The 72,089-nt window shown below is 32.9% G+C and overlaps 2 protein-coding genes and 1 long non-coding RNA gene across 3 annotated transcripts; 1 reads left to right on the plus strand and 2 right to left on the minus strand.

Annotated features, from left to right (window-relative positions):
* Window positions 1-17,686: 17,686 nt before the first annotated feature.
* Window positions 17,687-31,249, minus strand: LOC143057784 (zinc finger MYND domain-containing protein 15-like). Its single transcript, XM_076231180.1, has 12 exons — window positions 31,081-31,249; window positions 29,513-29,618; window positions 27,697-27,813; window positions 27,083-27,281; window positions 26,558-26,695; window positions 26,023-26,189; window positions 24,354-24,491; window positions 21,838-22,044; window positions 21,553-21,644; window positions 20,820-20,991; window positions 19,720-19,778; window positions 17,687-18,026 (listed from the first exon to the last, which is right to left on the minus strand). Exons 1-12 carry the CDS (start codon window positions 31,171-31,173, stop codon window positions 17,820-17,822), a joined length of 1,695 nt encoding a protein of 564 aa, XP_076087295.1. The 5' UTR covers window positions 31,174-31,249; the 3' UTR covers window positions 17,687-17,819.
* Window positions 28,685-29,276, minus strand: LOC143057785 (uncharacterized). Its single transcript, XR_012972820.1, has 2 exons — window positions 29,150-29,276; window positions 28,685-28,790 (listed from the first exon to the last, which is right to left on the minus strand). It is a non-coding gene; the product is annotated as an uncharacterized LOC143057785 (long non-coding RNA).
* Window positions 31,250-47,333: 16,084 nt separating the features above from the next.
* Window positions 47,334-61,419, plus strand: LOC143056823 (uncharacterized). The gene is made up of 10 exons (XM_076229986.1): window positions 47,334-47,464; window positions 48,173-48,265; window positions 49,840-49,912; window positions 51,967-52,107; window positions 53,413-53,565; window positions 53,739-53,808; window positions 55,057-55,139; window positions 56,003-56,072; window positions 56,897-56,985; window positions 61,118-61,419. Exons 2-10 carry the CDS (start codon window positions 48,215-48,217, stop codon window positions 61,192-61,194), a joined length of 807 nt encoding a protein of 268 aa, XP_076086101.1. The 5' UTR covers window positions 47,334-47,464; window positions 48,173-48,214; the 3' UTR covers window positions 61,195-61,419.
* Window positions 61,420-72,089: the final 10,670 nt, after the last annotated feature.

Genomic DNA, 72,089 nt, shown 5'->3' on the forward strand with positions numbered 1-72,089 from the left:
TCGTTTGTTTTCTCTTATATTTGAGTGTGAAATCACATTACTATAAGACGTGTCACTGTACTTTTCTATCCCAAATTCATGTATTTGGTTTTGATGTTACATTTGTTTTTCTCATCGGATTTTGTCTAATGCTTAGTCCGTTTCTGTGTGTGTTACATTTTAATGTTGTGTCGTTGTTCTCCTCTTATATTTAATGCGTTTCCCTCAGTTTTAGTTTGTTACCCCAATTTTGTTTTTTGTCCATAGATTTACGAGTTTTGAACAGCGGTATACTACTGTTGCCTTTATTTTGCAAAACAGCTACGGTAATCTTTCCTTTGGTAGAAAATCCTTAGTCGTTCGAGAAAAAATAAGTTTTTGTAAACAGTTACATTATAAATATATTACTTTCGATGATAATTCATGTCAACAACAAAAGTGCTTGGCTATTGGGGCTAAGTGTTACCTATACCTGTATTCGCGTCCTTTTATGTTAATAGCACTCAACAACGAACAAATGAAAATAACGAATAAAAAGTATTCGACCTATCGATAAGGCAAGGTGAAGACAGAACCTCTATCATGACAAATACAGAAGATAATAGACTTAAATTTAACATTACTAGATGGAACTAGTCCATTTACGTCCGAGTCATAATTTTATCAGATAATATATATCTTAATGGAGACTACTGCGTTTTTACTTTGTAAGATATAGGATCACTTTGAATTACTGAGTAATTTCTTATTTCGACAACCAAAAGGAAATATCTTTGATATGAATATACACAGTCTAAAACGTATAATAACAGATATTGATATTTAACTGCTAACTATAAAAGGAAAAAAAAAAAACAAAAAAAAAACAGAACAAAACAAAACAAAACAAAACAAAACAAACAGATAAACAAATAACAAAATATGTTTTGTCTGGTTACAAGATGAAATCTGTTGATACAATTTCAGTGGGATGTTGTGCCTTTCACACACAAAAAACAGAAACAAATACAATACAATACAATACAATATTTTTATTGTCAATCAAGGACGCCATATGAGAGCAGTATAATTACAAACAATTTATTACAATGATTATTATTAATTCTTAATACTGTACAATGACAAAATATAGAATAAAGAAAAAATGCCGTGTTCAATTTCCTTATTCAAGTTATTATTAGTGGTCATCCAGTTCGTATTTTCCCTTTGTATTTATTGTATTTACAATCAACATATATTACAAAATATGGGCTACATTCAAATCCGTACAATTCACATAGAGCCAAATAGTCATAAAAAATAACCATATCTCCACGCAATATTTGAAGGACCTTTTTATGTTTTGTCAATGCAACCTACACAAAGACCAACCGTCAATTATCGTTTAAATACCGCTTCTAGTAAGTTTAACAGTTGTTCTGTCTTTTCAGCCAGTTTGCTAACTACTACAAAAGAGCTTAATATTTTGTAAATAAGTATAATTAAAGGTTAAAATCAATGCAATTTTCGTGTTAAATACTCTTTTAGATGGATGTTTTAAATAAATATTTTGCTTTTTAAGGTCCCTTCGAATCAGTTGACAGTGACTTTCAGCTCTCGACATTACACCTTCCACATAATATTATCAAGCATAAGGTTTTGAATAGTATAATATGATCTTTTTTCAATCTGGATAGAAATAATAGAAAAATGCAAAACCACTATGTTTTGACGACATTTCTATTCAAATAATCAAGAATTTCATACTAAAACTACGGACAATTGGTTAGAATATTACATAAGTAACTTTCTCTCTCGTATAATTCTGGAAGATGTATCAAACATGATTTCATTTAAATCATAATCGATGTTGTATCATTTACTGAAAGCTTTCTTTGATATAGATGATCTGTCTCTTTTCATTACGGTACTCTTGATGTTAAGATTTACAACTTTAGTCTTAGATGCATGATTTTTTTATTAGTTGTTAGTGGCTTCGAACAATCTGTCAGATAACTGCGAGTACTTTCAGATCTGTTCCTAGTGTCTTTTTGTTGTAGGGATGTAAAAGTACCCGGCCAAGTCTACTTGTATTTTGTCATCTGATGAGTAAAGCCTTTTTAACTGAATTGTATAGTTCGTTCTTATGTTGTACTGTTATACCACTGTCCCAGGTTAGAGGAGGGTTGGGATCCCGCTAACATGTTAAACCCCACCACATTATTTATGTATGTGTCTGTCCCAAGTTAGGAGCCTGTAATTCAGTGGTTGTCGTTTGTTTTATGTGTTACATATTTGTTTTTCGTTATGTTTTTTAATTTAAATAAGGCCATTAGTTTTCTCGTTTGAATTATTTTACATTGTCATATAGGGGCCTTTGATAGCTGATAATGCGGTATGGGCTTTGCTCATTGTTGAAGCCCGTACGGTGACCTATAGTTGTTAATGTTTGTGTCATTTTGGTCTTTTGTGGACAGTTGTCTCATTGACAATCATACCACATCTTCTTTTTTATATTGTCCTGCATATGAAATAAATGTAACATAAAGATAGAATTTAACGAATCCAATATCAACAATTCATCATTGAAAATATGAATAAGTTCAATTTTCTTTATCTTAAAACGAATTTTATTTTAAGCTTTTCCAACATAATTGAAAATACGTGGACACGTATCACGTGAGGATATCTGTAGTGTCCTAAAATACGCTCACCATATCTGCGGTGATGACCATCGCTCTAGATTTCGCCTAGATAATTTATTTTTCCGTGAGATAAACAAAACAGAAACAAAGCAAAAGAAGTTATTAACATTAATGAAATAAACTTAGTTCTTGTATTAACACCACATTTTTCAAGCGTACTATTTTGACTAAATCTGTCAAAGGTGTGAATTGAATTGTCCAACGTCAATTTAAATAATAAGTTTTATTTCAAAGGAGTACGCTATATAGAATCAAACTTTAATAGATTGAACAGTTTTAGCTCAAAATAGTATATTTCCTTCGAAGGAACACAAGGTAGAGAGTTCAAACATGAATAGTTATAATGACCAAGACATTGAAAATGTCCAAGCATATTGCTTCGTAATTACATATGATGATCTCGATAAAAATGTCCTCTTCTTTCATTAGAAACTATTATGACATATTTCAATTAAACAGCAAAAAATTGTCTATGCTGAAATTAAGTCGACAACACAAAACATGAGCTGAAAAGTATTGAAAAAAATGTTGAGACCAGGAAACATGCATATGATTGAAGTTCTGTTGTGGCAAACACTAAGCTAATATAAATACAGGGCAATCATCTAAACTACATTTCTAACACACGGCGAAGATTAATTATTTCTTGAAGACAATGCAAATAGAAATCCATCCAATTGAAACAAATGAAGTGTTAAACTACGCCTTTTAAACGAATAATATGAATCTCGCTTGATACTATGTCCTAGTCTGTGTCTTTGTCTCCACTATCCACCAGTAAATGAATTTGAGTCTTTCTTAGTCATTTTAATAAACATGATCTGAAAAATTTCTCAGTCAAATTCAGTCTTCTGACTTAATAATGTAAAGATATTCAGATTGAAATATCAGTTTTAAATCATAATTAGTTTACTATTGCTAGTTTCTAATGAAAAGTTTATAACATTGGCAAAGATTTGTAATATATTTGGAAGTAGACGTTAAATATATACGTTACAATAAATATATTCGCCATAGGCTCGTCCCTTTGGTTGATGTTTAAACGAACATTTACATAAATCAGTGTCTAGTGCTGAAACAAGCCACGAAAAGCTAGTTATCATTTTATATTTTCTATCTTAAAGTTAACACATGTGCGAGGATTCTACTAATTTATAATCTGCTCATCCGTTTGTTTTAGTATAATATATCTATGTTTTACAGCAAGAGACAGCATTTTTCTTTAAGTACATGAAGTAACAATTACCTCATATGGTACTACAGTTATCTTGATTTCATTGAAAGATATCCACTGCTTTTGTGGATTTTACGGATACAAAAAGCCGAAGAATAAACAAACTGAGGAGCACTTTTTGGCTATTTTGTGGCAGCCAGTTTTTATTGGTAGAGAAAGCTGAAGTGTTTAGAGAAAACCATCGACCTTCAATAGGAAAACTTATAATCCTAGTCAATTTTCCTATCGGGGTTCAGAAGATCATGATACAAACATAATGGTAAAGGTGACTATGTCATGTCATTCGGCGTCTGATCATGACTTTTGTATTCTGATTATATACTCATTATAAAAACCACTCCCATGAAGCAGTCACTAAATAATAGTTATGATACAATATTTTGAACGTCAAACGCACGATGTGTCTGCAAAAGGCTCATCAGTGACGCTCGAATACAAATAGTTACAACAATTACATAAATTACAAAATTGAAGAGCATGGGGGACCCAAAATTTCGAAAGGTTTTACTAAATGAAGTACTTTATTACTGGGTTTTGTTCAAAATTGAAGGCCACACGGTAACTTTTATCCTTACATCCCAACGATTTCAAATCTGAATGATTGTTGTTTGCTAGCAATCTTATAATGTTTTTATATGTAAACAGAATGTTTTTATTTCACCCTTAACGGCTGAATGTCAAACTAAAAGCAGCAAAAAAGACGTCATCTAATTTTCTTGTGACAAATGTTTATATAAAGGCTGATAACTGTGTGAATTTTATCATCATGTATTATGTAAGATAGAAGGACAATTTGACGTCCAGATTAACCTTGGTCAATGTTGTATTATGTAAGATAGAAGGACTGTTTGTCGAGATAAACCTTGGTCAATGTTGTTTACTTTAAGTCCATTGAACTCCCTTGAACTATCTGCAGGGTTATTATTTATGTAATATTGCTGAACCTTTCAAATTTTAGTTTTCCTCATTCATGATAGTTGCTGATACGTACTCTATATTATTTTGAAACTTAAAACATTTTCTGAACTAATATCTAACACCACAGAAAGGAATTAATTACAAATATTAAATTTACCAACTGAGTATCACTTCATACTTTTGTTTCGTTCATTATGCTTCTTTTATATACTAAACATAGAATATACAAAGATAAACAAGTTTTAATACAACGACCACTTTCTCTTATCGATGCAAATTTTGGACCCCCCCCCCCCAAAAAAAAAAATTCCACCAGGAGCAGTGGAGAAAATTAATGCACTAGAGAGAATCTATTATTTTTCTGTGGAACTTTTTTTCCCGGTGTAATGTATTCTTAGGTACAAAAATGAACCACTAGGATTTGACCCTGTCATAATCGACCGTTTTATGAAAATTTGGCTATAATTCGAAACTTCACGCAGTTGGTATCAAATAGTTAATTTCTATAAATGTTGGCGTTTGTTTTTGTTGCACTTCAGTGCTTCTGTTGTTCCGTTGTTTTCCTCTTATAATTGATGTGTTTCCCCCGGTTTTAATTGGTAACTCGGATTTTTGTTTTACAAATATTTCGATGGTCCATACCATAATTCAAGTAAAAACATATTAACATAAAAAAAGTATGTAAAATGCATAATATCCTACGTAAACTATGCACCTTTATTAAACTTTTAAAGCCAAAAGAAACCAATGTTAACGAATTTTTATGAATTCAAACATATCAAATTTGCTTTTTTACCTTCTCTATCAATGAGTTTAAACTTGGTTAAACATCGAAAAAAGTTAAATAACAACAAGAAATAAACAGAAATAGCAAAATCAAAAGCACAATCACATTAAACGTAGTCCGAGATTACTCTGACGTCCAACGGCTGTTTTGCCAGACAAGCTGGGACCGTGGGACGTCAGAGCTCGTCCCATATCAAAAAGTGGATATTTGCCCACCCAAAATAGATGCGCTGCTTCGTCGCTTCTGATGCCGACTGACGGCCTTGGAATTATATAAATCGGGCATCAATCTTTTCATTTTTCATTATCTCTTCATTTATGTAAGTTTCACCTACCTGCGAACCTTTATTTTCCCATATTTTAACAGTTTTCACAGTGACCCATCGATTTCGGCATTTTGACTTTCACTTTTAAATGGACGTCAAGTTACGAGAGAGTTCGTGGTCTCGAGACTCAAAATATGCAAATATTTATATTTTTTTACCTCCTGTATGGGAGATCGATGTTTAACATTTAGTAGCCAATCACGATTTTTCACCTCCTTTACAGGAGATCGGTATGAAGCATTTAGTTCTGACCACGTTACAATCGGAAGCTCTCGGACATTTAGATAACTTGCATCGTAAATGAACGAGGTGTTACATTATGGTCATTTGCATATATCATCACTGTTTTCTCGTGGTCACGTGATTATCTTTGAAAATGAAAGGCAAAATGCCGAAATCGATGGGTCACTGTGAAAACTGTTTAAATATGGAAAAATAAAGGTTGGCAGGAAGGTGAAACTTACATAAATGAAGAGATAAATGAAAAATGAACAGATTGATGCCCGATTTATATAATTCCAAGGCCGTCAGTCGGCATCAGAAGCGACGAAGCAGCGCATCTATTTTGGGTGGGCAAATATCCACTTTTTGAAATGGGACGAGCTCTGACGTCCCACGGCCCCAGCTTGTCTGGCAAAACATCCGTTGGACGTCAGAGTAATCTCGGACTAATTAAACGATATGAAAACGGTCATATTCCTGATTTGGTACCAATAAATACATCAGGTAGCACTCCACAGTTAGAAAATAAAATTAAAATTAAACCTAACTATCATCCTCTATTCCTGGCTTTCTAATACATTAACCCAACTGTTTGTGTTGTAACACACCTAACTGTATACCGCTTTTCAAGTCATAAATCGATTAAGCGAAACACAAATCCTTGTCACAAACTAAACCGAGGGAATCATAATATAAGTAAGTAAGTAAATTATTTATTACAGGGAAATGTGTAAATTATTTATTACAGTGACATGTGTAAATTATGTGCAGATTATAAACATATAAAATATGATAACTATTAATACACTCGGCCCAATGGACCTATAAGTCACCTCAAATAGAATAGAATAACAATTATATCACATTCTAATCTTTTGTTGTCGTAAGTAAATTTCAAAAATATATAGACATAAAAATATTTTTAAACAAAAATTTAAGCTTTAAACATGCAAAACAAAATAAGTGTAATACAGCAACTGACGTCTTATGAAATGCACGAACTATATATTTTGCTAATTTTCTTATGTGCAAAGACACTGAAAAGTTCTTTTTTTCAGCATGATTCAAATCTGTGATGTTTTGCTCAATTAAAAGTTTACTAAAAAAGTTAATTCGACATTCAATATACAATGGGCAATCAAACAAAATGGAACTCAGTTTCAGTTTCTTGATTTTTACAAAATATACATAGTCTTTCTTCTACACTTTCGTTGGAGTATCTACCAGTTTCCACTCTTAATGGTAAAATTCCACTTCTAAAAGAGTGACGAAAGATACCAAAGGGACAGTCAAACTCATAAATCTAAAACAAACTGACAACGACATGGCTAAAAAATGAAAAAGACAAACAAACAACAGCACACACGACACAACATAGAAAACTAAAAACTAAAGAATAAACAACACGAACCCCAAATTGCGCTAAGTGTGACAGCTCAATTTTACTCAAATTCATATTAACGTAATTTTCAGTTTCAAAGACTGTTTTAAAAATCCTATAAGTTCTTAATTTTGAAACGTTTTGGACAAAATTCCTCCAGATATCTGAATACAGACGAAAAATGTTAGGAATCGACCTCTGATTTCAGTTCGTAAAAATGTCCTAGTTCAAGCTGGTCTAATATATCCTTTACTTCACTACACAAATTACTTTTACAGCGATCATAGTCAATATTGAATGCTAGTTTTGTGATGCGGGTGTTGTCAAATCGAATGAGTCTATTCAAGTATCTCACCATATTGATCCAACGCCGATACTGACTTGGGATCCAGCCGATAACTCCGTGTATAGCAAGGATAGGTGCAAATCTGTGTACTCCTAAATAGTAACGAACAGCCCTGTTCTGCATATTGTCTATTGACTTATATTTTCGGTATCCCCATACACCAGACGCGTAATCAAGTATAGGAACAATACATGAGTTGAATATTTTTTCATATGATTTATATCTAAAGTCTTTAATACTATGGATTTTAGCAATTATATTCCCAAGAGCTCGTCCGCCAGCTTTCGCAAGAAGATCCACATTTGACAAAAAACTGCCCTTGTAGTTAAATGTTATACCTAAGTATTTGTACTCGTTAACTAATTCCAACTGATTCCTGCCCACGGTGAAATTAAAACTCAGTTTGTTTAGATTTCCCTTTTCCTAAAATGAATACATTTCGACTTTTAAGTGTAAATCAATACTCGCCATCGCTTACACCATTAGTGAAGTTTATCTAACATACATTGAAGGTCCAATTCCGATTTCGCTAATATAGCTATGTCGTCCGCATACAATAAAAATGACAATTTTCTATTATCTAAATCTATTCCTACGTTTAGATGGTTCAATTCCTTTACTAGATCATTGATAAATATTGAGAAAAGTGTCGGGGATAAATTGTCCCCCTGTTTCACTCCGGATTTACAGCTAAACTAGCTTGTAAGTTTGCCATTTAATCGGACACAAGATTCAGAATTCTGATAGATGCTTTTCACGGAGTTGTACAGTTTGCCATCAATGTTGTGTATGAGTAGTTTATACAGCATCATTTCTCTGTCTATGAAGTCAAAACATTTTCTAAGACCAATAAACGCAAGAAAGAGAGACTTATTGTTACGAACAATACTGTTCAGCGTGTAAATGTGATCCTCACAAGATCGATTTTTTCGAAAGCCGTTCTGCTCGTATGCGAGTATATCCTGATTTTCTAAATAATGCGTAGGTCGCTTGTTAATGAAAGCACTATACAGTTTGCTTATACATGATAGCAGACTAACACCTCTGTAGTTCATAGGCAGCCGTGTATCTGAAGAAGTATCCTTTAGTATAAGACAAATGACAGCTTTCCTGCAAATTGATGGTATAAGGCTAGTGTCCAAAATGAGCTGAAACAGCTGTAATAATGTCTCAATCACTACAGGGAATTTCAGAACACTGTATGGAATTTCATCGAAACCACTCGCAAAATTTGCATAACGATAATGTTAACTTCATCTAAAGTAATGTTGCGGTTCAAATATTCATTTGGAGCAAATAGTGGGTCCTCCATATTAGATTCTAATTGGTACTCATGAGACTTTACACGATCGTAATGTTCATCATCAAACTCGTCACTGTTGCTTCCGTTGTATAAATTTTCAACGTCTATTCGCCATTTATCAAACACCAACTGTTCATCTTTTACAGTATTTCCCATTTTATCGACAACTTCAACTGGTATAGACTTAAATTTTCTCGGACCAAGATTTCGAATTTTCTCCCAAAAGTCATTAGGATTCTTCGTAGTCATCGATTGGATATCTACAGCTTTCATTCTCCTACATGTATAAGCTCGCTCAGTTCGCCGCAATGTTTTATTAAGCATATCTCGTGCTTGTACATGTATATAGTTGTTCCGTAATCCCGCTCTAATTTTACAATTTGTACCTTTCCATCGAGTATATTCTTTCTCCTTAATTGTCATTTTGTTTCAGAGGTCCATTAATTTGTCATTCCAATACGTTTTTTCTGCTTAAAGCGTTTCTTTGAGTCATTAAACTCAACTTTCGGGATTTTGTCTGTCATTTCCGAAAAAATAATTGAGCACAATTCGGTGTAAATTTTATCAACATTGTCCTGAGTTTCTCTGCAACATTCAATCTGTTCTATTAAATTCAGTAAGGCAGTACGTTTAATATCACTGGTCATAAAATCTAACGGGATCCGATTGAGTTTAAAACTAGAACAAGAGCTACGTGTATCTTTTGTCTGTGTTGCGAGGCAGTGACGCGTGATATTGAATTCCGACACAATAGCTGAATGATCAGGTAATTTTGATTTGCTACCTATAAGATCATGTAATTTAAAGTCAATTGATTGGACCGCTAACACTCTGAAGTATTTAACATCTGGAAACATGTCCAGAGGGACACATATAAAGTCAACTACCGCTTTGCCTTTCTTCAATATTGAAGTATAATTATCCCCGTCGGCAAATCTACCGTTCAATACACAAAATTTTGATTCGTTTAGAAATTCTAAAAATTCGTGGCCATGCTGGTTTACACAATTGTCTATTTGGTTCCTTTTTGTAATTTCGTCGGCTTCAAACAGCATTTCAGACATGGATCCGATCCGCGAATTAAAATCACCAAGTAGGAAAATGCCATCACTATCGCAGTTCATATAAATTTGAGTAAGCAAATGTGCAAAAAAACTCTGTTAGAATTTTCTGGAGGTAAATAGCATGAGAACACTAAGAAATTAAAATTTGTAGAACAACTTTCTAGTTTAAGTCGAATCACTGAAACTTAAAATTTCAAATATCCAGCCTTTCATAAGAATGCCGACTCCCCCTGAAGATTTCGGTGCATTTATATGTATTTCTGATCTGTTGAAACCATACCATGAATAACCCTCCATAAAAATATTAACTTTCGCTCGTAAACGAGTTTCGCACACTGAAATAATATCGCATTCAAGTGCGTTTATAATGTCTATTCTTAAATCACAGTTTTCTCTAGTCCATCCAGCGATATTAATGTGTCCGAGTTTAATAGATGATATGGGCCTGTTGAGGTGCTACATGTGCTGATGTTCGGTGTTTACATTTTGCGGGTTTTCGTTTTGCTGAATATTGTTGTTCCTCGGTTTAATTCGACCATTTGCGTACACTCGAAACGACTTTCCTTGTGGTAGATTTCTAAGAACAGCACGTGCGTTCATCTCAATTATCCGTTCTACGCTCGACTTGTTGCTTTTAATATAGACATTATTGTTATTTTCACTATCTTTTCACTTCATCTTGTTTCTTAAAACTTTAACTTTTGAAGCTTATTTTTACAATTCCAGGTCGGTCATTGAATCTGTTTGTAAGTCGAGTTGCAGCTATAACGTTGACATTTGAAAATACATCTTCTCCGAGAGCGCTAATAAGATTCTCCGCTTTGGACATCAAGTCCTCACCTTCCGTTACTGGAATACCGCTTGCGGTTATAGTTATCGCGGGATTATCTAGCGGATTGATATGTAAATTATCTACTGAGTTTAATACATCGTTCCCGTTATCTGCGGAGTGAGTATTGTTGTGTTCTTCAATACCATCTAATCGTGATTGTATCGATTGAACAGAAATCAAGAGTTGATCCGTTCGTCTAGTTTCCATACTAATGTCCACTGATAACTCGTCACGCAGTGCTCTAATTTTGTTATCTACATTTGCCATTTAATCAGTTCTCAATTTATCAAGTTTTGACTCGAAAATTCGTTTCATTCCTTCTTGGTTTGATTTGAGATCATGTATAGCACTTACTATAGTATCAAGTTTTTCAGAGACTGAAGGGTCAGTGTTTTTATTTTGATTTGTAACACTTGATGCCATTTTTGTTTCTGTATTGTTTTTCGTTTGGTTATGCTCTACGGATGTTTCACTGAAGACTCTGCTCTCTATATCGTCGCCAGAATTATACAAAATTGAGTTTGTGTGATTTAAGATTTCACTCACCGATATATCCGATGTCTCTTTATATTCTTGAAACTCACTTCTTTTGTGCTGTTTACTCTGTTTATACTGTTTAGTATCAGTTCCACTGTCGCTACTATTCCGATCTTTTCTTTTATTGCTATTGTTTTTTTCTGTTGGTTCTTGGCATTATATATCACCACTGTAATCCCACTTAGTAATTATATATCCAACGTAATATGAAGAAATCGAACATAACATTGATAAGAGCTAGACAAAATACACGTCCATTTTGCCTTAGTCACGTGATATATGACAAGGTAACAACAGAAATTCTTAATTGCAATGCTACAAAAACATACATACAAACGGACTAATAGATAACAACAGCCATATTCCCGAAAGAGGGGCGAAAGATACCAGATGGACAGTCAAACTCATAGATCGAACTGTCAACGCCATGACAAAAAAATCTAAAAAGAGGGTCTCACTTATTAGCGACAAGAAGTGTCAATAAGCGACATTTTATTTTTTTTTAATATACGGGCAGAAATAAATTGATTTTTTTTATTATATTGATCATAGAGGAAGAAATTAAACATTTGTGAGGAAAAAAGGGATTGTGTAGTTTTTATTATGGTAGTGGCTATTTTGCCGGCTACGACAAAATAGCGATTTATATAGAATTTTACTATTTTGCCGGTCTTAATTAAGATTAAAATAGTGGTATAGAAATGAAGAATAAAAAAGATTGCAAATAAACAATTCAATAAGAAACAAAACGTGCATATTAAAATTGTTATTCTTTACTTTAATAAAAGTCTCTAAAAACATGTCTTTTTAAAATAATTTTTTTATAAAATATTAAAATTGATACTAGTACTTATTTTCAAACAGACAAATAATAGTACAGAAGACACAACATAGAAAACTAAAGGCTAAGCAACACGAACCCCACCAAAAACTGGGGGTGATCTCGGGTGCTCCGAAAGGGTAAGCAGATCCGTCGTGTTGCTTATGTTATGACAAATCCGGTAAATAGTCTAATTCGGAAGGTAGTACTCGTGAACTAGAGTCTCTTAAGAGCCTGTGTCGCTAACCTTGGTCTATGTGCATATTAAACAAAGGAAACAGATGGATTCATGACAAAATTGTGTTTTGGTGATGGTGATGTGTTTGTAGATCTTACTTTACTGAAATTCTTGCTACTTACAGTTTTTTCTATCGATAATAAACTTGGCCCTTTAGCTACAGAGGAAAATATTTTTTAAAAATTAACAAAAATTTACCAAATGAATGAAAATTGTAAAAAGTTGACTATAAAGGGCAATGACTCCTTAAAGGGTCAACTGACTATTTTGGTCATGTCAACTTATTTGTAGATCTTACTTTGCTGAACATTATTGCTGTTTACAGTTTATCTCTATCTATAATAGTATTCAAGATAATAACCAATAAACTGTTATCACAGAGATATGTCTCGCCTTTTCGTAGTTTTGATTATGCAAATGTTGAAATCAAAATAGCAATACTTTAACCTCTCACACAAGTTATGCAAATATTCAAAGTCAATGAACCATGACTGAGTTACATGGCTAAACAATCGCTTTGTAAATGAGATGTGCCAATGCTAACACAGCTGCATACCAAATACCATTGACTTATTTTAAGTCGTTCCCAAACCTGAATACAAACATTAACTTGTAAACTACAATATGTATGTAAAAGTTTCAAAGTCAATGAACCATGAAGAGGGGGTGGGGCTATACAATCTCCTTGGAAACGATACCAAATATCATTGACTCACCATTAGAAGTTAATCTTAAACTGGTCTAATCACAAACTAATACATGTAAACTAATATAAGATTCAGTCGTTAGACTGTGCCTGAGGGGCGAGGCCAAATATTTTCCATGGAAATGAGATGTGCCAATGCTTATACAAATGAATATTAATTAGCATTGGCCTACCACTTATGGTTCCCCTTCAACTGACCTAATCACAAACTAATACATGATAACTGAGAAAACTTTTCAAAGTCAATAGACCATGACTAAGGGGACGGAGCCAAATAATCTCCAAAGAAAAGAGATATACCAATACTTATACAACTTTATACCAAATATCATTGACCTACCACTTGTGGTTCCCTATAAACTAACCTAATCACAAACTTATACATATAAAATGATAAAAAGTTTTCGAAGTCAATAGACCATGACTGAGGGGGCATTGCAAAATAATCTCCATGGCAATGAGATGTACAACTGCATACCAAATATGATTGACTCCGTCAAGGCGAGACAAAAACGGCAAAATTTCTTTAAAAATTACCAATTGGGGGCAGCAACCCAGCAATCAGTTGTCCAATTCATCTGAAAATTTCAGGGCAGATAGATATTGATTTGATAAACAGTTGAACACCTTGTCAGATTTGCTCTAAATGATTTGGTTTCAGAGATGTAAGACAAAATCTACATTTTACCCCTTTGTTCATTTTTTAGCCATGGCGGCCATCTTGGTTTGTTGGCTGGGTCACTGCACACATTTTTTAAACAAGATACCCTAATAATGATTGTGTCTAAGTTTGGTGAAATTTTGCCAAGTAGTTTCAGAGAAGATTTTTGTAAAAGATTACAAAAATTGACGAAAATTGGTAAAAAAATGACTATAAAAGGCAATAACTCCTTAAAGGGTCAACTGACCATTTTGTTCATGTTGAATTATTTGTAGATCTTACTTTGCTGAACATTATTGCTGTTTACAGTTTATCTCTATCTATAATAATATTCAAGATAATAACCAAAAACGGCAAAATTTCCAATTCAGGGGCAGCTCCCCAACAAACAGTTGTCCGATTCATCTGAAAATTTCAGGGCAGATATATCTCGACTTGATAAACAGTAGAACACCTTGTTAGATTTGCTCTAAATGCTTTGGTTTCAGAGTTATAAGCCAAAATCTACATTTTACCACTATGTTCTATTTTTAGCCATGGCGGCCATCTTGGTTTGTTGGCAGGGTCACGGGACACATTTTTTAAACAAGATACCCCAATGATGATTGTGGCCAAGTTTGGTTAAATTTGGCCCAGCAATTTTAGAGAAGATTTTTGTAAAAGTTTACAAACGAAGGATGCAAAGTGATGAGAAAAGCTAACTTGGCCCTGTGGGATACTCCGTATGCAGGCGCTGCTGGAATGTTGCTACATAGAAATGGAAAACTTACTTAGTACTGGACAATTGAAGAAAACATGGTGAGTTGAAACTGGTTTTAATAACTAGCCAAATATCCAACTCATATGGCAAGTTATGAAAATATATCTATTTAAATAAACTCATCATAGATACCATGACTAAATTTTGTATATACGCCAGACGCGTGTTTCGTCTACAAAAGACTCATCAGTGACGCTCGAATCCCGAAAAGTTAAAAAAGGCCAAATAAAGTACGAAGTTGAAGAGTATTAAGGACCAAAATTCCTAAAAGTTATGCCAAATACACCTTAGTTTTTCAAAAATTCTAAATTTTGTAAACAGTTAATTTATAAATATAACCATATCAATGATAATTCATGTCAGCACAAGATACAAGTATTGCAAATCACAGATTTTTCAATCCAGTTCCCATTGGAAAAGATGATAAAAAGAAAAGATTCTTTTTTTTTAACTTTCCTTTGCCAACAAAGTTCTCTATGTCATCGATTTGGGCAATATCCTTCATCTTAAAAGTTCAGTCGAAATTACCTTCCTCATTCATAGATCAATAAAATTGAGCATGGAAATGTGGAATGTGTCAAAGAGACAACAACTGGACCATAGAAGAGACAACAGCAGAAGGTCACCAAAAGGTCTTCAATGCAGCGAGAAACTCCTGCACCCGGAGACGTTCTTCAGCTGGCCCCTAAACAAATATCTATACTAATTCAGTCTGTTCCTATCATTTCTTGTACATATACCAAACCAATTGCAACTAAAATTTACAATTGCAAATAAGTGTTGCTGGATCTTTAAATTGGTGACTTCCTGATTGTTTTTATCTAATTTTAGGCATAATCAGGCATTCAAAGTAAGTAAACAAAAAGAAAACTCAACTTTAATAACAAGAAATTTACAACTAACAATCAACATAGTTCTGAAAATCATAAACAGTAATAAAAAGTACAGATATGAATTTTAACAAGGTACAATGTATAATCTATTTTTCTATATAGCAAATAAAAATATGTACATTGTTACAAAATTTTAATACAAATAAATGGGGAACATGTTCATGGGACATACATGATGCCCCTGCTTGCATATCATATATATCATATAAATTTATAAAGTGACATAACCTAAGAACGGTAAAAGTGACTTACCAAAAGTTGTACTAGATCAGAGTTTTGAGGTAATAAGTAATGTGTATATAAAAATTCTTACATTGATACCAGTGGACTATCCGATTTATCCAATCAGGATAGTCAAATTATCAATTTTAAAGTCCGAGTCTTGGCAAGGATTTAATAATTGATAGTTTAACTATCCAGTTTGTATAAATTCGATAATCCACAAGTAACTTTGTACGAATCTGTTTCTCTAATCATCATTAAATAATAATAAAACGAAAAATCTCCTTCGAGTGCCTTCCATATTTCACAAAATTGTCAATTTCATTAACACCTGTTAAACAATTTTTTTCATTCAGTAAGCCGATTAAGGTTATGACCCTTGATCTCATCCAATCATCTTCTGAGATTGAAGGCAACCATACTTAATTTTTTTTTTCAATGAGTTCAGAAAGGTATAAATTGTCAAAGGATTAGAGAAAAGTTTGTTTTTTTCCATTTGTTAAAGGGCTCAACTCTAGAACTGTATTTGTGAAAAAACTAAAATTCAAACTTGATCTGTGTTTTGTGGTAATTGGAATTGTGTACAAGTTTCATAACATTTTGTTGAGGCAAACTAAAGTTGGAGAATGGAAACCAACTTTGGGAGGTACGCACATACAGACAAGGGTATGCTACGCTATTATCATATTAAAAACAACAAGAATGTGTCCACAGTACACGGATGCCCCACTCGCACTATCTTTTTCTATGTTTATTGGACCATGAAATTGAAATAAATTCTATAATTTGGCACTAAAATTAGAATGATCTTATCAAAGGGAACATGTATACTAAGTTTCAAGTTGATTGGACTTCTACTTTATCAAAAACAACCTTGACCAAAAACTTTAACCTGAAATTTGCACTATCATTTTCTATGTACAGTGAACCATAAAATTGGGGTCAAAACTACAATTTGGCATTTAAATTAGAAAGATCATATCATAGGGCACATGTATACTAAGTTTCAAGTTGATTGGACTTCAACTTCATCAAAAACTACCTTGACCAAAAACTTTAACCTGAAGCAGGACAGACAGACGAACAAACAGACGGACGGATGAACGAACAGACAGACGGACAAACAGACCCACAGACCAGAAAACATAATGCCCCTCTACTATTGTATGTGGGGCATAAAAATGAATTAAATACAAATGATTAGCATGATCAGAAGATATGATTCATATTTAATATTTTGCCGAAATCTGCATACAAGCATATAGATAATTTGGCATTTGTTGAACATTTAATTTCGTGTTTCACCTGTTCCCACAAAATCCATTAAAATTGGTATTCAATGAATAATAATGAATCCACAGTATAAGAATTACAGGTAATTTTTAAGTTTTTATAATAGATAAATGCATTACACGCAACACTTTTTTTTTATTATACATATCCCCTATTTAAAACTCTTGAGGTAGTACAATCTAATACTTCATATTTCCTATAAGAGTGAGACACATTCTAGCCTGAATGTAAATACTTAACAGAAATCTATAAATATATTGATCTTTTGATGAAATTTTGAATGAAAAAATCTTGTGAATTAGGTATAACATAACATGATTAAGAATAACGTAAACATCTATCGTCCTTAACTAAAACTAGTGCAAAGTTAAAAAAACATATAAAAACTGCATTTGGAAGTGCTAACACATACATGACATACATAAGTAATTATGCTTTTGTTTTATTTCAATTCTTCTGGGAACAACTAACATGAAATCTTCAAGTAAATGTTCAAGTTTCTCTATACCATTGACAATTTGACTAGTTTTTTTTCAATGGTTTTAACAAATACATGTTACTAAAGTCAAAACTAAATCTCTAATTGAATCAAGACCAGTTAAGTCAGCATTGTTTCACTTTGAAGGGTAAATAATCCTATACAAGAATCCGTTACTGTACCAAGGCATGTCATTTTCTTCTGCTAACTTTCTGACAGGGTTCCTGAAGGGGTTAACCACAGGATCTGATATTGTCCCAAATGTTAACCCTTCAACAGCTGTTCTAGCACATTCACAGCTGTATTGGCAGTAGTCTGTAAAATAGGCTGGAATCCTATCAGTCTGAAATAAAATATATAGAGAATACAGGCAACATTAGTTAATATGGAGTTGCTGTACCTTTTCCAATGCTGTATAACAAAATAGAAAATTCACTGTTATAATAACTTAAACTGAACCAGGGGCCGGTTTCACGAAGCTATCCTAAGACATGTCATAAGACATATCTTAGGACATGTCTTATGATCCTCTTATGACTATCCTAGGACATATCTCAGACCTCGTCTCGAAGCTGTCTTAGGATCATCTTAGCTAAGACATCCTGAACCTGTCGCAAGTTCTTTAAATTTTCAAATATAAATATGATCTACGGAAAAAAATCATGTAAATGTAGTATGTCTTACCATAAATTATTCTAAACGTATTGATTAATATAATGACATAATTTGCAAAATAGATATAAAAAATAAAAGTAATTTATATATAAATTATCTTTAAACAATACATCAATATAAATATGAAATTTTCAATGCAAAATTAAGAAAAAAGAATATAAAATTATGACATTGTTTTGGTACAAGTGAGTTGAATTCAATTTCGACTTTATTGGTTATAAAAGGTTAAGAGATAAAATCGTGCAATTTTTATATCAATACATCGAACTTTCATTGTTGACAAATCCTGATAATCCGTCAATGTATATATGTTTTAAGCAGGAACAGGAGAATAGATAATTAGATAATAATACAATATTTTTTTTCAAAATTAATACAAAAAATGAGTGTAATTTATATTAATAAACGTATAACTATCCTAAGACCATCATAAGACACCTCTCGCGTTGTCCTAACTTTATGACCAACTTTAAGAGATGTCCTAATTTAGGACCGCTTTGTGAAACCCACTTAGGACTAAGATATGTCGTAAGACCATCCTAAGACATGTCTTAGTCCTAAGACAGCTTCGTGAAACTGGGCCCAGATGTGTATTTCTACAATAGTTATCAAATCATTTCATAGGAAGTACACCACTAATTCATGGTCCCATTGCTTTCTATGTTAAATTCCTCCATTTCAAGTAGGCACACCTCTTTCATTTTCAGTTCAAATAAAGTGGAAATTATTGCATGTCAAAGCAACACTTAATGGTATCATGTACTGAAAAAAATCAACATATCTTTAATGGCATACAAGAAAGAACTGGTTCCTGGAACTATGGAGGTACCAAAACAGGTACTTCAGAATTGACAAACAGACAAAATATACCCTCTTTTTAAAATTTAATGCAGTTTTTTTAATATTCAAAACCTTTAAGTCCAAAAGTGTTCTACAATGATCACCAGTCCTTTAGCTTTCATTTGATGCCAAAAATATCTAATTATCCTATATATTTTGCAAATTACACTCATGCATAGGAACCATTTTGTGTTAAATATGTACTACTTTCTAGTATGTGCTTTCTGGCCGGGCCCGAATTAGTGGTGTTACACCTAAATTATCAGAGTAATCTCCCCTCATTTTATATAAAATTCATACATGTAAAAACAGACATGAAATCACACACTATTTTTTACTTTAATGAAGCTATCTATATATGTTACATCCTTGCATCAAAGTCTGTTTTTTTTCTTAATAAAAAACCTGGTAATTATTATTTATGATCCAAGATAATGAAAGTTTTTAATCATAGTCAAGAAGAACACTAAATGAATGATTTAATTTAACAAATATGTAATGGTCTTTAAATGGTTACCTACCCTGAGTTTGACAAGTGTCTGACCCCACATCTGATATGCACCTAATCCAGCATTCAAACCTGAAATTCAAATTTAAATTTGTCAGTTGCATAGCCTAAATATATATTTGTTTTGATTTAATGTGAGAAATAGACAGAGTTATATATCATGTATATATATATATACCTGACACTACAGTAAATTGTCCATCTTCCTTGAGCTACTAGATTGTATATCTGGCAAACACTAATAATCATAATTTATATATCATCATACTTATTATATATTCATTAATTTAATAAATAAATTTTGTGTATTTACTGTCTTATGATTGGTTAAAAGAATTAGCTTTATTTTCAATGTTATCAATTTTTATGGTGACACGCCCACTCTAACGTTGTGTAATCATATGCAAACATCTGTGTACGTTGTTATTATTCGTATTAATATACATCTTTAAGTCTTATTTTTGATAGAAATTTATTTATAATGAATGGCAATAATTTATTTTGAATTTATTGAACCATAAAATTAATTTTTGACTCTTCACATTTAACATAATCAGCTTCACGGATTATTCAAGGTGAAGAGTCAAAAATTAATTTTATGGTTCAATAAATTCAAAATAAATAACAGCCATTCATTAGATAAAGGAAAGTTTGACATGATAGACATTTTGTTCCTTAAACAAAAATATGATAAAGAAACAGGCCCCTAAACCAACAAACAGTGATTGTTAAATGCTTGAAATTAAGGTAACTTGACTTTTCCATAAACTAAAAAATTTCACCTTGTTGAGTACCATCCATTGCGGAAGCAGGTGTTAGTAACCTGATTGATAGATCATTATAACTCTGAAACTAAGATTTATTTTAATTTGAGGAGTTAGAGAAAGAAGCTAGACTAGGTCCCCTTCCACTGTTGAGATTTACATAAGCAGTCTGAATGACAAATAATCAGTACTATTCAACAACCAAGATTATATTTCAGTGAAGCTATATCCTCATTGTTGAGATTGACATAAGCAGTCTGAATGACAAATAATCAGTACTATTCGACAACCAAGATTATATTACAGTGAAGCTATATCAACTCTTAACAACTTAATTGTATGCACTTACCTACTACCAAATGAGGTTTTCTGTGTTCATCAGCACGTTTATGATATGGCCCTTTAACAATCTGTATTTTAACATTGTTATGTTCATATGTTTTGTTATGAACATCTTTAGATATCTCTACACCATACATTATTATGTCAATAGTTATATCTGGACACAAATATGCTAGTTCCTGTAACAGAAATGTAAGTACAAAATTATAAAATTAAATTCTGATTTATTCGCTCTATTTTCAATATTGCAAAAAAGCAAATGTATTTTAAAAATATACTGTATTATTTAGAATATATATACACATTTTAAATTCTGTTTACATACTTGTGTGCACAATTTTCTGCCATGATATAAATTGCTGTCATTTTTTTTTTTCTGTCTGCCAAAAAATAAATTTCAAGCTAAACTGTGAACTCTTGTTCACTAATGAAACCCTATAGATATATATTGTAAGCAGGAGGGTGATGAGCAATGATTGTGACAATAACACAATTTTATTTGTAAATAAGCAATTTGCTTTAGACTTGAATTCTAGTATATTGAAGGACTTTTTTTCAGATTTTTAAAAAGTAAATTGTAAAAATATTTGAAATAGTTCTCGCTGAGATATAGCCGTTTTGCGCACATGCAGCGTAATACAAACACGAATCAATCAATCGATCCATAGTATTTGGATGCCGGACTCCAACTACCATTTTCTATGTTCATTAGACTGTGAAATTTACAGAAATTCTTTTACCTTGAATAGACATAACATTTCCACTTCCTTCTCAACTCCTATAAGGTCTAACTTAAAACAGCTGGAATCTACACTGTCCCACCATTCAGGATCTATAAAAATTGTTTACAAGAAAATACAATATCTATATAGACAAAACAAATGTATTTCGTGATGTACATATAGAAAATTTACCTGAGTAATTCTGAGTTTTTTGAAAACATAAACACCTATTTTTTTCTCTATTACTTCACCTCTGTTGTTCTGTTTAAAATAAAAGTACATTATTTTTTTTGTACAACTTACGATCATTAGGGTAACAGAATTTGATTATATGGTACAATGTCATTGGCCAGTGCAGTAATATTGCTATTGGAGAATCCAATCTAAATCCTCTGTATTCATAGTAAGCCTCCCAATCATGTAGTAACTTTGTCTCTTTTTCTGGAGCCTCATCTAGGATTGATGATTCTACTGGCAAAAATATTGGGTCTTCACTTTCTGGAAGCTCTCCTACAACAAATTAAAAGTGTGATACTATATGTTGTTATACATGTATATGTGGCATGAAACTTAAAATGAACTGTAAAAAAATACTAATGGTTTGGAATAACAACCATACAAATCCATCAGAAACAATATTCTGGTGTCAGAAAATATATATATATGTCTTGTTCAGTGCACGTGTGAGACAAGGCTCTGTATTGAAAACCGTTCTTTGACCTTTAATAGTTTACTTTTACAAATTGTGACTTGGATGAAGAGTTGTCTCATTAGCACTCATACCACATCTTCTTATATATACTTATATTAAAAATTTTCATTAAAGGTTTCATTTTTTTCTTAATTCTTTTATCATGTTGATTTGAACTAACCCATCATATTTTGGTTAATATGAAAAAGAATTAAAATCTGAAGAATCAATATCAGGATGTTTGTCTTCCTTATTGATCATTACCTTTGTCATGTTTTTCCTCCTAGAAATTGACCATAATGCACTTTAAATAAAAGGACTAACTTAATATTTTGTCATTATAGGTGAAGATAGGATTTAAAAACAAAGTCTTCAATAAAGATGAATTAATTATTTTGTTTACAATTACAATAGAAGAATTCCTTTGAATTTATGTACTTGAATAAAACATGATTTCAATAAAATTTCTCCTAAAGTAGACATACAATGTTTAAAAAAAATATTTCCCTTCTCCATTTAAACTGTATACCTGACAACAAAATTATTTTCATTTACCGGTGTATATTATTCTTATTAGCAGAATTTTAATCAATTTATTGTTGTTTTTCTGAAATTGTTTAACATCTCACAGCCGTATACTACTCTTGCCTTTATTTATTCATTCCTTGTTTATTTTATTGATTTTGTATTAACATTGTACATGTTGTACCCAGGGATTTCCCTTGAAATTGAAGTAAAAGGCTCAATTAAAATTAAAGGCGGCTGTAACATGTGTTCAGCGAAGCCGGATGCCCACCAAGCTGTAAGCTTGGTGCCTTACGGCAGGGGGTCTGGGATAAGCTCTGGCATAAACAGAGCAAAATCCTGCATTTTCACAATCTCCTGGCACCTAATTTCATCTTTCAAATGACCATTTTTTGTGTATGAAATTAAAGAAAGAAAAAAATCTCAAAGAAATCTCATTTTTTTTTATGTAAGTTATAGTTTTTTTATTTTTATTACCTTATGCTGAAAATTCATTTACTTTTGAAGGAGTTTTATTTATATAATAATCCAGTTTGTTAGAAATCTTGATCGATTTATTTTGCAGAACTTAACAAATGACCCCCCTTTTCTCTCAAAAGACTGTTACGTGTATTTAAATCATACAATTATTTCTCAAGCATTGACAGAAAATTGATATATCCTCTGATTTTCTCTTTTTTCTGTTCAATAAGTTGGATACATAAATCATTTGGAAATGTTATTTATTTGACATGTTTGAGGTCGAGTCGACAATATTCTTTCGTTTTTGACCTTGATTCTATGAACCATGTGGGCTTTGAAAAATGAACTTCAAAAGATACTGTTTTCCAGATTCTGAACAATATGATACTACACTTTCTTTAATTGACTGATATTATTCCATTACATAAGATTGTCATCCTATCTGATTGTCTTCACGTTTTAAAAGCCAAAAAAAAGCCAACGAGTTAATGACCATCAGAACGTCTCTATTGTTATCGTTCAATGACCACCAGAACGTCTCTCTTGTTATCTTAGAAAAGAAACGATGCATTCTGACTTTAAATAGACAACCAATCAGTGACCTGAATTCATGTGAACTATATTTAGCCCAAGGTAAATCCCTTGTTTATTGTGACCCCGACTTTGCGACAATACGACTCTCGGCTGCCTGTTAACATTTGAAAAACATATTTTTTTCTTTTTGAATTTATATTTTTTTTTGTGAAGTAGCCGGCACTTGAAGCCACTGTAAACGGCGGATTTCCGCTGGCTACCAGCTTCAATGGAACCCTGTGTACCATAGATCAAAATTTATTCGCTCGGTGTATGTTGACTTGTGCTAATAGGTCTTTTGAATGAGTTGTCGTTTCTTGATGCGGTTCATCAGTGTTTTGTTTTTATATAGACTAGACCATTGGTTTACCAGTTTGAATGGTTTTACACTAGTCAGTTTTAGGGCCTTTATAGCTTGCTGTTTTGTGTGAGTAAAGGCTCTGTGTTGAAGACTGTACCTTGACCTATTATAGGTTTTCTTTTACATATTGTGAATTGGATGGAGAGTTGTCTCATAGCCACTCATACCACATCTTTTTATAACTATTGAATAAGATAAGAACTTTACCAAATGGTACTGAACATAAACACTTAGTCTCGTCCCCATGTAGTCTACATTCTCTTCTCCATAGACCCTGATCTAGAACACCTTGTTTCTCCAGAAATGTCTTGTAGGCGGCCATATCAAAATATTCTGAAGTTGTCTCTACAAAACAAAATGTCACATTTAAACCATAAATACTAAACTACAAGTGTTATCACCTTTTTTTTAGAGGGAATATTGTTTCTGCTTTGTCTTCATGTCTAAATAATTTGCTAACAACAAATCTCCTATAGACTTTAAACATTTGACTGAAATAAAAGGAAAAAAAACCCTGCATACTAGCATACTAAGTTGTTTCTCTTTTTAACTTAAGAAATAGTCTTTTCACATAGACAAGATACAGTATGGAAACACAGAATTTTCTATAGTTAACTAGAGTTGTGACAAAAACTTGATGAAATTACCATACATTGATCCAATATGAAGAAGTGTATACCTTTAGGTTAAATTTTTCTTATGTAGACATGGTAAATTACTTGTTTCAACTAAATATAGTTTTTTTTTAACATGATTAAACTTGAAAAGTACATCTTTATTAAAATACATGAAATTTTCATCACATTTAATTTGTAAATATTTTTTTTTCTTTCAAAGATTCATTATGTATTAAGTTTCACTTTTAGTCACATAGATTCTATTTTTGGTAATGTTTGTTTAGGTTAATGTGTGCAACTCCTTACTGCCATAAAAATTTACATGTAATACTAATGATGGTCAATTTTTTATCTCTGAGGTAAGGAATTGATAATAAAATCAATAAATAGCCCGGGATCAATCAACTAGCCTTTGATTTGTGTACAATGGCAGATAAAGAGGGTTTGTCAGGTGGCCCAGGCCCCCACTTTTGTAGAAAAAAAATGGTTGATTATTCAGGGAATTACTAAAGCATGAATAAAATTAGCGGTACCAATTTTCTTGCACCAGATGCGCATTTAGAAAATACATGTCTCTTCAGTGATGCTTGTGGCCAAAATATTTGAAATCCAAGGCTTATATAAAAGATGAAGAGCTATAATCCAAAAGGTCCAAAAAGTATAGCCAAATCCTTGAAAGGAATCAGAGCTTTGCATGAGGGAGATACATTCCTTAATTTATAATAATTTCTATCATTTTGTAACAGCAAATTTTCAAAACACAAAAATCCATATTTTCATGCCAGTACCGTTGAACTGGCTACTGGGATGGTAATACCCTCGGGGACTAATAGTCCACCGGCAGAGGCAGCGACCTAGTGGTAGTAATAAAATTAACGGTACCAATTTCTTGCTCCAGATGAGCATTTAGACAATTCATGCCTCTTGAGTGATGCTCGTGGCCAAAATATTTGAAATCCAAAGCTTATATAAAAGATGAAGAGCTATAATCCAAAAGGTCCAAAAAGTATAGCCAAATCCGTGGAAGGAATCAGAGCTTTGCATGAGGGAGATACATTCCTTAATTTATAATAATTTCTTTGCATGAGGGAGATACATTTCTTAATTTATAATAATTTCTATCATTTTGTAACAGCAAATGACTGGAGCTAACCACCTCTTAGGTAGTTAGTGGGTCCTTTCTTATGAAAATTTCTGGTTCTGCCACTGCAGTCATGTCAGTATTCAAAGTCATTTTATGCCCATTTAAGTTTGTTAACCTTGTGCATAGGTGAAAGGAAACTGTCTCATCTCTTCTGTTTTTGACATATATATCTTCATCTTTTTACACCATATTTTGTGACTATGAGCACCCATGTCACCTTTTCTGTTCCAATCTTTCTTCTGACAATCTCTTGAACAGTACAGCAAAGCTTGGCAGGATGAGCTAGAAATAGAGTAGTAATAATTAAAATACTGCATATAACGAACAACAGAGCAAAGATCTAAATATGATTACAAATGCATATATCAAATACAATAAATCGAAAAAGATGTGCGAAATAGGGGAATTAACAATTTAACAGAATGAAAAAGAGAAGCCTTTTTACTACCATGCTTACATTTATTAGTATAATTGTTAAAGCATTCAAGGGAAATAATTCTAACTGGCAAAAAAAAACCCATCAAAATCAAAATTGATGTTGTTTTGTCATGAGATGCAACATTTAAAATTTTTCATGCATGTGGGGTATAATTTATCTCGTTTATAATGTGGATAAAAAGCAAAAAATATCACACACAAGTTATTACTACCATTTTTTAAATAATTCTTTTGTTCCTCGTAACCTGCATACAGAACATGTTCTCATCTTGACTGGTTCATTTTCTTTAGGCATACCATCATACATGTACTTTATCCCAAGGTCACTAAGGTCAAGTCCTGCTGCTTTTCTGAAACAAACATTTGTAGATGTTATACAGAATTTATCTTTTATTCAACACAATTTGCTAATGTAAAAATTCTTCCTTCCCTGATGATTGTGGTTAAATCATACTACATTAAAACAAACATACATGAATAACCAAAAATGTTATCATGGTTATAGACTGCAGAATACACAACATTTGTTACATTTGTTTTATTGGATTATTTCCTATGGTCATTTTGTCAAGTCTCATTGCATAAGCAAAATAAAAAATAATTAAGTATCATTGCTGTACAGAAATATTAATTATGATATTCAAGATCCTGAATACATTACTATAATTTTAACAGATTTTTTATAAATTCTGAGGAATTTTTTAAATTCTAAACTCCTTAATACAAGAATAACTTACTCTGCATATGAGGGGTCTTTAAACGTTACTGATTTTGGACGTCTTGGTTTTCCTGCCAGTGGTGTTAATGCACAAATACAGATCAAATCTCTACACTGTTGTACAAGAGACAATTCTAATATATTGGTCATCAGTGTACCAATGTAAAGATTTTTGGTATCCATTACTGACAAGATCCTGTGATTCTGACCGTCATCATCTGAAATACAAAAAAACCCCACTTTTTCCCAGTACAATTTTAATTTACCCAACATCTGGTAATTTGAGCATGGACATTTGGACTTTAGTAATTTCAACTGTTTTGAGAACTTTTTCTCTCAATTACTTCAACTTAATTACAAATTAAACTACACGAAGGCAAAAAAAGCTGAACATGCTGAATGTTTTGGCAAATCAGGAATAATAATAAAATGTGTTGGCTTAGTGATATTTGGAAAATGCTGTGTATATTTTTGAAAAGTTCAGTTTTTTTACTTCATCAAAAATTTCTTGATTTTAGCATAAAAATATTTCAGTAGTTTTTGAAGAGTTGTACAATAAGGTGAGGACAGACTAAGAAAACAGACATTCCAATACACAAAAGTTTCTATAGAATGGATTTCAGAACTATTTACCTCTCACAGATGTATATTCATCAATCATCCAGATTGTATCTTGAACTGGTAATTTTTTCACTTCTTCAATTTTGGTCAAAGCATTCTGTTCATTCTCTCTACGTTTTGTTGTCCAATCTGAAAAAAGTTATTTCAAAAGTTCAAATTAGAAGTATATATTTTTCATCCACATTTAGTATGTTGACAAAAGTCAGAAATATGTTTAAGAATGCAGATGATATGGATAACAAAATTAAGAAAATGCAGAACTTTAATTATAAATTAGTTTTTCATCAAGGATGTATCAAAGTTCAAAATGTTGTAAAAAAGTCTTCTTATAGATTGTTAGTGGTTATACATTTTTATCATAATCATGTTAATAGTATGAGGTTCATTAACACTGAACTAGTGCACATTTTTGTTTAGGGGCCAGCTGAAGCACGACTAAGGTGTGGGATTATCCTCACTGAATTGAAGACCCATGGGTGGCCTTTAGCTGCTCAGGTTGTTGCATACATGTCAACCTCTGACAATGGGAAATCATGTCATGACATGACATGATATGTCAAAAAGCGTGTGAAAACGCGTGACGTAGATGCGGACTTGTTAATATGAATGTGGTAATGTTCATAATTTCATACAAAATTGTGAATATAAAAAAACAATATATATTCTACTGTGAATTTTGTTGTATTAAACAGTGGTCTGTTATGTTGCTTTTAAAGCACCACCACTAGGCACATATTCAAAACAACTGCCAGTTTCAAGTTTAGTTACATTTATTTGATAACAGCACACAATACAAATGTAACATAGTCAAGTTCTGATCAGAATTCAGTGTCAATTTCTTTATAATTGAAAAGGCTCTCCCACAGTAGGAATTGATATTTGACTGAATTAGCTTCATCAAGATTTGAAAGAATGTCATAATGTTTTTTTTTTTGGCAATGTAAAATGTCATCTCTGCCATTGCTCCCATAATTTGCTATTGCCTGGTTAAAACTGGGTAGTTCATCAGAAGAAAGCTGGTACTATGAGAGCTGATCCAACAGTTCTGTGATATTTTTATCCCCATGGCCTGTAGAAATCTGTTGCCGTGTTGGCTAGATTTGAAACTGAAATTGAAAAAGAAAAATGTTTTATAAATTTGATTTCCGTTAGATAAACATGTAAAATGCTTATTCAAATAGCTACATTGTATTTCTCCTCTCACATGTATTGGTTTTTTTTTATCATTGCAACATAGAATGCACAAATTATGCGTTTATACTTGTCACTCGATCATTTAAACTCGAACTCCAAAATATAATTTATAAATCTTGAATCTTGCCGTACACATTGTTTTGGCTTAACAATCGGCACTTTAGACGACGGTACGGGCCCTGAAAGTGACCTCTTTCTGTGCAAATTCCCCCTATTAAGTGAATTTGAAAGCAAGTCACAAAATCGTTAAAACTAATCACAAACTACTTACCTTTTACTGTTTGTCCATACAGAAAAATAAACAATACGGCAGCCAAACAATTACTTCGAATTTTTCGGTATTTATCGCCGAATAAGGAAAAAACCCGAGAATATCGATATCACTAACGACCAAAAAATGAAAAGAACGAAAAAGCGTGTAATTGCATGTAAAGTGGTGAAAAGCGTGTACACGCCATGTGACAAAATCCTCGCGTGTAAACCGTTGAAAAAGCGTGTATCACACGCAAATATCATGTCACTTGACATGTATGGGTTGTTGTCTCTTTAAAACATTCCCCATTTTCATTCTCAATTTTATGGCAATTATTTAAAACATCAGCAGTGATCAGTAACTTCAATGATGCTTGATTACCATTGACACTCATTGGGTTGGTCTCAAAGAAATCAAACAACAGTTTCTCTGGTTCTTCCATTCCTTCCAACCACTTGCAAAGTTCATCTTCTCTGACCTCTGGATCCTGCAAATAATAAAATAAAAGGCATAGTTGGAAAGTTTCGTAAAATTTGGTTGAAGATATAGTTTGAAATATTTTTAAAAAATTTTAATTGAAGAGTAGAAAAAACGTTTTCTGCACTAATTTTGTACACTGGTATATAGTGCATAGTGACATCAATGCAGAGTTTTTCCCTGTGATAAGTACAATAACCATGATAACAAAGCCAGAACGAAAACATATGATTACTGATTGTATTTGTAGACTGATATATATAATTTTCTTCAATGGGTCTCAAATGTAATGGTCATGTTGGCATGATGTCATATATTGAATTATGTCATTGTTTGACTTCTAACCTAGTCCAACAACAACGGCATCCCAGAAAAAAACCCAACATTGCTAGACCGTCATTAATTATGTATGTATGTATGTACATGATGTATGTACTGGTAAATGCCTCCGATATCCGAAGAACCCCTCGAAAGCTGCGAGGGTACAGTGGCATCCATGTACACTCCCTAACAGGATTGATGGAGATGTGTCACTAACGTATGTTTATACGACAATTATTTTTACAAGGACAATCAATCCCCACCCAACACAGAGGGAGTGCTAGGACACCGGGCAGTCTGTTATTATGGTGGAGGAAGCCGAAGTACTCGGAGAGAACCACCAGGCCACTCGGTGGAAACAGACAAACCAGAGAGATATCAGAAGATTGATCTCCAGGTCAAAGTAAGGGACAACTTTGACCAACCGAGGCCCCCAAAGTACCCATTCTAGTTTAAACTCCGGTCTGGGTACCAGAGATGTGTGTGAGAGGGTGAAAATTACCCTTCTAATGTGCTGATATTTTTAGCACCCCGAGTGAGAATCGAACTCAGGACCTTCAGCACTGTAGCCATCGGTCTTAACCAGTAGACCACGAACTCACATTATTTAGACTATGTCTATAAACCATGAACAGCAGGCGCGGATCCAGAGGGGGGGGGGGGGGGGTTCCGGGGGTTGGAACCCCCCCTTTTTTTTGTCGATCAATGCATTTGAATGGGAGCATATAGCTGGAACCCCCCTTTTACTCTGGGTTGGGACCCCCCTTTTTGAAATGGCTGGATCCGCCCCTGAACAGGTCAGATGGAATTACCCCAAATGTAGTCCAAATAATTATGACGTCTTGAAAGGCTATTATAATTTTTTTCTTTGACGCCTTACGTCGATGTAAGGCGTCAAAGAAAAAATTATAATAGCCTTTCAAGACGTCATAATTATTTGGACTACCCCAAATGATGAAATGTCTGTGATAATGAACTGTGGCAGAACGAGGGTTAACTATGGGACTACCCATTGAACAGTAGATTAAGGTTAACTAACTAAAGCTCTATATGGGCTGGGACCTCTACTGCCGTATACGTAGAGTAAACGAAATTGCTGATGCTAAAAGGGCCAGATACAAATTTCGGATTACTACGACATGTAAGCCTACTTCTATCATTGCTATATCAGGTCTCATCTTCTCTGCAAACTGGAGATACTGTCCCATGAACTTTTCAGCGGTTTTTCTGTCAGTAAGGTCCATTATTTTTCTTTAATTGTTTGCAGAACTTCAAGCAAAAATTTCCAATTTTCCGCGAAAAAATTAAAACGACGTGGTGACCCAGATAAGCTTTTTTAATTTTTTGTTGTATGCGGACTGGAGACGAATAATTTCCGTGAACTCAGAGATCCCATACATGTACATTTATATGTATGTTGCTGAAATGACGACATGAAATAATTAATTAATGAAATAAATTGAAGCTCCGGCTCCCATGCTGAATTCATACATGACATTTATTTTGAGAAATATAAAAAAGAAAAATTGGTGTGAGTTCTCTTCTAGAGACCAAACTGACACAGGAATTTAACATGTTTAAACCATACAATCAAACAAGAAATAAAAGGTCAGACTTACCATTACGCATCATAGTGGTTAATTGCCAGTCCATTAGGAATAAAAAAAGCTGACATTGATAATCTCATTGAGACAACAAAACCAGACATTATGATTGGTAATGAATCATGGTTGCACAAAGATATAAGTTCTACTGAGGTTTTCCCACAAGGGTACATTGTATACAGAAAAGACCGCAAAACAGACGCACATGGCGGGGTATTTATACTCATATCTGATAAATATCTTAGCTCAGAGCCACCAGATCTAAAATCTGATGACATTAGTGAACAACTGTGGGTTAAGGTTCAGATTACAGGGTCACCGGATTTATACATAGGTAGTTTTTACAAACCTCCAAATAAAACTGAGGAGGAATATTTATCACACTTAGGAAAATCTATCTCCAGAATAAAACGTAGTGAAAATTGTCACCTTTGGCTAGGTGGTGATTTCAATCTTGGCGGAATTGATTGGAACAACTACTCTATTAAACAGAAGGCATACAATTCAAAACAATGTCAACAACTTATAGATTTATGCCAAGACAACTATTTGGAACAAGTCGTAACAAAACCAACACATTACACAGAAACATCACAGTCCACACTTGATCTCTTTTTTACTAATAACAGCTATTCTGTTACACCGTTCCGTAATTTATATAGTTCGTTTGATTATATTCTTAATCTATTTATGTGTTCCAGTCTAGGAGGATTATTCATCTTTAACCTTATAAGAACATTAAAACATCGTATCATCGCTACCTTTCCCCTGCTCACACGGATCTCAAACCGAACATTGCAAGGTCATACCAGTTCTGGAGAACTTTTCAAAGGACAAACGTCATCTAGGACACAATTCGTGGCTAACCACAGAGTGAGTTAACTTTACAACATTGTTTGTGAAGCCTTCAAATTACTCTATACATATTTGAACATTCTCTCCGTGAAACACTGGAAATTTAACTGCTCTTGAAAGTACAACATTTTCTCGGATTCAACGGACTGTGCTATCTATTACCTTTGACATTTCGTTTTAATAACATTAATTGAACACATTGTAAAATTGTATTTTATTTGTTTTTCAGCTTTTTACCATTTGTTAGATTGGTTTGAGAATAAATTATCAGCACCTGATAGTCTTGTTGCTTGAGCCCAATCGTCGGTTAAACTTAATGGTCAGGCCATTACAGTAAAAAGTCTACAACTTGCCTGTTGTGTCTCACAGATAACGCCACTCCACAGCTACACAGCAACCTACCTGTTGAGCCCTGCATGTACGCGTCATCCCTTGACGTACAGTTAATTGACGACAACCTGTCTTTACATATCCAGACAAGGAACGACAACGTAGCAACGTACATACGTACATATCTTGTGTGAACTCGACAGCAACCCAACAACGTTGAGTCAACATGGATCCCAGTCATGTGGAGCAACAAGAAGAGATTCAGCCCCAAGAAGGAAATGTCCCAGATCTAGAACTATTACAAAATCCGTCTAATACCACACATTTAGATGAAAATCCCGAGACTAGGCGAGTACGGGATCTCACCGAAAAAGGTAAAGGAGCCTACACAGAAAGACGTAATAAGTTCTGTGAGGAATTAGAGGTCCTTTGGTCAGATATAACGACCCAGTTATCGGAAATCACCACACCTCCCAATGAACTTCAGCAAGTCTTAACAGCCCAGGACAATCTTGTAAAAGCCTGTACAAATTATCGTAGGCTCACAGACGAATATCTGGACTTTCTAAAAAGGACCAGAACGTTGGACAGTCAAAAAGACATAGACGCATGTAACCTTACATTGGATCTCCGTCTGTCCAAAGTGGAACTGGCTATGGACTCTTTACACGAAAATCGCCTTGCCCTCACTAAGGCTAAATCAACTAAAACAAGGACCTCAGGGTCAAAAGGTAAGAAAACCTCACGCAGTGGTAGCTCTAACGTGTCAGACATGTCAAGCCTAGCACGGAGAAAGCGTGCCAAGGCAGAGGCTGCCAAGTCTAAAATAGCCTTTGTAGAAAAACATGCCCTTATCCTACAACAGGAAGCAATGTTAGAGGAACAAGCCCTGTCCAGACAAATTGAAATGGAACAAGAAGTCGCTCAACGTAAGGCTAAAATGCAACAAGAAGCCGCACGAGTAAGCCGGGAAAAGGTCGAGCTTAAAGCCAAATTTAACCTTCTTGAAGCACAGAGAGAAGCTGCAGCCGCAGAAGCCGAGGCTCGTATCCTGGAATACGATGACAGCCAAGCGTTTAGCGATCTCCCTGACGAAAAGGAAGACCCGCTCCAGCGTGTGCAAGATTTCGTCAATAAACTTCCTGTATCAACTGCTGTAAAGGAAGTAACAGGACCTCAAAAGAAAAAACAAATTCCTGTTAAAATTGAGCTGAGTCATGAAGCACCAGCGTTTGTGCCATCTGTGGCACTGAACTTGCCATCACAAACACCCAAGGTCTTGCCTACACGTGCTAAGTCACCAGATGTTAATGCATTCCCAGATCTGGGAACAATAACTAACATAGGAAAACAGGGCGTTTCAGAAAAGATCCCTGTCTTACACCAAAATCAAGGCGTCATAGAAGAGATCCCTGTTTCACACCCAAAACAAGGCGTAATAGAAGAGAACCCTGTAGCATACCAGCAACAAAACAATCCTACGTTAGAGATAACCAGATTTCTCCTTCGCAAGGACTTGCTGTTCTCCCGGCTAACAAGCTTTAACGACCAGGCAGAATCATTTCATACATGGAAAGCCAGCTTTAAAAATGTCATAGACGAACTACAAGTTTCAGACTCAGAACAGATAGACCTACTTATTAAATGGCTTGGACCAGAGTCAGGTAAACATGCCATGAGTATAAGGGCATCAAATGCCAACAACCCAACAAGAGGCCTACACAGATTATGGGAAAGACTGGACGATCGATATGGTGCTCCAATAATGTTGCAGACGTCTCTCGTCAACAAACTTGACAACTTTCCAACACTGACAAATAAAGACAACTCACTCCTTTACGATTTGTCAGACATTATCTCAGAAATAGAGTATCACAAAGAAAATCCCAAGCTGGGATGTTTGCTAGCTTACTTCGACTCGTCAAAGGGGGTAAATCCTATTGTGGAAAAACTACCATACGGACTCCAAGAAAAGTGGATAACAAGGGCTTCAAGATACAAGTCTAAATATGAAGTTGCCTTTCCACCTTTTACAGAATTCTCTGCCTTCATCAGGGAAATGAGCAAAATTAAGAACGATCCTGGGTTCATCTTTGGTTCAAGGGTAACACCAAATACAAAAGACTCTACGCCAAGGTTCACACCTCAGACGTACTCTAAAGTCAACGTCCATAAGACGGCTGTTGAACAGCAAACTGAAGACAGCAGTCAACAACAAAATCTGTGTATCCTACACAAGACAAAGCATACCTTGAATGAATGCCGAGCATTCCGAGCCAAACCAATCGAGGAACGCAAGGAACTGTTAAGACAAAACAATGTGTGCTACAAGTGTTGTGAGTCAACCACACACAGAAGTCGGGACTGCAACGCAAGTATCAGTTGTAACGAGTGTGGAAGTGAACGACATACCACAGCACTTCACATCACTAGACCACAACAATCTGAAAGTTCCCAGTTTAGCTCACCCAGACAAGCCTACGGCGGGGAGCTAACACAAGTCTACGGCGGGGAGCAGACAGAGTCAGCTGAAACAAAGTTAACCTCTGTAAGTTCGATCTGCACAGAGATCTACAAAGATCATAAGAGCGAGAAATCTTATGCCAAGATATTACCTGTGGATGTGTACCACAAGGACAAGACAAACAAAACTATCAGGATGTACGCCATTATTGACGACCAAAGCAACCGGTCTCTTGCCTCTCCTGAATTCTTCAGTCTGTTTAACGTTCGGGAGAAACCTGAAAACTACTCTCTTACGACATGCTCCGGCAGAGTAGCTACTTCCGGGAAAAGAGGAAAAGATTTCGTCATAAAATCTGTACATAGTGACGTACAATTTGATCTGCCTACATTAATTGAATGTAATAATATTCCCAATCATCGAGACGAAATTCCTACTCCTGAAGTTGCAATGCATCATCCTCATCTGAAAGAACTCAGAGGAAGCATTCCACCAATAGAGGAACGTTGTCAAATTCTTCTCCTTATTGGAAGGGACCTTATAGAGGCACACCACGTCCTTGAACAACGCCTAGGACCATCCCGAACTCCATTTGCCCAAAAGTTGAGACTTGGTTGGGTCATAATTGGAAATACATACATTGACAAGCAAACTTCTATTCAAGTCAACACAAAGATAACTAACGTTTCAATCACGGAATCAGAACAACGTCTTGCCTCAAGACCGGAAATAGCCGTCAAGGACAAGAATCCAATTGTTGTTCAGTATAACGACAAAAACTTTCATTCGAATGCCAAGGTCGCTAAATCGCATTCAATACAATCCCTTGAATGTAATGGACCTAGTACCAAGCCTGGTAAACGCACAAATTCATCTAAAGGGACATCACTCGCGTCACTAAAAGCAAAATCTGTGACTTCTATAGAAAAATCTATAGATAAAGAAAGTTTCAATCCGAAATCAACAGAACCTAAAGTTCATGGAGAGGAAATCAATAGCATTCACAAACCTATTCCGAAAGAAGGACCTATTGCCAATCTCAATCTGCCATTGCATGAGCAACGTCTACTACGAGGAGGAAGCAGTATTGTCAAATCTGACTTGAATATAAGTGAAAAGGAACCAGTAGTCTTATCTGGACATCGTCACAGAGTAACACCTTTTCTTGGACATTACTACGACAAAATCAAACATAGAGGACGCCACTCTACAGATAGAGCGACTAGATCTGCAGGATTGGACGTTATGACGAAACGCCTAATTTCGTCTGATACTCACAAAGATGTGTCATATCGCCTAATCGGAAGACAACCAACTACTAACTCTTGTTATACTTCGATCTATCTTCGATCGTCATCGCCGTCTAACTACGTTGGAGAAAACAGTTCCCATTATCGATACAGCAGTAATAGAACATTCTACAGAACACAACAATGTCGTCCGAGACACCCTTCTTCTAAAGGACAAAAAACTGTGCCTACCCAGTTTCACGTGGAACGTACTTATTAGGAACCTTTATAGTGAAAAATCGTTGAGATCTGATATTTCTCACACGAAATAGTGGACATTTCACCTGTATATATTCAATTTATATTGGGATTAATTCATTTGTGTAAATCTTGTATACATATTCGAAAAATTAATGGAAAAGTGATATCAGATAGACATCAGACGGGGAGTATTCTGTTACACCGTTCCGTAATTTATATAGTTCGTTTGATTATATTCTTAATCTATTTATGTGTTCCAGTCTAGGAGGATTATTCATCTTTAACCTTATAAGAACATTAAAACATCGTATCATCGCTACCTTTCCCCTGCTCACACGGATCTCAAACCGAACATTGCAAGGTCATACCAGTTCTGGAGAACTTTTCAAAGGACAAACGTCATCTAGGACACAATTCGTGTCTAACCACAGAGTGAGTTAACTTTACAACATTGTTTGTGAAGCCTTCAAATTACTCTATACATATTTGAACATTCTCTCCGTGAAACACTGGAAATTTAACTGCTCTTGAAAGTACAACATTTTCTCGGATTCAACGGACTGTGCTATCTATTACCTTTGACATTTCGTTTTAATAACATTAATTGAACACATTGTAAAATTGTATTTTATTTGTTTTTCAGCTTTTTACCATTTGTTAGATTGGTTTGAGAATAAATTATCAGCACCTGATAGTCTTGTTGCTTGAGCCCAATCGTCGGTTAAACTTAATGGTCAGGCCATTACAACAGCTCTCTAGTGAATAAAACTGAAGTAATTCCCGGAATTTCCGATCATGAAATTGTTTATATTGAATCCAACTTAAAACCTAGAAGAGCAAAAAAAACACCTAGAAAAGTTTTCCTATACAATAAAGCAAATACTGAACAAATTAAAGAAAAGCTAAATGACATACATCTGAACAATATTACAAACCTAGAAAATCTCACAATGGACGAACTTTGGGATAATTTCAAAACAAAGGTATTAAAAACCATGGAAGAGTCAATCCCTACTAAAATGATTAATAACACCAAACAAAAACTACCATGGATTAATAAAGAAATAATGTCACTGATTATAGAAAAAGGAACAAATTGTTCAAAAAAATGAAAACAGACTCGCATAGTAAAATAAATAAACAGTACAGGGAAACAAAAAAGCTGCTTCAGAAAGAGACAAGAAAAGCTTACTGGACATATCTGGAAAACATTATTTGTTACGACGAGAGCTTACAAACCTCGCAAAAACAGAAAAAAATTTGGAATTATATTAGGTCCACCAAAAAAGACAGTTCAGGAATTGCACCATTAAGATCTGAAGGTATGCTGATAGACGACACAAAACAAAAAGCTGAAATACTCAATAAACAATACCACTCTGTTTTTACACCTGAAAATGATAAAGAACAAATACCAACTCTTTCCGACAACTATCCATCTATGGCAGAAATACATGTAACACCAAATGGCATAGAAAAACTTTTGAAAAATCGTGATCCATCTAAAGCTACAGGTCGAGACGAAATACCAGCACGAATTCTTAAACAATTTGCACCAGAATTTGCACCACATCTCGCTTTCATCTTTAACACATCTTTTTTGAAAGGAGATGTACCAACAGACTGGAGACAGGCAAATGTGATCCCTATTTTTAAAAAAGGCGAAAAATACCTAGCCAGTAATTACAGACCTGTCTCTCTAACATGCATTTGCTGCAAACTGCTCGAACACATTGTTGTAAGTAACATACTAAAACATCTGGACACACATAACATCCTTGTGGACAATCAGCATGGCTTCAGATCAAAACGCAGCTGTGAAACACAGCTACTTACTTTAAGTCATGAACTACTTAGTAACCTCCATAATGGTGTACAAATTGATCTTATTATTTTAGACTTCTCCAAGGCATTTGACAAGGTACCTCACAAAAAGTTATTAAGGAAGATGGATAATTATGACATAAGGGGAAATACCTGGAATTGGGTATCAGCCTTCCTTAGTAACAGAACGCAACAGGTTGCCCTTGACGGAGAGGTATCTAGTCAAATGCCTGTGGTAAGTGGGGTGCCCCAAGGCTCGGTTTTGGGTCCACTACTTTTTCTCATCTTCATTAATGACCTACCTGCAGCAGTAACATCAAAAACACGCTTGTTTGCAGATGATTGTATCTTATACAGAAACATAACAAACCAACAAGATTGTACCATACTACAAAATGATCTAAACTGCCTAGCCAATTGGGAAAAAACTTGGGGTATGCAATTCCATCCTGAAAAATGCAACTCCCTCACTGTAACAAGATCACAGTCACCATTCAAACATGATTATGTATTAAAAGGCCACATCTTAGAATCCGTCAGCACTGCAAAATATCTTGGTATCACCCTTTCTCACAACATGTCTTGGGATACACACATAAATAATATTACCTCAAAAGCAAATAAGATCTTAGGCTTTCTAAAAAGAAACTTGAAAATAAACCAGGAAGAAACTAAAAGTTTGGCATACAAATCCATGGTACGTTCTAATTTAGAATACTGCTCTTCAGTTTGGTCACCTCACACCCAAAAACAAAAAAAACAACATTGAAAAAGTACAAAGAAGGGCAGCACGCTATGTCACCAACAGATACCACAACACCAGTAGTGTTACTTCCATGATTGACCATCTTCAATGGAAGTCACTTGAAACTCGCAGAAACATCAATCGAGTCACTATGCTTTACAAAATCTCTCACCATCTCATTGCAGTAGACCCAAACCTTTACCTTGTACCACAGCCAGTCAAAAACACCAGATTCACTAATCCATTACAATACCAGACATTTAGCACAAGAACAGACTATTTCAAGTACAGCTTTTTTCCATTCACTGTTGTACTGTGGAACTCACTCCCACAAAACATCATCAGCGTTAACTCCCTGGATCAGTTTAAAATACTGATCCAGAGTCAGTATATTTAGATATCTAACCTGTTTGTAAATAATGTAAATGCGTTAATTTTTGTTTTGTTTTTGCACAAAATTATTTTTGAATTATTGCACTAAATTATCTTTGAATTATTGCACAAAATTAGTTATTATATTTTATTAAGTGTCTGTTTGCGATGCGCCGACGTATAGTCATCAATGTGCTGATGGATCGTCGTATGATGTAGATGTAGATGTAGACTATTTGTCACCGTACGCCTTTCAACAATTTTAAAGCTGTTTCGAGATTTAAAATTAAAATTCTAAAGTTTACTTCTAAAAATGTTGTTTGTCTATCTTTTCGTCTTTATATCTTTTTATATTTTTTATTTTATCGATCATTCTTCAACCGGATTATCAATTTTTGAATGTGCGCCTCTTTTCTTTTACAGGTTATTTGATATAAGCGGAAAAGCTTAACCTATACATATTTGAAGCGTTTTCATCTAAATAAACAAAAGACGTAAGACCGACTCGCGACATGCCAATTGTGATGACGGCTATGCGCCGGTCTCCACTGAAGCACCAACTAATTATAAAGCGTAGTTAAGCTGGTCATGCCATAGTATATTTATTGAGGGGAGGGGGAGGGGGCCTTTATGTATGATTTATACAAAGTATTCTTTTGAAATTTAATCGATACAGAGCAACGCAATAACATTCAGATATCAGTCATAAAAACATAAATTACCACCTATAGCTACAAGAATTGAAAACTTGAACCTTTTCAAAAAGTATGGATAGTTAATTTATCTATACTACTAAAATATAAATCTTCACCTTGAGGTCCGGTGCATATTGGCTCATATAGTGCAAATGAACCATGGAAACAACAATCTTTGTTCATGATCAACTCTATGCATTTTAATAAAATTATTGGAAGGTAATCAATTAAGTTTTATAAATTTAACTCAATAATCGGAATTCATAACAAAAATCTCTATTCAGTCTGGTGATCTTGTATTATCGATATTTTTTTCTGTTTACAATTCTCTTTTTTTTTCTTAGATACCCGCGCAATGATGATTATGCCATATTTTGGTTATATTTGACAAAGTGGTTTTAGAGAAGAAGATTTTTCGATAAATTCACGGACGACAAAGATGTTTGCTTGGGAATGAAATAACTATCAGTCTGAGACCAAAATGACGTACAACTAAGTAGCAATAGGTCACTCTATGACTAGCATAACTTCATTCAATGCTGACATTGTCTCATAGGCACCTAATTTAAGATAATAAAAAGGTTTTAAGTTTTAACGAACATTGTATGGTCGTAATCACGAAAAGGTCGATTGCTGTCAGGCAATTGTGACTCATGAATGATTTTCAGTGTCGATGAACATATTTAAATTTGTTACATTCTATATGGTTATCACCCACGATGGCAACTGTGTTAGAATTTGTGTCTTAATTTTGTGTTGTTTCTAGTTGTTTTTTTTTATATTTTTTTATAACAGCTAGAAAAAGACTAGTGTTTTGTTCATGTTTAACACACTATCTAGTTCTATAAAATTATATGAGTGTAACGGTTAAAACATTTACAACGAATAATTGTCCATCCATTGCAGAAGCATATCTGGGTCATTTTCAAAAAATGTCGAATTTTCAGTACACCCATGCTAAAATTTTTATCTCTAATGGAAATTTCAGTTGTAATGGTTTAAATGAAAGCTTGTCGGATTTGTGATTCAGAACATTAACAATAAACACACCTTACATCTATTTTGATACGATTAAACTGCATTTAAGTCCGATTTTGGGGGTATTTGTGTGCGTACATTGTCAGAAAACACATTTCAAATGATTTTTTTCCGATTTTCTGATCGCCTTGATATCTGCAAAGGGGACTTTTTAAGAACGTTATTTATAATTCTAACGAAAAATCGTAGCTTCTTTATCATTGTATGTAACAGATTATCTACAAACTAAATTCAATCAGCGTACAGGAGGTTCATGTCTATCCTGTTACCGCTACTTAAATCAGTCGTTAAATTATTCTCCCTATGAATATTGAATCAGTCAGTGTATATTTCAAAAATGCAAAGTAATCTTTACATTTAAAACGCCTCGTTTCTTGAACGACAGTGTAGAGAAAAGAAATTTCAAGACATTTAGTGAAAAAAATAGAGCGTACTTTTTTTCATGTCTATGCTGTTACCAACCATTTTGATTAATTATACTAACAGTATGGTTGTAAAAAGTGCAAAAACGTGTTTGAAACCAAATTCATAATAGAAAACCATAATCACTTCACCAAATAGGCGAGTGTAATATTTGAAAAAGACGTCTAGTTAAGGACTTTAATGCACCCACCTAACACACGGCTAATTTCTTTTTTAAATGAAAGAATAATGATTTAACTTTGATTTTTGCCCGGTCGTCACAAAATCGTACGGTGCAGTTTTTGTAAAATTGACGTTTATTTCAGAAATTAGTTGAAAATTATAAAATTACGACATGTTTTTCAAGCAAAGGAAAGTAGTCGTATCTTTTCTTTTAGACAGAATAATTAAGTGAATTAGATTCTTAAAATAATGAAAAACAATATTTACAACTGTAAGTCCGCATGCTTTTGCATTCCTTCTAAATATTTGACATTTTGTACGAAAATTTTCATAATCCTGACCTTTTCGGATATACAATTAAATTTTTATTAAATGCTTTTGCACTCTATCCGTTTTAGAACACAACAAATTACTCATCAGTTATCGTTTTTTCATTCAAGATCAAGACTTTATCTCAACATTTCTTAAAATCACGAATTTCTGTTATTTTATGATGTTGGGTAAAATCACTATAGTTTCCGGAATCTCTTATCTATTTCGTTATCGTTTTTTTACTGAATATATTAGTCGATTTCCGTGTACTTAATAGTACTATTAGAGTACGATAAATCATATTTAAACGGTTCTATTTCTATCTCTAACTTCAGTGTAGCTTAAATAGATATAATATCGTCCGAAATTAAGATCAAATCAAAGTAAAACATAGTTTTTGAGTTCTGTAGAACTCACCCCTTTCTAAATAAGGAATCGTATCGGAAAATTGTAGAAAATCTTCCGAGTCGTGTCAAATTTTCACAGTCCAGTTCACGATGAAACCCTTTCTATGTTAAAAAGTAAAAACTAATCAAAAACTATCCATTGATTGACACAGATGCATAGTCTGTCATGTATTTACTACATAGAAACTATGTAGTTAAACACTTAAATGAAGATACAGTTGTATTGCCGCAGTGGGAAAACGAAAAGATGGAGTTTACAGAAGACTGGTCGATGAATATGAAAAAATGAAAGCATCCCATTTGAAAATAAAAATATCATAAGAGTTTCTATAAATATTTCAAAAGTAAGCATAACCTATCATCTTCTGTTTTGCAAATGTATAAAGCCTATAAGCAAGTTACACAACTTCATGAGGTATCCTCTAAGGAGAAACTCAAGCTGTATTGAGTGTTACTACATATATCTCCTACAATGATCTGATTTACAAAATAACTCATGATAATTTTATTATTAAATCTTTATACCATCGAGCTTGCATCGCTAAATATTTGCTACAAAATTTAAAATCAGAAAGTAAAGAGCTATGTAATTCTGAACATAAAACAGCTTTTACTAACATTTCGACGATTAAAGATGACGTGCCTGTACATAAGGAAGTATTCTGGTTAACAACTTTAATTACTTGATCAGTCAACCGGGTTTTAATTACTGCCCGAGGATCGCCGCCGAGAAAACTACAAAACATATTATCAGCTTCAACAAAAACTAAAAATATATGGTCAATTTATAGTTACATGTATACAGCCTCAACAAGGCCAATGTACATCCAATATTGTATACAGTAGCTCTATAATTTTGTCTTATGCCGTTATGACGGAAAATTACCCGTTTAAAATGACTGTGATATACAGTCTGTCAAATTTAAAGATCTGAGCAGTGACTGCGAAACTGGTTGCAAGCACTTTATGCAGCTACTAGTATTTTACGGAAGCAAATATAGGGTAAAATTGTACCCCAATCAGATGAATATCCATTATCTAAAAAAATTTCACTGGATTATTCAATTGCAATTATGCCACCTGCTTTAAAAACATTTCTGTATTGTCTTTTGGATGATGACGCATCTGCGGCAGTTAATAAAGCGTACGATATTCCTATTGACAAAGTTCTTAGATGTATGGCTTTAGTAGAATGTATATAATCTATAAATATGTTTTTTTAATCTTTTTCATTTAGGTTTATCATTACAAATGCACCGTATTTATGGACACACCTCTTTGATAACTATTAACAAGTTTGACTGATCAGGAGATTAGAAAAATTGAAAATGGGGCATACATTCTACATGGCATCCAAGACAATGTCGACCTACATGTAACTACAGATACAATAAAAGTTCTCCGTATGACTTTGGTTGGCTAAAAGGCAACATCGGTCCGGTATGATGTCATCCAACTTTCTACATGGTTTGATCTGTTTACGCATTGGTTTAGGTATCGGGGAGGGTTGATATTTCCAAAAACATGTTAAACCTGCCGCAATTTTGCGCCTGTCCCAAGTCAGGAGCCTCTGGACTTTCTTAGTTTTGTATGATTTTTTATTTTAATTTCTTGAGTATATTTCGAAGCTTAGTATGATGTCCATTATCATTTCAAACTAGACTAGTACATTTTTGTTTAGGGGCCAGCTGAAGAACACCTCCGGGTTTGTGAGTTTCTTGCTGCATTGATGACCCATTGGTGGTCTTCGGTCGTTGCCTGCTTTTTGAACGGGTTGGTGTCTCTTTGACAAATCCCTCATGTACATTCCCAAAAATTAATTCAATCTGTATATATTAGATCTTGTGTCCGCTTTGAGCAAAACCTCTGCTGTTCTGATATATGCCCATGCCAAGGAAGTTGTCTTTGTATGGATATGTTGACTGATAAGAATGATGAGATTACAAGTTAAAATGAAGCTATAATATTCCGATATCGCAATATTCCGACAACTTAAGGGTCCAACATCCCATTGGTCCGACGTTTTGATCATTAAGGTTATACGCTAACGGGATTCAACATAAGAAAGCCAAATAAAAGGTTCAATATTAGGATAACCTTGTCCTCCGTTTCAAGCCGTGAAACAAGATATAAATAAGTAATACTTAGTGACAAAGTAGCCGAACGTCATCACTAGCGTAATTTAAAAAAAGTACAAACTACTTTGTCAAGTGTGGTTTGATTAATTAGATATCTCAAGATGCACGGCGGCCGACTAAAGTAAAATCAAACACAGTTTGACGTACAATGAGTGATAATATTTTCCATGTGATGTTTTATATTAAAATTGTCAATTTGTTGATATAAATATACTAGTAGCACTTTACTCATTTTAGTAATGTTAGTTAGTACTCTTATCATATCTGATTTAGCTAGCTTGAGTCTGGTCTCATTTAGTGATGTAAATTAAATGATCCAGACTCAACATATTGCATAACAATAATAAAAAAAACTTCCCTATGGTTGTCTGATCTTGAAGCGGTTGGTAGGCTTTCAAACTAACATGAGACCATACGCTTCCTCAATTTTAAAGTACAGCTCATCATGGGACTTTTCTGAACAATTAAAAATACGTCATATGTTATATTTTCCCCTTGCTTCAAATATATTGTTTCTGATTATTTATATCAAATTTGCAGATATATGTTTGTATATACGTGCAATCAAATGATATGGAGGTATTATAAGATTTAGATAATGCAAGGGCGACTACAGATACATTTGTATGACTTAATGGTTGATTTTCAAAGACTCCGAGAGAAAACGTTACGTAACATGCGTTACCGTTAAAATCAACCAAAATTAGTTAATACTATGATAGAAATATATTTTCCCAACAGTAATACAGCATTCCTATAAAAATATTTCGTTTTTGCATTTGTTTTGACTCGATTTTTCTACTGGAAGTATCCCTGAATTAAAATTGCACCCATGACCTTTGACCTCGATTTAAAAAAAAATGCACCATAATTTCTTTTGACGACCGGGATATTTAGAAAGTACACATTCTTAGCTTTCCAGTGATATATAATTTAGCCGTGTGTTAGGTAGGTGCATTAAAAATGTGAATTTGGCTATCATATCACTCGCCTAAAAGGGAGTAGTTATTTCACAACAGCAATCAAAAACGAAGAAATTTGTCTATCCTGTTATGTCTATCCTGTTACTATGGTTGCTATGGTTACAGTAACAGGATAGACAATTATAGACAAAAACGTCGTTAAATTTTTTATCTGAACATGTAGGTGGAAAACGAATGAAATATTTCATTGTTTGAACTCATATTGAGTTTAAAACGTCTTAATCTTCCCAAAATAAGCATTTGCAGGTGCAATACTGATATCGGTAACAGGATAGACAAAAAGGTAACAGGATAGACTTTTATATAGTGATATATCAGAAACGTACCTTCCTGTTACCAACGAAATAAAGAGAAAAGTAAATTAACTTATGAGGGATTTACTTGATGTTGGGTTTATTTGAAAGGGTGAAAAAAGGCCGAACAATATAAATTGCTATCTTAGACTTGCATTACTGGTGGTAATTTTTACAACCTTTGAAAACCAATTTTTAGAGCCATTTTTCAGCACAACCTAGAAAATTGGCAAATAATCTACTATTTTACAGAATGAATATATATAGAAGTTTATTGTCTTGAAAACCATCTAATTGGTAACGTAAAACAAGCTTAACATTTTATCTAAACCTTTTCTTAATAACCCAAAATTTCTTTTGAAAATGGTAACAGGATAGACAAATTATTGTACCACCGATCAAAAAATGTTTCAAGATATTCTTGTATGACATCATTACGATTGCATCTTTTAATATGTTGTTCTTAAAGTACTGTTTGTTTTGATTTGCTTATGTAGAGGGTTGTTTGAATAAGTAACTTTTAATAAATTTTTCAATTTCAAAATTCGACATTTTTTGAAAATGACCCATATATAATTTATAATTTTAAATGTCTGTTGTTGGACTATCGATCGGTTAACACTTCTCATGTGTACACTTATGCATGAAATATTTGCCACTGGACATAAAATAAGGTCATCAGTAATTATCATCACTATCTAATAGAAAAGTTCATGTCGAATATACGGTTTGGGTTTTTCTCATTGCTGAGTTGCCTATAACTGCTAACATCAACTTCATTTGAACTTTGGTGGATAGTTGTCTTATTATTGGCAATCATACCTCATATCCTTATTTTTATAAGTAATTAATTAAATGCGTTTTTCTTTTATCATTGGTAGACTATTATATTTAAGAATTGCCTGACATGAATATTTGTCATTGAACCGGATCATATCATGTACATATATAAATAAATATTAGATAACCTTTTATACAAATTTATATTTAGGTAAATATCATGGGGAGTCCCAACTATCGTTAAAATAATTCTGCAATACCTGCATCTTAGAAAACTTCATAACTTATATATATAATTAAATAAGGTAAGAAGTGATAGTTTTTCGCTATTTCTTTTCTTTTGTTTTCTTTTTCAATTTGTATTTGTCTGGGCACATGAATGAAAAGGTGAATTAAACATATCGAAACAAGGAAGGAAATAAACGTTTTACCTGTAAAACACTCCTTCAAAAATGTCATAGAATATTTTATTAATGATTTAAAACTGACTTCTCCGAAAATAATTAAATGCAAATTTCATTTTTATACAACAGTTTTATAAATCCTCAATAACAAGTAATTTCATTACCGTTATATATTATATTGTCAATGTGCGGACTACAGGCTTTCCATATATTTCGGTAAGTAGTATTAATGCAATATATATAAATATTATGATTTGAATACATTTTCTCCATATATAGATATAGGAAGATGTGGTATGAGTGATAATGAGACAACCCTCCATCCTATTCACAACTTGAAAAAGAAAACCATAATTTATAGGTCAAAGTACGACCTTCAACACGCCGCATTTGCGAACCAAACAGCAAGCAATAAAGGGCCAAAAAAATACTAGTGAAAATTTAAAATAAATAATTTCTAATAATAAAACAATGGAATGCAAAAAGCTAAAATGATCTAATCTATCTGAGACTGATTCAGCTTGTTATAGAAGTATGTCGAGAAAAACCCCACCTAACAATAACGGCAGAATTGTAAAAAAAAACCCGCTATTTAGTATGCTCCTGATTACAGCAGGAATCATTTCTTACTTTTATTCACAGTTGTTGAAATGATGTGTCACAGAACTGTTCGAGACTGTTATAACTCACCCAGTTATATTATTTGTTTTGTTAGTTATCCCATTTCCTCTACAAATCAAGATTCACAAATGGCGCTCGAATGGAAACAATATAAGAAGGCTAATTCAAGGTTACGAGTTCTTGTGAAACAGACAAGTAATGTGATTATTCTAGAATAGTCATCCTGTCACCTTTAAAAATAAAAAAAATAAAAAATAAAAAATAATCAATTGCAATTTTTATACCATTTATAATCAATTACAGGGATGAAAGAAGCACATTTTCAGTAACTAAACAGTCTAAGAAATGACCTTGCAACTATCACTCCGCTTTGTCATAGTTTGCTGTATACCATTGGTGAGTATATTTGTGCGTTTTCAAGTAAAACAATTTCCCCTTATTTTGGAGCTTACGTTGGTCTCGAACGCCATTCATTTTTATGGTTTTGTTCCAGGCGCTATAGTATGTGTGGTTATTCCATTAAGAATTATTAACTTCATCTCCTTAACTTATACGAGGCAGGTCCTGATTAGTATCCGGTGGTTATTGATGGACTCAGATTTATTCCTTTTCACTAGTAAGAATTCATCCTAGGAAAATTCGAACTTTCTACCATTTATGATCCCTTTCAATTAACTAGTACACAATTTTGTTTAGGGGCCAGCTGATGAACACATGCGGGTGCGAGATTGTCTTGCTGTGTTGCAGACCGATCGGCTGTTTTCTGCTCTTTGGTCGGGTTGTTATCATTTGGATATATTCCCCATTTCTACATGTATTCTCAATTTTCGTAACAAAAAAAAACTGTTTAATTTGAACTATAGGATTGATACGAAAGCACGATTGTGAACTACGGCAAGAAATGGTACGAAGATATGGGTATCAATATCAAATCAGAACACAAAATCACGGAATGACAACATGAAAAAAACATCAATAAATAAACCCCCAATCAAAGTCAAAAAGCTGTATTTTTTTTGCTAGGTGTCGATCATACTACATAATGTATGTGCATGGTAGAACGCAGCTGCAGGTGAGTGCCATCAAAGGAAGATTTAAAAGGACACAAAATAATGATTTAGTGTAATACATGCATAAAAAAACATGATACTTAATATGATTTTGTTTTTAGCATTTAATTAGATGTTAGATCTTAGTCGTATTTGGCACAAGTTGTTGGGATTTTGGGTCATCAATGCTCTTTAACTTTATACTTGTTCAGCTTTTTGACTATTTGCTGATGAGTCTTATGTAGACGAAACGCGCGTCTGGCGCATTAAATTATAAGCCTGGTACCTTTGATAACTGTTAGCATGTCGAAATGTATTATTGTATTGTTATTTTTGTATTTCTCTGCCTGAATGTTCTTACATTTATTTGTACTGTAGTCCTGTCATCATGTAATGTTGTCATTTAAGTGTTATATTTAACATTACCACCAAAGCTCGAGGTTTAGCTAGCCACAAAACCAGGTTCAACCCACAATTTTTTCTTAAAATGTCCTGTACCAAGTCTTGAAAATGGCAGTTGTTATTTAGTAGCTCGTTTCTGTGTGTGTTGCATTGTCGTTTAGTTTATTGTTGCACTTTAGTGTTTCTGTTGTTTTGTTTTTTTCTCTTATATTTGATGTGTTTCCCTCAGTTTTAGTTTGTAAGCCGTATTTGTTTTCTCTCAATCGATTTATGATTTTCAAACATCGGTATACTACTTCTGCCTTTATTTATTACTAGTATTCAAAACTATCCCAGAAAGAATTTAGAATACTAAAAGACTATCGCACAGAATAGAAAAAGTATTTTACTAATTGTTTATAGGTTACAATTGTTTTTATTTATCGTTGTTTTACTCCATATAGTTCTTACATTTTTACTGAATCATTAGATTATCTCATAACTTTAAATATTTTAATAAAACATTATGCTTTTTTGCAGTTGTGTTTTGTGTCATCATTGTTAAAAGACGAGACAGATAATGGATGTTTTGTGTTTGTTGAATGTCCTCCAGGTAATTAATTGTGCTTTACTTTTATTACTTGCTTGATATATCTTCCAAACCATGCAGAGGTAAGATTTTTGACATCATTCTTGCGGTGAAGCGTCGTTTATAAATAGGTCACAAATCGAAATTATCACTGAATGCGTCATAAAAAAAAATTAAACACTGTTTGTAGAATCACCGCAGTTAATAAACAGGTTACAAAATTATTAAGCGTGCCTAATATCATATTTTTCAATGTCGGTATTCTTTATAACCATCGCAAATAAAGACGTTGAGTCCTACGGATAATTCTACTTATTCCTAAGCGACAAAAAATATTGTATTGAAGCTTTCTGCTAAAATTGTTTAAATCTTTTTTCGTGGCATTGCGAACTAAATGATTGCATTGAAGTCTCTTTGTCCACGCTTTGATTGTTAAACGTTATCAATTTGATATAAAGAGTCATCATACATGTAAGAAATAAAATGGTTTCAACACTAAATACGTTTCTATGCTTGTCCTTATCAAAGAGTAATATGACATCTTTAAAGTTATTAACTACACGCTGTTCAGATTTTATTTCAGATTTTATAAATGAAAACATTATAAACATTAACATGAATGTCTCTGCACTGTTTAACTGATTGATATGCAAATTTTACGAACAGGTGGTGAAAATATCGGATTTGATGATTCTTTCGTAATACGTATTGTGTATTTGATATGATGGTTATCAATATGGTAATTCAAAAGATGTTACATTTTTAGTTTCATTTCAAAGTAACTAAATCTTTATAATGATATGAGTATGTGTTTATAGGTTCATCTCCGAACAATTAATTCCCTTACATAAATATTACTCTCTATAAATTCTACGATCGCCACTTTCAACCTTTCAACTCTATAATGTGTTTGTATCATTTCTTACTACTAAATAAATGTTAACAACTTTACTATAAATTGCACTCACCACATTATAACATATAAACTACAGCAGGCGCTGACTTTCAAAGTCAAAACACCGACCTTTTCCAGAAAAAAAACAGAGAACAGTGTGAACATTGCAAAAAAGTGTTTCGGATATATAAAAAAAAGAATTATTTAATGGTTTCCCATAAATGTTTAAAAAATCAAACACTCATTATGTATTTAGATGAAATGATAATGTTTTAATTGCAGCAACAATTCTGATATTATATCATCATATTCATGTAGAGAACATTATGACGATAACTTTGATTGAATAAAACTGGCAGATTATACATTGACAGACAACCAGAACAGTATTAATATGTCTTAACAATACTATACATTTAGATTATACCATGGCATTTTTCATATCATACCGATTACCATCCCTAGGTCATGATATCAGCCTGAAATTCCACAGGCTCAAAGGATGATTTTGTCCATTCGTTTTTGATGCGTTTTGTTATTTGATTTTGCCATGTGATTATGGACTTTTCAAATTGATCTTCCTCTAAGTTCAGTATTTTTGTGATTTTACTTTTGACCATAGGCTGATAAGGAATCTGATTTAAAAATGAGAGATTATGTTCTTTTTATCGTTTATTTCAACAGAAAGTAATCTGTCCCTTTGGTATCTTCCGTCCCTCTTTTAATCAGACGTTTTACTGTAAATAAAAAAGAGAAAAACCATACAGACAAGAACTTTTTTTAAATTTTGAATAATGCAATTTTTTTTTTTATCTTAGTTAAGTTGTTCACTGGAAATGTACCATTGAGGTTTAGTTTCTGGAATTTGTAGAAGTAGAATGACGTCAAAATGCCAAGCGATAACGTTACAGAAAGGCACGCAATAATAAACGAATGCACTTGATATAAACCGGAATCAGTTAATAACGAACGTCATATCACACGGCTAAGACAAATCTTCAAATTTAATGATTAAACATATGTACAAATATTTTTTATAAGGGGTACAATTATACCATTATTTGCTATTATTATATTATAAAGCTCTTTATATTTATAAGTAATTGTAAATAAGAACACTAATGGGAGTATTCTCACGGACGCATATTTTGATACACTAAACTATGCTATTCAAAATTTGCAGAAAAAGAAGTAAAACCATGTCTGGAGTCTAATGGGTTTTACTGTACGCAGTGTTTACTTGGATATGTACAACCCACCTATGTGACATCAAATCAGCACAACAACACATGTTTCAAGCCTATAAGTCTTTGTGTTGCTGAAGGTAAGACATTTCTATCTAAGACTCACTGTTTTAAACCTTACAAGGAACAAATAACATAAGACGAATCTGGAAAAATAAGATAGTGCAAATAATGATAAATGATGAACATGATATCTGGGAGGTTCAATTTAACATTTAGCATTTGACATTAAGATAATTGTTAGAAAGTACACTACGGAATTCATACTGAACAAACGAAAGAAGATTAAAAGGTGAACATTATCAAATAAAAGCAAACAAGCGTTTATTTGAAGTTTGAGGAGACAGAAAGTTTTTAATCGCACTGCAGCACCAAGGTTCATCCCGAATTTGGTGGCATAAACAATTTGTGTTGCTCAATCTTTGTCGTTTTTTGCAAGATGTTGTCCAAGTTTATATTGCTATTGTCTATCCCATGATTGATTGTAATGCCTTACTTGCCTTTTTTCATACACCTGGCGTATATGATCAAAATTAACCACCTATTGTTCATTTATGTGTACGCGTATATTATGCCTCTGCACAAATGATTAAACTGGAAATTTATATAATCACCTTTTCGGTAAATGTTTATATTTTTTTTAGTTTTAGGCAAAATAGAAATATGATTGGCCAATTTCAGAAATATTATTTTCCCTGAAATAACTAGATAAAATACTTCAAATTTTAAGTTAGCTAAAAGAAATCTTTATCTGTAATCATGTTAAATTCGCCCGGAAAAAAACCCAGTTTAGATATCCGATCGTCGATCTAGTGTTATATTATCAGAAAGTTGTACACTTTAGTGTAGAACACAACGCCACCATGCATTAAAAAGGAGTGCACAAATATTATACATTGCATTTAAAATAAATATTGTAAAAGTATATACCTTTAATGTTTATCTTAGCTTAATATTTATGATTGTCGATAGTTTGTAATCATTGGTAATGGATAGTTAAACTAATGTGAAAGTGTAATAAAATATCGTTCAAACTCAATTACATGTCATTTTCTTCATGACAGACATATTCACAAGGTTACAGTCGAAAATAAATTGTGTATGAGAAATCTGTTGATTAAATTTCATGAACGTGCCTCGAAAGATTTGATAATAATAGCAAAAAGATACCACATTATACATGAATAAGTATGTCCTATGATGTTTAACACAATTCACTTAAGGTAGACTAGACGCCAAACTACGATCTACAAAATATAACTGTCTCTTTATCATATTGCAAGCTATAACTGAACAAGATCTAGACAGGAATAAGTTAAATTAAAAAGATCTGACATCGATATTATAATTCCGTAATCTGTAATATGTATATTTTCTTGTTGAAGATGTAACATACAGTCGAACAGAACACAAAACCTTCTGCGACAGTCTAGATGGATGCAAATGTAACACGAACAAATGTTACTATGGAGACCCATGTCTATGTAATCTACATACACCAGGATGCCCAGTAAACACATCTCTTGATGAGAATGGAGGTAATATAACAAAAGTTTTTAATCATAAAAGTAAACATATTAATATTGATGTGTCTTTTTATACTTTATAATCACAATGACTTGTTTTGAAAGTTTACATATATATCATTTAAATGATATGTCAACAAATCTAAAAACGGCATATTTTTAAAAATATGCTGCTTTCATTTTAGTATGTCAACCATGTGATCCTTGGACAGCGAAGAATGATACAGGATGTGGACCTTGTAGATCTGTTTCACAGTAAGTTACATATGATAAGGCTCGATGTTTGCTCTTTGAACTTACTTAGCTCACACACACACATGTACTAAATGTGGCTAATATTAAAATCCCCTTTTTTGCAACAAGCGTCAGAGTCGGTATATATGCATCATTTCAAATCTATTATTTTCATCTTAGCCGATATTGAAACCATTTATATGATGTTTCTTACGGCACATTATATGTTGATCCACAGTTGTTTTAAGTTTTGGCATTTGTTTAGAGATAATGCATGGTAAAAAGGTGCCTTCATTTAAATGTTGTGCACCAGGATGAGTTGAGATTTAATATTAATAATATATTTGCTTATGATGAATTAAGGAAGTTCGCTTCTCAGTTTCAGAGTAATTAACTTTTTAAAACACTAGTTTATATTGATGGAGGATTAATAAAGGAATTCAAAGAGCCAAAAAATATATAGGTCACCGTGCTTGTTTTCGAGATATTAGCCTATGAAATTTTGGCGGGAAACTATTCTCTCTTGACTTTTCATAGCTTTATCATTGACAAGTTGAAGTTCTCAAAAACTGTTAAAAAGTAATTAAAATTTTATAAGACTTTTACAGATGGCTTATCATTATACATGTAAAAGATTTATAAAAAGAAAAATGGGGGTCACCGGGCAATTTTTTTCAAGGCATTCAAATGGATAAAACCAGAGGATTCCGAAAATCTGTCAAAAATCCAAAACATGACAAGATAGCTTCCTTAAAGAAATAGACTTGTAAAAATTGTCTTCTTAAATTTTAACACAGACTTTTTTCAACCATTTCAACAAATTTATACAATCAATATTGGGAATAGTTATCAAAGATACCATGATTCTGACATTCGTTAATTTTTTGGGTTAAAACAAAATAAAACATGTAGCTTAACGCACATTTATTTTAATACACTTGTTCAAACCAGAATAGTTTTTTTCAAATTTGTTTTTTGAAGATATCCCAGTAAATAGCTAGTTCATGGTTATGTACAAACGTTGACTTTGTTGTCCAATAAAGTTGAAGAGAATGTATTACCGTAGCTATATTTTGAAACACCTTCCGGAATTTTTGGACGTCGTACCTTTCGGGGACTTTTAAATTGGTTTGATTCGAGCGTTATTAGTGAGTCTTTTGATGATAAATGCGTTGAAATCGAAAAGCTGAAGGGCAACTATTTTGAATGATTTCAATCTGTATTGGGAATGGAAATGCTAGTTTTATGTAACTTATGTTATAATTTCAGGAACCTTCATATTTTACCTGGAAATGTTACAGCAATGATACACACAAAGCGACCATCAATGCCAACCATGGAAACAATAACAAGTAATTTGACACTTTTAGAATATCCTTAAATTTAGTTGAAGCAAAATGGACTGCAAACATTCAGCTAATACTAGTATTCAAACCAAGTATTTTTTTGCAAATTAAATTTTAAATAAAAAAAAAAATATGCAATGAAATTTGTTGTTGTAGAAACTGTAGAAACTGATTTGATTAGTTATCAATTAAAATACTGGCTCATCGGATTACTGAAAACGTAACTAAACACATGTCATCAGTGAATAAGAAATTGCTGACTTATCGGATGACAACAAACCACCTAATATAATATGAATAAACAAATGTCACCAGTTAAGTAGAAAATGCTGACCCGTCTGGGATACTCAGTCCCATCCAGCGTTTTGTTTGGTATGATACGTGCCTTCAAAGTTTTAGTTTTCTGTTATTAGCGAAATTTTGTTAGTCGTTTCATCTGTTTTGTTTTTGTCTTTGTCATGAAACTGTCTGTATTTTGTCGACCTTGAGATATTTAATAATCGTTCTAAATTTTCTAATTTGGCTGCTCACAATGTATTACATAAAGAACACACCGCGAATATGTGTTTCAGATCGATAAGTTTAAATAAACATATCCCATTTTGAAATATTAAGGGAGCAATTGTTATTTGAATTTTGGCAATTGCGTATTCGTTCTAAAAAGTTGCACTTATAATCTGTCATTTGCAGTTTACATCAAAATCATTATGTTATAGGTTTGTTGACCTCGTTTATAAAAAATGAAAAACAACACGTTTTATAATTTATTGCGTCCGAACCGCTTTTCTGGATTTACCTTCATCAGGAACGCTCAAAGCCAAACATTTGAAAGTATTATAAGTATTTATTGCTATGTGTTGTATTTTTAGATTTAATGAAAGATAAAAGTGATACCTCAAGATCAAATCCCATCTGTTTAGAACGTACGTTTATGGCTATGTAAGTGTTACACAATGTTAATGCATAGAACTAACACAGGGGTGCACCAGGAAATTTGTGAGGAATAGAGTAACGACTATATGACAAATAAAGCAAAAATACTAAATAAGGTATAGCTTGGATGATGAAAATTATACCCAACAAAGATTTTGTATATATGGTTGTACAGTTCTAAATGCTGTATATGGAAAAGTGGAGGGTTTCGGTATCAGTAAATGAGATGTGTTATAACAACTCACATTAACGGAAACCTCGCGACTTATATTAAGGTTATTTTTCTTTGAAAGATTTTTAAACAGTTCTTTGACAGGTTATCAACTACATTTGGTCCGACTTCTTATATATAATTGATGAGTATAAATTTAGTCTACATAAATGAATGCATTTTGCCTCTATTTAAGAATGAGTGTATGAATATAAGGTGTACATATAAAATTGACAGTGTGGGTCAATACCTCCAAAACCAAATATGTAACATACAAACAATCGATAGACTCCTGAATTGGGACATGCACATACACACATACATACAGAATGTGGCGGTGTTTAACATGGTTGCGGGCATACAACCGTCCACTAACCTGGGAAGGTAGGTCGCCCGCTAACATGTTTAAAGGTTTGTAATAAATCATTTTGTTAGTTAGTTGGTTTATTCTGTTGTGTGTTATTTTCTTTTTTTTGTAATCTTCTTTCACTAATCGTTTTGCATTTAATTTTAGCTTCATAGCCATATTTTGCTTTTACATGTTACTGTTTCGACGTGTACATGCAGTTATACATCGGTTCGATTATTTTAGTAGTCATATTATCATAATTACTTTTAGAGCTATTGGATTAACATTTCTTGTGCTGTCGTTAGTTATAGTAATCATCGTTATGTGTTGGCGATGGACTAAATGTTGCTTTGCTCAAGGTTTGTATCATTAATAAATTTTACAAGATTTATAAGGTTATTTATTTTAGGAAGACTAGTTCTAATAGGCGAGTGACTTATTTCAAAAAGACGCTTAGTTAACGACTTTAATGCACCCACCTAACACACGGCTGTATTGTATATCATTCGAAAGCTAATAATCTGTACTTTCTGTTTTGCCCGGTCGTAAAAAAATCGTACGGTGCATTTTCTGTTAAATCAAGGTCAAAGGTCACGAATAAGCATTCGAATTTTTAGCGATTATTAAACAAAAGGACATTTTCTTATTCTTGTACCATAAAATTTTCCAAAAGATCATATGAACTTTTATAACATGATACATTATTTCCAAATTAAACAAAAAATAAGAGGTAAGATGCGCAATATTCCCTGAAAATTGAAATTCATCATAAATCCCCAAAAAATTAAAAATTGTTCCAAAAGCAAAATATATCTTGGGGGATAGATTTTTGTTTGCTAAAAAAAATAGATGAATGTATATGTTTTAGGTCAAGGAATATTTGTTTTGTAATTTTAAGATGCAATTATTAATTATTGTTCATAGAACAGCCTTCTATTGAAGGATTTGCAGTTGCCCAAAAACCTGCCATCTGCAAAAAAGCGATCATTTTGTTATTCTATGTTAATATAGCACATCGCTAATTGTCAATTTCAGGGATGAGAATGATTTTCCATAATAAAAGAAGGGATATTTAAAGTTCGAAAAGAATATATACGAGCTAATTGAGATAAAAATATGTTTTTTACGAAGTCAAACTTATTTACTTTTTGTCATCATGTTTAAATGCAAACATGGCTTTGCGACTAAATTATAGGCAAGACTAAAATAAGTAACCTTGTTTAGAAACACTTGGTTATCTAAAGCAGGATGTAAACGAATTAAATTATATGCTGCTGCTTCCTTTTTAGTTTAAAACCGTGTAAGACATATTAAATGTGTTTAGAAGTATAATCTCTTTAACTGTTTGAATAAAAGATGCTTTGAGTATTTTCAACTTTTAAAAAATACAAATGCAGGTCATTGTGTACAAAATACAAAACACTATAAGCAGTTGTGAAATAAAAAAATGAAAAAGTTGAATACCCTTCCTGATCGCATAAGATCATTCGCTGTTTTAGGCAGGGTCGTTTTCATGCTGTGCTGTGTTTTGTGGACTGTTGTTCGTCTCTTGGACTTCAATTTTATTTTGTTCATGGTTTTAATTAAGTTTGTTTGATTTATGATTTGAGATATTGATTTTCCCTTTTGTATTATTTTACTTTAAAGAAATTAACTTGCAGTAATGAAAATCGGTCAAAAAAATGCCTGGAAGTAAAGTGAAGAAGATTAACGCTAAGACAAATATCTGCGAAAATAACTTAATTTGCTTACGGTGATATATATATACAACCAAATCGTTTACCAAAACTTTTACTACTTGAAGAGTGACGAAATATATCAATGGGACATCAACTCATAATTAAAAACGAACTGACAAAGCCGGGCGAAAAATGAAACAGACAAGCAACACTATACAAAACACAACATATACAACTACAGATTGAGTGACACAAACCCCCATCCGTCTTTTTGCTCATGTAATTCCTAACTCGGTGCCAAGTCTTATTCGGAAGGTGACATTCAAGGCAGAGAAGACGGTATTTTGGTTACGTCGATTGGATCTTAGCAGTCGTCATCTGGCTAAACAGGTATTTCATAATTGTCAACCAACTCGTAGTGGCGTTCATAAAATTGTCCAAGGGATGATTTCAACATTGCATTCGACCTCTGGTTAAAAAACCATGTTCAAACCACCATTTTTAAATGTCCTGTACCAAGTCAGGCATATGGCAGTTGGTGTCGAATAATCTGTTTCTTTGAATGTAGACGTTTGTTTTTGTTGCAGTTCAGTGTTTCTGTTATTTCGTTGTGTTCCTCGTATAGTTGATGCGTTTCCCTCAGTTTTTGGTTTGTGACCCAGATTTGTATCAGTTACTTGTAAATCGGTATAGCGGTATACTATAGTTGGCTTTATTTTATTTCATTGTGAGCAGTTACGCACTATCACGAAAATCGTGAAAGCAAATACAAGCTCTAAAATAGTGTATCAACTTGGAGATATATACTCCACAAGAAGCTGCCGCGAAATCGCGTTACAATTGGGCAAGTGTTTAAATAAAGAGTTTTAATTAGATTGCAGTACGTCCACTGCGAATGCACAAACAAATTTAAGAAATACAAAACCCTACATTAATACGTCCTATCATAAATATTTCCGACTTGTTATTGTTTCACAGGAGTTGAGGCTCAATGAATTCAGTCTCTTCCTTTAGTAGTATAGATATGCAGGCATTGCTATAACGTTGCTACATAGAAATGAAAAGTTTGTTATTGGGTAGCAAGGAGTGTTTTGATGGGTTAATTTATGCTCATCTCTTTACAAACCCTTATCGTCGATTTTTAGATACGTGATAGAGTAAACTATATCTTTTTCATTTTTGATTTCAATGGAAAATACGAGTCTAATATTGTCACAAATTTAGCACTATTCATGCAGTGAGATGAAATCATCTATAGAGTGGAAATTGAACTTTCAAGATAGTGGTAGCTTCTTTTCAGTCGTCATCAGAAACTCTTGCATGAAGTCATCCTCGTATGAAAAATGAACTAGTCATTCAAGTTATCCTGGAAGCCTAGTTGTAACTAGAATCGTAACGTATTAATGTTTTTTTTCCTCAAAAGACTTCTTATTTGATGAATTAATGCATTTAAACAATGAACAACGCAATTCAAGCAATGAAGAAGTTTTATAATGTGTTTACCAGTTTTTTAATTCTTTGAAATTTCAATCTTCATCAAGTTATTTTTTATTTATTTTTGTCTAAATTTTCAATTTCTATTTTATGGTTCACATTTAATAAATAAAAGGTCATTTCACAACATCAATATTTATAATGAAGCTACAAATCAAACAATTAGAAAAGTCGAAAGATGTTTATTGCAGTCTGATAGTTACAATGCAGACTGCAATCTCATAGTTTCGCCCCCTTTATTTCAAAGCAATAGTATGATTCGCGCACATGTTTTTTTTTAGATTCTTAAGAATTTGTTTATTAAATCTTATATCTACCACATACAATGTTTAGATAGGAAGAAATGGTAAAAAGCTGTTTTTTTCGCAGATGGCGGTATTTTGGGTAACTGTATGAGTTGTTTTGTTTTGCTGTTAGATTAGAAGTAAGCATAAAATTAGGAAATTTATAAGGTCAAAAACTTCTTTGATAATTATTACAGGGTTTTACTTAGTTTTAAGTGATAAGAAGTTGCATCAGAAAGAAAAATTTGGGTTTCCACACATTTTGTTAACTTTTACTCGAATATCAGGAAACATGTGCTGTCTATCAAAAACAAGCTTTAAAAATTTTAAAATGCATTTTAATAAGGACTGTTAATCTCTCTGCTAAAAGTTTAAATTCTTTGCATATATGAATTTAGTATATAAAAGTCATAATATGCAATCAAGCTGAAATCCTAGAAAATTTGCACTTATTCGTCCTTGACCTTTGATCTTGATTTGACGGAAATTGCACCATACGATTTTTTACGTCCGGGCAAAACAGATAGTACAGATATGTAGCTTTCAAAAGATATATAATTAAGCCGTGTGTTAGGTGGGTGCATTAAAAATATAATTTTATGGTTAAAGTCACTCGCCTATAAAGTATCTTGGTGTTGATGATTCTCCCTCTTATATTTAAAGATAAGGAATGCTGAAAAATCATACGTTTTTGATTTTATTTTAGAAGATATTCTTGCAAAGACGTAAAGCTGACTAAATGCCATATAACCTTTGTCTTAAACTTTAAACGTTAGCAGAAAACAAAGACATAAAGTACTAACCAAATAACCGAACTACGAAGAAAAAAAGATTAACATTAAACTGAAAAAACCAAGCACTTAACTGTATCAACAATTTAAAGGAGATCTTGGGTTAAAAATATCAAGGACGCACATCAATTTAGTCAATAGCATATGTAAGTACCAACTCATTTCGTTTTATCGAGTTGAGCATATACTTTCAATTTTATATATCAAAAACTCTTGTCAAGTATAGCTTTTTATGTATTTCAGGTAATATACGCAGTGAATTAAGTTTCAATAGGAGTTCAGCAGAAAACGAAGAGGAAAGAGCATATATGATGAAATGAGATACTTGATAGTCACGTTATCAGACATAATCCCAATGTTTGAAACACGTATGAGGTTAGTCCAAAAAAGTATGACGTCTTATTTGGACTATGATGTGTGTATCTAAATGTGAGAAACTTTCGAATTGTATCGCAAGGTTATTTTCACGTGAAAACGTTTTCTTCTAATAAAAACTCATAAAAAGTGAAATATTAATATTAATATGATTTTGATTTAAAATGATGAATGGTCGACAACATAACGATCAAGGTTAACGAACAGTTCAAATCCTTAGCTGGTCAGTGTTCGGCTAACATTTTATATAATAGTGATGTATTCAATTCATTTTTGTGTTGACCTGATTTGTTATAGATATTGTAAAAAAAAATAATAGCTATTTACAAATAAACTCATCACAGATACCAGGATTGAAATTTTGATTTTGCGCCATACGCACGTATACATTTTGTTGTCTCTTTGACACATTCCCCATTTCCATTCTCAATTTTATTTCAACATGCTAAGGATGTTCTACCCTAGGAAGAGATTACTTTAGCTGTATTTAGAAATCCTGGATGAAGAGTCGTCATATGTTGCTCCAGTTACTTCTAGTGTCCCACAGGGAACAGTTCTGGGCCCTGTTCTATTTCCGATATATATAAATGACCAACCAGAATATCTACAATCCAGTAATGTCAGACTGTTCGCAGACGACAGCATCATATACAAAGCAGCAAATCTATATAAAAAAGATTGTGATAGCCTGCGGGAAGATCTTGATACTGCTGCTAAGCGGGAAGAGGAATGACCGGTGACTTTCCATCCTGAAATATGTAGTTCTTATGCGTCCAACAAGACAAATGCAATCTAACACTATAACATTCTTCACAGCCATATCCTAGAATCTGCATCCTCAGCGATTGTTCGCCATATTGTCGCAGTACCATCATAATTACTTATAACAACAGACAATAGAACCCGACAGATTCATCCTAAAACTTACAGACACCTACTTACATTTTAAAACAGTTACAAATATCTCTTTTTTCCTGTTAAGATTACATAATGGAATTTACTACCTTTAAAGGTAGTACTTCTCCCCACTCTAAAATATTTTTAGAGAACAGTTGACAACTACTATTCTCTGCAATATAAAACAGTAAACCTTAGTAGTTATGTAAATAGTTTTAACCACATTTCATGTTAGTCATGTTACTATTAATTTTGTTTATTTTTAGCTGATATTTATTTATAATTATCCTAATCATGCACATCAGTGAATAATCAAAATCTGATGGATAACTGGATATCATAAGAAGAAGAAGGTGGGATTGCCAAGAGACCAAATGACACAGGAATTAACAACTATAGGTCGTCATACGGACTCCAACAAGCCTTCTTCGAGCTATGAAATTTTAATTGTAAAATTTTCTTCTGAAAAAAGGTCCGTATTGAATTTCAGATTGTGTATATTATCTATCTCGTCCGCAATTTGCCATATCGACTTGAGAGGAATCTTTTAGAAATAAACACGCCGTATATATACGACAAGTCTTATTATGTTACCACCTATACATTTCTAGGAAGTGCCCTCGTGGAGACCGTGTATAATTTTATATTAGGTTAGTAGGGAGGTGGGGCTTATCTCATACACGGTTAGTAGGGGTGTTACGTCACTTTATATTCATTATAAGGTAGTAGGGAGGCGGGGCTTCTTTCATACACGGTCAGTAGCAGTGTTACGTCCCTTAAAAAAACCAAAACGGTACTGAGAAAAAAATCGTAAAGGTTTCAACAGACGAAGAAAGTGATGATTAAGATTGAAATAAATTCATAAAAACCCATTTAAACCTAACAAGTTGTTATTGTTGGTATCTATTTTTGTAAGTTCAATGGAAGTAGTTTCTTAATGCTAACAGTATTGAAGACTTGCTCATTTTGATAGGTCACTAGTCTAAATTTCACACGTCAAGATAGTCGGTATAAGATAAATTCGTTACATAGTGTGCTTGTGACAAATTTTTTGTTTCACCTGCGGCAAGACGAAAACAATTTTTTCTTTTCGCATTACATATAGTGGCAGCTGAGGGTGAAACAAACATTTTTTTTCTCAGAATCAAAAACAAATTATTTTTTTCTCCAAAAACTGGAAACAAACTTCTTTTTCCAAAAAAAAACATAGCCCCCCCCCCCCGGAAAATCAAATGGTTGCTTCCTAACTGGACTTGCACATGTTTTGTAGGGTTCAACATTATGGCAAGTAAATTTTAAAACATTTATAAATACTTTTCATAAAGATTTTTTTCAACCCGAAATAGGTAACATGTATATTAATATTTAAATTAGTCTATATTGTTGTATGTCAATTCTATTCATATCAATATTAAATGACATGCGTGTATGTGTAAGTGAACGAAAAGCAACCAAACGACATAAAGAGGGCATTGGCCAGTCTTCAACAATACAAAAAATAAAGAAGTACAGCCAATTGTTTTGTGAGTATCATATTTCAAACTCTGTTTCACCTGGAGTGAAACACATACGCAAGAAATTGGCATTTATATGTTTCATGTTGTGCTGTTACACCAGTGTGCCATGTTAGGGAAGGGTTAAGTGCTCACACACATGTTTAATCCTGCCACATTCTTTGTGTGCCTGTTGTTAAATGGTTTTCTTTGGTTTATTTATCATAATTTTACTCGGAATTGTTTTGTTATTAAAAAGGAGCGAACGAAACCAGAGGAACATTCAGAAGTTCATAGATCGAAAATAAACTGGCAACGTCATTGCTAAAAAAGAAAAAAGACAGATGAACAATATTACACAATACACAACATAGAAAACTAAAGATTAAGTAACACGAACCCCACCAGAAACTGGGGGTGATCTCATGTGCCACAGGAAGGGTACTTAAGGGTACATAAGTCTTATGAATAAGACCGTTAGTTTTCTAATTTGAATTGTTTACATCATTCATGCCTTTTATAGCCGACTTTGCGGCATGGGTTTTTATCATTGTTGAAAGCCGTACGGTTGCATAAAATTAGGCAATAATTGCTCATATTTACTTTATTTGAACTATGGTGGATAGTATATATTAGTTGTCTCATTTGTAATTATATTACATTCTCCTTATTTTTAGGCAATCTCTAAAATTTTAAAGTTGATATCACAACCTGTTTACATACTATTAAAAAAAAGAACACTGGTCGAAGGTTCTACATTCAATTTTTTTTTTAAATAGATTTCGTTTGTCATGCACATGCTACATTTTGTATGTTAAAAGTGTCAAGATTTCATCTGCTATCGGTTCAGTTCAATCGTGTAGTTTGTGTCTAAAACGGACGTTGATTAGAGAAGCTAAACATTGGACGTCAATTTAGAGAAGCATAAAATTGGCCGTCGATTTGGAATATTATTTTATTTGGATGTCGATTTGAGGAACGGACGTCGATTAGAGACAGGACGTCGATCTGAGTCTTACATATATATTTATGATTTATAGAAAGTATCCCTTTTTATGAATATAATTAACAGAGAGCAATGTACTGACATTCAGATATCACTCATTTTAACATTCATTACCACCTAGAACATGCATTGGAAAACCTTTTCAAATAGCTAGAGTCATACGTATGCATAATTCATGATTTTAAATTTCTATTTATTGTGTGGCTTTTGATCGGTTTACGCTTTCGATGTATACAATGATGTACGAACTATTTTCAACCGGACATAAAGTAAAAAAAAATCCGTAAAAGAGTGACGAAAGATACCAGAGGGACAGTCAAACTCAGAAATCGAAAATAAACTGACAACGCCATGGCTAAAAATGAAAAAGACAAACAAACAATAGTACACATGATACAACATAGAAAACTACATAATAAGCAACACGAACCCCACAAAAACCTAGGGGTGATCTCAGGTGTTCCGGTTAAAGTAATTGTCATCACTATATATATAATAAAAAAGGTCATGCCGACTATACGGTATTTGGTTTTCTCATTGTTGGGAATCCGAACGGTTATCTATAATAGCTTTCATCTACTTTATGTGGAAATCATTGGCAATTATATCCTTGATATGTAATTAATTCAATGCGTTTTTCTTGTATCATTGAAAATAATTAATGCCTGACATGTTTTTTTGTCATTGAACCGGATCATATATAAATAGTTCTTATATGATATGCATATTAGGGAATACGTTGATATGATTGGTCGAGAGAACCTTTGGTAGTTGTTCATGACGTCGTCGTGACGACGTTTCCCGAACTACTTTTTGTAACCAATGTAAACAAAATGGCGACGAAAATGACACAATCCGGATCGAAGTTAAAAATTATTTTCACTTCGCGTTAATCATTTAAGTAATTAATAAACACAAAACATTCGTTCAAATGATAATGAGAGTTTTTGTAGATTATTTTTTATTAGATTGCAAATTTCATGGAGTAGATATTTTTGCGCTAACCAAAAAATACATTCATGCGCCAGGACTATTCAACGACACAAATATACAATTTACATGTGATAGAGGTTACGAGTGTGAAAAATAAATTCCTTATCTCCAATTTAGAACTGTTAGAACTATAAGAATTAAACGCCTTTTTAAAGGAATTTATTGGTGTATAAACTGTACCAAGTCACTAACAAACATATCCTAGGACTTTTATTTGTTTGTGAGGGAATTGGTCGAGTTTATACACCAATACATTCCTTTAAAAAGGCGTTTAATCCTATAATAAATAGTAGATAACCTTTTATACAAATTTATACTTAGGTAATTATATAGGGATTTCCAACTAAAGTTATAAATATAATGCTGCAATACTTACACGTTAGAACGCTTCATAACTTTTATAAGGTGAGAAATGATATTTTATATTCGATATTTCTTTCCTTTTCTTTTTCTATTTTGATATGTCTGTTCACATGTATGAAAGTAATGAATGAAAAGATTCGAAACAAGGAAGGAAATCTATGCACTTATAAACTATGTTGACCTGTTAACACTCCTTTAAATATTTCATTGAACATTTAATTAATGATTTAAAAGATAGTCAAATTTCATTTTTAAACAATATTTCTATAACATCTATGACCTAATAACCTAGGATTGAGTAAAATCAATATATAACTAAGATAGCTGTATAGTTGAAAATCCAAGTTGATTTGAAAAAGATCTAAAAAGAATTAAACATGTTAAAGTGCACAAACTGAATGTAGCCTGAACTGCAAATTCTAGATTTTTTTTACCTCGATTAATTTAATCCTTAAATTTGACAGCAATACACCAAACTTTATAACGACCTGTGATTCAGTAAGATCAATATATTACCAAGGTAACTGTATAGTTTAATGAAAATCCAAGTTGATTTGAAAAAGTTATAAAAAAAAAAATAAAGAGTTCTATCTGAATTTTGTCCGAACTGCATATCATAGCTTTTTTTTTTTACCTAGATTAATTCAATTCTTAAATTTGATAGCAATACACAAAACTAAATATAACCTGGGATTCAGTAAAATCAATATATTACTAAGATAGCTGCATAGTTTGATGAAAATCTAAGTTGATTTGAAAAAGTTATAAAACAAATTGAAAGTGTACTATCTGAATGTTGTCCTAACTGCAAATCCTAGATTTGTTTTACCTAGTTTAATTTAATTCTTACATTTGACAGCAATACACAAAACCAAATATAACCTAGGATTCAGTAAAATCAATATATTACTAAGATTGCTGTATAGTTTGATGAAAATCCAAGTTGATTTGAAAACGTTATTAAAAAATTAAAGATTATCATTTTTTTTTTACCTATGAATTAAATTCTTTAATTTCACAGCAATGAACCAAACTACCAAATAATGGAATTTTGTAAGATCTATATTTAATTTAGTTAGATGGGCTGATTTACACCAATCAAGATTAAATTTGAAGGTCGAGACTAGTTGAGACTGAGTCGAGACTGGTTCAGCCTTGGTAGATACCATTTCAGACTAAACGAAGATCATCAAGTACTTAATCAGACTAATTAAGTTAATTGGAGACCTAGTCGAGTACTATTAGTAAAATGGTGTGCTAGTGACCTAATACGGTTTTACTGACCCCATATATACCGTATTAGGTCACTAACACACTATGTAACGAATTTATCTTACCGACTATCTTAACGTGTAAAATAAAGACTAGTGACCTATCCAAATGAGCAAGTCTTCGATACAGTTAGCATTAACATGATTTAGAAACTACTTCCTTTGATCCTACAAAAACAGATGCCAACAATGACAACTTGTTATATTTAAATGTGTTTTATGAATTTATTTCACTTTATCATCACTTTCTTCGTCTGTCGAAACCTTTAAGATTTTTTCTCGGTACTGTTTTATTTTTCTAAAGGGACGTAACACCACTACTAACCGTGTATGAAATAAGCCCCGCCTCCTTATTACCTTATATGGAATATAAAGGGACGTAACTCCACTACTAACCGTGTATGAAATAAGCCCCGCCTCCCAACTAACCTAATATTGAATATACACGGTTTCCACGAGGACGCTTTTAACCAATCATATTCCTAGAAATGTATAGGAGGTAAGATAAAGTTAAATACAGTGAAGTACTGTCGAGTAAAATGTCTCACAAAACCTATTTTTTTCAGACTCTCAGCAGTGTGTAGTGTAATCATTTTGCTGCTGATTACAGTTAGGATGATTTCTTTCTTTTCTTCAGAATTGTTGAAATAATATGTCACAGCACTGTTAAAGACTGTTATTACTCACCAAAGGTCCCAGGTTTATAGTTTGGTTTGTCAGTTTTGCGTTTCCTCTACAAACCAAGACTCACAAATAGCACTCGAATAAAAAAAGTAAGAGGGCAATATCAAAGTAACGAGTTCTTGTGAAACATACAAGTAATGTAATTATTCTAGAAAAGTCATCCTGTCACCTTCAAAAATAAAAATAAAAAATAATCAATTACAATGTTTGTATCATTTATAATCAATAACAGGAAAAATAGTAGCATAATTTCAGTTACTATACAGGAATGACCCTGAAAACATAACTCTTCTTTGTCATCGTTTGCTTTATACCATTGGTGAGTAAAGTTATGCGTTTTCTAGAAAAAACAATATCCCCTTACTTTGGAACTAACTTTGGCCCCAAATCTATCTTTATTTTATGGTTTGGCTCCGGGCTTTATATAATGTGTTGCAGGCCCGTCATGGCGATTATTCCATTACAAGACAGATCCTGATAAGTATCCGGTGTTATTGATGGATTCAGCATGTATTATTCTTTTTTGCTAGTTAAAATCAATTCTGACTTTTCTACTATTTATGCTCCCTTTAGAGTATTTTGGTTGAACTAGTTCACAATTTTATTAATGGACCAGCTGATTTCCACCTGCGGGGATGAGATTGTCTTTCTGTGCTAAAGACTCATTGTTGTACTTTCCATTCTCAATTTTAGTAACAAAAGACCTGCTTAATTGAAATATAAGTTTGATACGATAGTTAGATTGTGAACAACTAAAACAAGGAAAGATACGAGGGTATGGGTATCAATTTCAAATCAGGACACAAAATCACGGAATGCAAACGTGAAAAAAACTTCTAGAGACCCAAAAACAAAGTAAAAAAGCGGTCTTCTTCTTGCATGTTGGAACACAGCTGCATGTTACGTGCGAACAAAGAAAGAGGTAAAAGAACAACAACTTTTGATTTAGTGTAATACATGCATATAAAATATTTTAATTAATATGATTTCTTTTTATCAGCACTTACTTAGATACAAGAATATGTGGTACAATAGTGTAACATCACAACAAAGAAAGACACAATATACATATATCTGTTTAATTTGAATTATTGAGTTTGATACAATAGTACGATTGTGAACTCAGACAAGAAACGATAAGTGGATATGGCTATCAGTTTCAAATTAGGACACAAAATCAAGGAATGCCAACATGACAAAAAACAAATAAAAAACAACCCTAAAGCAAAAAAGATGTGTTTATCTTGCTAGGTGTGGATCAGGCTACAGGTTACTGCAAACAAATAAAGAGTTGAAAGAACACAAAATAAAGATTTAGTATAATACATGCATATAACAAATGTTACTTAATATGACTGTTTGTTTCCAGCACCAAATCAAATGTCAGGTCTTATTATGCAAAACTATTCTAAAAAGAATTTAGAATACTAAAAGACTACCACTTAAAATAGCAAAACAAATTCAGTAATTGTTAATAGGTTACAAGTGCTTTTATGTTTTGTTGTTTTACTCCATTCTTACATTATTACTGAAACATTAGATTATGTCATAAACTTTAAACTTTAAATATGTTAATACACCAGTTGTGTTTTGTGTCATCATTCTTAAGGGACGAGTCAGATAATGGATGTTTTGTGTTTGTTGAATGTCCTCCAGGTATAAATTATGTTTCTTGCTTGACATATCGTCAAACCGTGTGATTTTTGACATCATACTTGCTGTAACCATGGCGAAGCGTCCTTTATAAATAGGCCACAAACCGAAATAATTGGCGTCATTAAAATAAAATACACACGTTTGGTACAGTTAGCGCATTGCCCATATTTAATAAACGGGTGAACACATTATTAAGCTTCCCTAATATTATGACAGTAAATTTGTTTTTAAACGATAAACTGGATCCCGCTGGTATTACGCTACACTCAAACAAAATGTTACAGTCAGTCGAGAACCAGCTTACCTATTAAATCTCAATGAAGTTCCTTTATGATATAGTTATCAAAGGTACCAGTGATGCTCAGATCAAGATAGTTATAAAGCCAAACAAGATCAAAGTTTAAGAGCATTAAGGACCAGAAATTTAAAATAAAAGTGTGCCAAATACGGCTAAGGAATATAAAAAGAAGATGTGGTATGATTTCCAATGAGACCAAAATGACACAGAAACTAACAACTATAGGTCACCTGTTATAAAAAAAATCCGTAGAGTTTCGAAAATTCATACTTTTCAGGCGGATAATTAAATAAGCCAGACGAGCGTTCACTCTACATAAGACTCATCAGTGAGGCTCAGATTCAAATAGTTATAAAGCCAAACAAGTTCAAAATTTATAACATTTATTCAATATAACACTTGCGCACTACTAAAATAGTTCAATTATTGAACTCACGTTTTGACATCTGTAAACAGAATATTTACATTAAACGTTAGTAAAGTGATATAGAAGCTTTCTTATCAGACATATGTGTATAAAAAGTCCTTTATGGTCTAAATAAAGCTAAAATATATATAGTTCTTCTGCCAAAGGAAATCACGAATTCGCCAACATTCCAACTGATTCATTTTCGGAAAACGACATCTGTAACAAACATAAAAAGTTAGCTCCTTTTTTAACCAAATGAAAGTTCCAACTATGTTCTGGCTTTCGAAACTTCATAAGACACTATACAAATATAGATTTATTTCGTCTTCAAGCCATTGTTCCACTACTAAATTGTCGATTCTACTTACTAGTACACTTGGTACAATCAAAACCCTAATAATAAATTATACAAAGAAGGTCTTTAAAAATGGTGGAATTAATTACTTTTGGAGTGTCAAAAATTTGTTGGAAGTACTTGATAAATTGCATACTTATATTGGTGATTTTGATTCTGTTCAAAGTTTTGATATTTCTACCCTATATATCACTTTGTCTCAAACTTTTATTTAGAAAAAAATCACACACCTAATTAAATGGGCATTTAAAAAGTCGCTTTGGAGATTGCATATTTCGTCGATTTAACGAAATTTATCCTGTTGAACTAATTTAAAAAAAAGCTAATACTAATGATGAACACTACACTTTCCTCGGACTTCTTTTGAGTTGAATTTTACTGACCGTATTGTTGTGTGTTTGATTTTTACATTGACTTAAGGTATGGTCGTTTGTTTTGCGCCTGTCCCAAGTCAGGAGCCTCTGGTCTATGTTAGTCTTGTATGATTTTTAAATTTAATTTCTTGTGTATATTTCGGAGTTTAGTATGACTGACGTATTTTATCACTAAACAAGTATACAATTATGTTTAGGGGCCAGCTGAAGCACACCTCCGGATCCGGGTGCGCCAGTTTCTCACTGCATTGATGACCCATTTGTGGCCTTGTCTGCTCGGCGGTCGGGATTTTGTCTCTTTGACACATTCTCCATTTTCGTTCTCAATTTTTGATATATAAATGAAGAAAAAAGAAAATAATATTACATATTTATTGGAAAGATCACAATAGAAGCGTGACCCAAACAATAATAACATTAAAACAACATATAAATGAAATATAGATGCATGTAAAAAGAAGTCATGGGTGAATTTTATGAATACCATAACATTGTAAGTATATTCTATGAATACTTTTACATTCTAAACTAATATTAATACCATACACATATACATCACGATTATTAAAAATGAGTTGAAACATATAAACCACAGTGTACAGCATGCACTGTCTTTCAAAGTCAAAACACCCGACTTCAGCTAGAAATATCATAAAACAAAATAATTTTGACCGTTATATATAATATTTAAACATTTTTTTAACATTTTTTTCCATTAATTTTTCGACCGAAAAATACTAAAAATCAAAAATAGTACGGTGACCAGACCCAATATTTTTTAGATTTTATCGTCAAACATACTATATGGCTATATTATATATCATTGGATTCGGAAAAATGAGAACTATTGAAATATCGATGTCGTCAAAAAGAAATGTGGTAACAGTTTTGCATAAAATGAGGTCAAAAATCAAATTCTGTTTATATTTTTTCTTCTTCTATACTTTCAAAATTTGAAGAAATATACAACAATTTAGGTGAAATTCTAGATACATACATTTTCTTATATCAATGTTCAATGAATCATCTCGAAAATGTTAA

Source organism: Mytilus galloprovincialis, chromosome 13, assembly GCF_965363235.1.
Source record: "Mytilus galloprovincialis chromosome 13, xbMytGall1.hap1.1, whole genome shotgun sequence".
Lineage (NCBI taxonomy): Eukaryota > Metazoa > Mollusca > Bivalvia > Mytilida > Mytilidae > Mytilus > Mytilus galloprovincialis.

Bases quoted from the DNA above. Each gene is read 5' to 3' on its own strand.
- LOC143056823 (XM_076229986.1), top strand. From the start codon at position 48,215: ATGACCTTGCAACTATCACTCCGCTTTGTCATAGTTTGCTGTATACCA. The intron at 49,913-51,966 runs GTAATTAATTGT...CAAAATTTGCAG, and splicing joins GTTTGTTGAATGTCCTCCAG to AAAAAGAAGTAAAACCATGT. The intron at 56,073-56,896 runs GTAAGTGTTACA...AATTACTTTTAG, and splicing joins GAACGTACGTTTATGGCTAT to AGCTATTGGATTAACATTTC.
- LOC143057784 (XM_076231180.1), bottom strand. From the start codon at position 31,173: ATGGACCTTACTGACAGAAAAACCGCTGAAAAGTTCATGGGACAGTAT. The intron at 27,282-27,696 runs GTAAATAGTTCT...TTTGTATTTCAG, and splicing joins TGAATATACATCTGTGAGAG to ATGATGACGGTCAGAATCAC. The intron at 20,992-21,552 runs GTAAAAGAATTT...TTTCTGTTACAG, and splicing joins AAATGTTATGTCTATTCAAG to GAACTAGCATATTTGTGTCC.